At 38.6% G+C, this 60948-nt stretch overlaps 2 protein-coding genes and 1 long non-coding RNA gene across 8 annotated transcripts in view; 1 reads left to right on the forward strand and 2 right to left on the reverse strand.

Moving 5' to 3' along the window:
- The window catches only part of bdp1 (BDP1 general transcription factor IIIB subunit), a 20883-nt gene extending 6111 nt beyond the window's left edge, over window positions 1-14772 (reverse strand). For both annotated transcript variants that reach the window (XM_081366027.1, XM_081366026.1), the window contains exons 1-32: window positions 14560-14772; window positions 13830-14063; window positions 12159-12708; window positions 11855-11961; window positions 11615-11671; window positions 11373-11489; window positions 10749-10879; window positions 10473-10567; window positions 10303-10357; window positions 10040-10165; window positions 9679-9912; window positions 9335-9514; window positions 8779-8946; window positions 8200-8364; window positions 8034-8109; window positions 7752-7938; window positions 7014-7087; window positions 6733-6906; window positions 6425-6635; window positions 5879-5927; window positions 3951-4066; window positions 3641-3866; window positions 3386-3516; window positions 3240-3288; window positions 2703-2795; window positions 2459-2618; window positions 2215-2360; window positions 1896-2129; window positions 1552-1660; window positions 1378-1477; window positions 1212-1287; window positions 37-223 (exon numbers count right to left, since the gene is read on the reverse strand). In XM_081366027.1, the coding sequence (XP_081222153.1) occupies window positions 37-223; window positions 1212-1287; window positions 1378-1477; window positions 1552-1660; window positions 1896-2129; window positions 2215-2360; window positions 2459-2618; window positions 2703-2795; window positions 3240-3288; window positions 3386-3516; window positions 3641-3866; window positions 3951-4066; window positions 5879-5927; window positions 6425-6635; window positions 6733-6906; window positions 7014-7087; window positions 7752-7938; window positions 8034-8109; window positions 8200-8364; window positions 8779-8946; window positions 9335-9514; window positions 9679-9912; window positions 10040-10165; window positions 10303-10357; window positions 10473-10567; window positions 10749-10879; window positions 11373-11489; window positions 11615-11671; window positions 11855-11961; window positions 12159-12708; window positions 13830-14050 (4604 nt within the window). In that variant the 5' untranslated portion in view covers window positions 14051-14063; window positions 14560-14772. The remainder of the gene's footprint in view (window positions 1-36; window positions 224-1211; window positions 1288-1377; window positions 1478-1551; window positions 1661-1895; window positions 2130-2214; window positions 2361-2458; window positions 2619-2702; window positions 2796-3239; window positions 3289-3385; window positions 3517-3640; window positions 3867-3950; window positions 4067-5878; window positions 5928-6424; window positions 6636-6732; window positions 6907-7013; window positions 7088-7751; window positions 7939-8033; window positions 8110-8199; window positions 8365-8778; window positions 8947-9334; window positions 9515-9678; window positions 9913-10039; window positions 10166-10302; window positions 10358-10472; window positions 10568-10748; window positions 10880-11372; window positions 11490-11614; window positions 11672-11854; window positions 11962-12158; window positions 12709-13829; window positions 14064-14559) is intronic.
- Window positions 14773-24299: 9527 nt separating this feature from the next.
- LOC308691117 lies at window positions 24300-25942 on the forward strand. The gene is made up of 2 exons (XR_014030236.1): window positions 24300-24356; window positions 25183-25942. It is a non-coding gene; the product is annotated as an uncharacterized lncRNA (long non-coding RNA).
- A 5527-nt stretch (window positions 25943-31469) lies between these two features.
- On the reverse strand, window positions 31470-57456 carry LOC308691722 (disabled homolog 2). 5 transcript variants are annotated; one of them, XM_081367243.1, is made up of 15 exons: window positions 57015-57310; window positions 48469-48677; window positions 42504-42652; window positions 40906-41004; window positions 40665-40796; window positions 40359-40442; window positions 39768-39791; window positions 39651-39683; window positions 39148-39210; window positions 36566-37177; window positions 35606-35753; window positions 34146-34646; window positions 33264-33343; window positions 33077-33179; window positions 31470-32965 (listed from the first exon to the last, which is right to left on the reverse strand). In XM_081367243.1, exons 2-14 carry the CDS (start codon window positions 48548-48550, stop codon window positions 33111-33113), a joined length of 2076 nt encoding a protein of 691 aa, XP_081223369.1. In that variant the 5' UTR covers window positions 48551-48677; window positions 57015-57310; the 3' UTR covers window positions 31470-32965; window positions 33077-33110. The 5 variants fall into 5 exon arrangements, with proteins under 5 accessions (XP_081223369.1, XP_081223368.1, XP_081223370.1 ...); XM_081367242.1 differs by having other exon boundaries at window positions 31470-33179; window positions 57019-57456; XM_081367244.1 differs by having other exon boundaries at window positions 31470-33179; window positions 34146-34643.
- Window positions 57457-60948: the final 3492 nt, after the last annotated feature.

Here is a 60948-nt window from a genome sequence, read left to right on the forward strand (position 1 = left end):
AAGTTTAATTAAATCTGGACTGGAAGGGAAATGTACCTGGAAGCCTCTAATGTACAGGAAAGAGACTGTGAACTGCATGTAATCAGTGAGGATGTCTGGACTTGTGCTGGCTGCAGTTCATAAGGGGGCATATCCTGCTGGCCACAGTCAGCCTCATGGAACAGCTGAGAGGTTGGAATCTCATATAGAGTCAAAATAAAGGTGGGCTCCTCTGACTGATTATCTGTGACAAGGAAAGAAAGACAATAACACAGTAAGATAAGCACTTATGCAATAAGACATTAGCATATAATACCGTTCAAAAGTTTGGGGTCAGTAAGATAACATTTTGTTTAATAATATTATTATTCAGCAAGGATTTATTAAACTGATCAAAAGTGACAGTATAAAGACATCATGTTTACAGAGTATTTTTACTTGGAATAGAAAGTTTAAAAGGAGAGCATTTATTTAAAGTATCCTGAAAAAAAAAAAAAACATGTATCAAGGTTTCCACAAAAACATTAAGCATTGATAATAATAAATGTTTCTTGAGAAGCACATCAGCATATTAGAATGATTTGTATGTATACAAACCCCATAATGGTCTCAGACCAAAATACACAGCAGATATGTTGGTAGAATAAAAAACAAATAGAGCTCTCTGATCGGAAGGATAAAGCCTGTTAAATTCAGAACTTGGTGAGATGGCGTTTAGCTATCATGCCACCCACAGCTGGAACCAGCTGCCAGAGGATGTCAGATGTGCCCCATCATTAGCTACCTTTAAGACGAGATTAAAAAAACCACAACTGCTGAACTGTGCGTTTCCTGATTAAGCATTGTTTCTGCGTTGTACCGATCGCACTGAACGGTTCTTTTTTAAATCCTCTTTTGCTTTTATGTCCCTCATATTTATTTTAATGTAGAATCTTATTTCATTTGAACAAATGTAATCCTTTTTTATTTTTCCTTTTCTTTGGGGGTCTTGTGAAAAGGTTTTAATAATTGCTATTTTTTTTAATACATTTCTTTAAATTACCACTGTGTATGAAGTAAACTTGCCTTGCCAAATAAATACAGCTTTGGTGAGCATATGAGAAATTTTTAATTATTGACCCCAAACTTTAAATTGTAATCACTTCACACAACATATTCTAGTAATACTTATATTATACAGTGTATTTACAGTGTGTTAATTTTTCTGGCTCATGTATTCATGTCACCATTACCAGTTGCACTAGTTTCCACTCCAGCTGAACCTGAGATTTCAGATTTTCCATTTCCATCGAGAGTGGCAATGCAATCCTGCCAGAAAACATTAATTAGTTAAAAGGTGTTCATTTCATTCAGTGAACGCAGAATACACAAGGTGTAATGTTTGTCAGGACGCATTACCTCATGAGCTTCTAATCGCTCTTCTGTGCCATTTTGCTTTTCTGAATCCTGCTCATCTGGTATATGAATGTTTTCAGCTGCAGACTCACTAAACAGCATCCTTAAACAGCATATTATCAATAATTTAATAATATTACATAAACTCTACATAAAAACTACAAACACTGTACATACGTGTCCATTTCACACATGTTGCTTGTATGTTCAGAGGGAGGATCATAAAAAGATGAAACCGGACTGTGTGCTTCAAATGGTGCTGACGAATCATCACTGAGAACTGGGTCTATGAGAAACGAATGATGAAATTAACAGACTCAATTGTTTGTGTAACCATGAAGGCGGGTTCCTTCCTAGTCAGTTTTAGGTTTTAACATGGAGTTTAAATTTGTGGACTTAATATTGTTGTAAATAATGAGCATCTACACTGTCCCTTTTATTAAATCAAATCAAATCTAATAAATATATTAATTCTTTATAGAAAAAAAAAAAAAAAAAACTGGTAACATTTTTAAACTTACCATTTTGTTCTTCGTTTCCTTTACCAGTGCTGTCCACAGAAACATCTGGGGCTGAAGTTTGTGTTGAGTCAAGTAACAGGACAGGAGACATTAGATCCTCATCCTGTTTACGTTCCTGCAAATCCACCTCAGATACCACAAGCTTATCCTCTCTGGAGACTCTCTTTATGTCATGATCCAAATCACAGTGCTGGACTTTAACTGGGCTCTGATGTTCTGGCTTCTCAGCAGGATCTAAATGATGCCATGTCTCAATCATTGGCAATAACACAAGTGACGTTTAAAGCAATATTCTCAATCTGAACAACATTAGTCTCACCTTCATTAGGCTCGGAGGTCTGTTGAGGGTTGATCCTGACCTGAGATGCCAATTCTAGGTTGGATATGTGCTTAGCAAACTGAATGTGTTTCTCTGGAGTAATACTATCTTCTTGAGTACAAACTGAGGAACCATCAGAGGAACAGCTGTACAGATGACACCACAAAGCCAAGACGTTTTTAAAGACACTCTAGACAAACCCAGTCAATTGGAATCATCCACTTGTTTAATTGCCAGTGCGCACCTGACTGGAACAATCCTCTTCACCTCTGTCTGAGGTTCCCCAATCATGGCGTCTATAACAGCAGACTCACTAGGCTCTGAATCTTGATCAGTTATTTGAACTTTATTCTCAGAAATCTGAGATCCAGACTTTTCAAGCTTTGTTGTTCTTTCATTCACATCTGTAAAAGTCATTCGTTTGTACTTTTTTTTTTTTTGCTGAAAGTTAAGAGCTTAATTTAGGATTTTGATGTTAAATGTTGCACCTTTGTCTGATGGTGTGGTGTCAGGAACCTGAGGCTTCTCAAGGAAAGATGAAACATCCTGGTCCTCAGTCTTACTCGGTCTTGGAGAAGTTGCTTATTTAAAGAAGTGGTAGAGACAAATACGGAAATTAAAATGAGTTGACAGAAAGAAAGAAAGAAAGAAATAATGACAGAAAGAGACAGAAAAAAGAAAGACAAAGAAAGAAAGTGAATGAAGGAAGGCAAGAAAGAAATAATGAAAGAAAATAAGAAAGACAGAAGAAAGAAAATGAATGACAGAAAGAGACAGAAAAAAGAAATTGAAGGAAAGAAAGAAATAATAAAAGAAAAGACAGGAGAAAGAAAAAGAAAATGAATGACAGAAAGAGACAGAAAGAAAGGAAAGAAGGAAGGAAGGAAGGAAGGAAGAAAGAAAGAAAATAAGACAGAAGAATGACAGAAAGAGACAGAAAAAAGATAGATAGAAAGAAAATGAAGGTTTTATACAGCAATGAAACAACTGAATATAACAAAGGGTAATAACGTTTTTAATCTCACCAGCTGACGTCAAGGAAGGCAGATCTTCTGCTGTAGTTCTGGCATCATCCTGGACATTCAAGAAGAGAAAATTTACTGCAAGTCAGATATTGTGTGTTTGGCTTCACACACTGAAGTCACTCAACTCCTGAGACAGATTCCCTCACCGGAACATCCCAAGGGCCGTTTTCTTCTGGAGTAACGCTACACTCAGAAAGGCATTCATTCAGGGCGATCTTCACTTGGACTTCCACAGGACTGCTACACTGCAGCTGTGTGCAGTCACGGTTCAAAGATGCTGTATCCGGATTTGGAAAAGAACACAATACACACATTCAGTACAGAAAACCAAATACAGTGCTGCTGGGACAGGCAAGCGGACGGATTTCTTAGCTCATGGTTTATATACATCTAAAGCTCACTTTCTCTAAACTCTGTTGTTTGTACATCTAGAGGTCTGTGGAAAGTCTGTGCTGCCCGGCTTAGACAGGGTGTTGGCTTATTAAATCTCCTTCTTTCGGATAGGTTTTGTTGGGAAGAAATGGAGGCAGTGTCAGCTTCTTTTATTTCTGGGTCTTGAGAGATGCTCTTTTCTAGAGTAACGATAGAAGAGCCCTGTTCCTCAAGACCATCCGTATGCTCTCCCACCTGCAAACCACATCAACAGTCACTCTTAGCTGATTACTACTGGTTTACTCTACAACGCACAGAACAAACTCCTCCAGTACTGACATGATCGCCTCTGGGAGCCGTTGATTCCTCTGCAGCAGTTTGTGCTCGGATCCCTAGGTAGTGCTCCACTTCTTCATGAGACACCAACACAACTGGACTTTTCAGTAATGTCTGACCTTGAGGAGATATTAAAAGAAGCATTACACCCATTTCAACTATTTGTTGCACTCCATCAAAAAAGGTCATGTTTGGTATTAGATAAAGAGATCAGAAACATAAGGTGACCAAACGTCCTGTTTTCCCAGGACATGTCCTGTTTTCACGTCCTGTCCTGGCCGTCCTGCCTGTTTTTTATAAAGTGATGAAAATGTCCTGGTTTTCATTATTTTTCATTGGGCCATTACGTGTGTACTTTAAATTGACTGGCGCTTGCCTTTGCAGTTTGCACACAAAACATATGAAAACCGGCTTCGGCTTCGCCCCGTCTTGTTATAATCAGCGCGTTCCTCAATCCGCAGCGGCAAGCAGAGAGCACGTCAGATACGGTCAGATACAAAGGCCTGTGTGTGTGTGTGTGTGTGTGTGTGTGTGTGTGTGTGTGTGTGTGTGTATGTTCATCTCAGCCTCATTGGTCTGTCAATGTCAGAATATTTTAAATTACCAATCAAATCAAAGTAGGCGGACTTTACGTTCACAGAATTTTAGCAGCGACGCTTCAGTTTACGGTCAAGTGCGAGATGAGATGTAAGTAGCTAACAGCGAAAAAAAAAAAAAAAAAGCCCAGATGTAAATTCACAGATGATTTACAGAGAAAATTCCCATGTTTTCGTTTCGGTCGGGATCCGTGTAAAGCAGAATGCATGAACTGCAAAGCTGGCACGCACATGTCAGTGTCAAATAAAGGTGCTAGCGACATTATGGCCCACATAAAGAAAGTATAGGCTATGGGCCAGAGGTCTTCAATCCTGCTCCTGGAGGGCCACTGTCCTGCAAAGTTTAGTTCCAACCCTAATCAAACACACCTGAATCAGCTCATCAAGCACTTCAGAATCGCTTGAGTATTCAAAGGCATGTGTGCTGAAGCAGGTTGGAACTAAACTCTGCAGGACAGTGAATTGGAGCAGGATTGAAGACCTCTGCTATAGGCTATAGTATAGGCTTTTTTTTTTTTTTTTACTGAAATAGTGTAGTAGATCTTTTATTTTAGTAGTAGATTTTTAACCTATGCTATGGCCATGAAATGAAATAGTATCAAGTAAAATGTGTTAAAAGCTAAACTAAACTAAACAAAAAAAAATAAAAAAATAAATAAAAAAAATAAATAGTATTCTATTGTTGCGGGCCAAACATTGAATGGAAAGGATGTATTACTTTATGTATTAAAGTACAATAACATAGAGGTTGTGAATGCATTTGTCAAGTATTTTTTGATGCATTCACCCCAACCACGCCTCCCCAAACCACGCCCCCACCCATCAACCACGCCCCCGTCCTGTTTTCTGAAAACTAAAATATGGTCACCCTAAGAAACATACTAGGTAATATCATATATTTGCATTCAAATACACTACAGTTCAAAAGTTTGGGTTCAGTAAGATTTATTACAAATAAAAAAAACACTTATTCAGCAAGAATTATGTTACAAAGATGTATATTTTAAATAAATGCTGTTCTTTTGAACTTTCCATTAATCAAAGAATCCTGATTTTTTTTTTCACAATCAGAACAAATGTTTTTAACACCGATAATAATCAGCATATCAGAGTGATTTCTGAAGGATCATGTGACACTGAAGACTGGAGTAATGATGCTGAAAATTCAGCTTTGCCATCACATGAATAAATTACATTTTAAAATGTATGAAAATAGACAATACATTAATGGTAATAAGCAAGACAAATAAGTACACATTTCTACAAGACACACAGTAAGTGCTCAGTATCTTAATTGGTCTTATTACAAAAACATTAATATGAAAGTCAACTTACCATTTTCTTCAGATGAAGTCAAAAGCTCTGAATGATGCAAATTGCGACACTAAAAAACAAAAAAAAACAAAAAAGAGGTACTTTGTCTCTTCGGTACAGAGGTGATTATATAAATTAAATGAGTAGTTAAGTCTTTCTGTTGGTCACGTTATGTTCAAACCCTGAACATAACGTGACATTTTGATATAAAAACAAAAACAAATGTAGAATAACATTCCACATCAAAATACTGTATAACAAGAATATCTATGTTTTTTTTTATTTATGCACAATGCACCACATAATCAAATATCTATACATATAAAGATCAGTGCTATAAACATTATCCTCTGAGGTTTTAAAGCATTACAGAGCACAAAAAGGTCAACTTGTTGTGAGCAAAAATGCATTGAACATGATTATTGGCGTCATGTAAATGCAGGCCAAGCAGATTCACATCATGCTACACAAATGTATAGCCTCTCATTTTTCTTTTAATTACTGTAGGAATGCATTACTGATAATCAATGCAAATAGTGGAAACGCAATATTTGTTATTTGTTTTACCTCCTCCATGTCTTTAGAGTCTTGCATGACCACTTGATAAGGCATGGCAGTGCTGCTCATGTCCTCTGGTGATGTATCTGACCCAGTCTGACACTGGTCCATCCTTTCTCCTTCCGAAGCAGTCCGATTGTGCATGACCTTTTCCGCTCTCGTCTGCCGTCCAGGAGAACGTTTGGAAGAGCTTAGTGAAATCTCGAGACTGAGCTTCTCCCTGACACATGAGGTAATTGATGAAGATTTGTAATTACAGAACTGTTGAAAGAAAATCCCAAACTCTGATCTGGTCAAAATATAATAATTTTGCATACCCTTGATTCCCTTCAGCACAGAGGCCTGCTGTCGAGACTTCACTACCATCATCTGAAACAGTCAGATTGCGCTTCACCTTTTCCGCTCTTGCCTTCTGTCCAGGAGAACGTAGTGGGCTCTGAGAGGACTGTGGCTGGTCTTGGCTTTCAGATGAGCCGTGTGCATCTTTAAGCCTGTGAAGTTATATATATATATATATATTAATTCAAGAGATCACTGTGTAACACAAGTGATGAGAAAACCTCTTCTGAGGATTATTATGGAGAAATGAACCATTTACCTTGGAGGAGTTCTCTCCAGAACAACTACTGGCTGTTTCTGGAGCTGTTCTTCAGCAAGACAGATGATGTTGAACTATAAAAATCAAATGTTGAATAATGTTTCAGGATTATCCACATTAATGATCAATTCAAGTGATCACTAAAGAAAAGAATGTGTGCCCTTGTGTTAATAACATTTACTGGTGCTTTTACACTAGATCTCTGTTTAATGTAAAAAATGTGGTTTGTTTGGTAGATGTAACGGCAGTTTCATGCTGTTTTGTGTGCATAAAGTTTCTGTGTGGTAAATAAATCCATCTGCTTTGGGCTGTACCCGTTAAGGTTCGCCACCGCGGAATTATGAGCCTTCTTGAATCAACACTATCCATACAATGGAAGTTAATGGTCACCAAAACTAAATGGTTTCCAACATTATCCAAAATTTCTTCTTTTGGGTTTTACAGAAGATAGAATGTCATACAGGTTTTGGAATGACATTAATTTTTATTTTTGGGTGAATTATCCCTTTGAAACATCGTTTTATCCTGTGTGGTCCGATTCACCTTATTTTTCAACGTGGAAGTAAGCTATTTTCTGTGAATGTACAAGACTGATTCATTAGCTGACACCGGAAGCCAGACACATTAAATTTACAAATTGGAGAGCCGCTAAACGTGAACATTAAGGTGGTAAACAAACCAATGCGTACCTCTTGTGAAAAGAGACTAGCAGGTGTGGAATCAAACTCGAAAACATACCTCATTCTCAGCTTCTTTGCAACTTTCATCTTGAGGTTCTTCTACGTCTTTAATCTCTACGGTTGCTTTTGGCTGAGAACATTTTTTGGCTTTTCTTTTTGCCAAATTGGGCAAAGGCCTCTTCGAACGCTTGGAAGAGCTTTGTGAAATCTCCTCCTGAGTTGTGCTCTCAAGACTGAGCTTCTCCCTGACACATTATGAGACAATTGATGAAGATTTGTAATTAGAAAACTATTAAAAGAAAATCCCACACTCTGATTTTGGGAAGATAATTTTGCATACCATTGGTCCACTTCAGCATTGGGGGCTGCTGTCGAGACTTCACTACCATCAGCTCCCAGCTCAGATCCAGTACACTCTGTGTAGAACATAAAAATCAGATGAATTTCTCCAAGCAAATGTCAATTTTTAGAGTGTACATTAACATTGAAAAAAAAAAATCCTTAACCTTCCTTTGACGTTTTGCTCTTTTTAGTCTTCCGGTTTCCTTTTGTGGATTCCTCTTCCTTTGCACACTTGGAGCGTTTGCATTTTTTTGTTGGGATGGGAGACGCCTCATTGGGCTCCTCATTCACTGCGTAACTTTCTCCATCAGTAGGTTCTTCATTCCGTACTGTCAAGATTACAAAGAGCATTTTAAATATGTACACTACAGTTCAAAAGTTTGGGGTAAGATTTTAAAAAAAAATTCAGCAAGGACGCATTAAATTGATCATAAAAGACATTTATAATGGTACAAAATTTCTATTTAGAATAAATGCTGTTATTTCGAAAAAAAGGATCAAGGTTTCCACAAAAATATGAAGCAGTAGAACTGTATTTATACATTGATAATGAAAAATGCTTAGCAAATTAGAATGATTTCTGAAGGATCATGTGACACTGAAAATATTTTTAGTATATTATTATTTCCACAATAATATAGAAGGCTTCAGTTAACACACTGACTAAAAGCCGTTTTGATTTCAGGAGGTCTTTAACATAAGCTCAGTAAAGTCAAAGTGTGGAAAGAAAAAAAATCCTTAACCTTCCTTTGACGTTTTGCTCTTTTTAGTCTTCCGTTTTCCTTTTGTGGCTTCCTCCTCCTTTGCACATCCTTTGGAGCGTTTGCGTTTTTTAGTTGGGACGGGAGACGCCTCATTGTGCTCCTCATTCACTGCGTAACTTTCTCCATCAGTAGGTTCTTCATTTCGTACTGTGAAGTTTACAAAGAGTATTTTAAATATGTACACTACAGTTCAAAAGTTTGGAGCAAGATTCTACATTTTTGTCAGCAAGGACGCATTAAATTGATCACAAAAGACATTTATAAATGGTACATTTCCATTTAGAATAAATGCTGTTATTTCAAAGAAAAAAAAAAGGATCAAGGTTTCCACAAAAATATGAAGCAGTAGAACTGTATTTATACATTGATAACAATGAAAAATGTTTCTTCTCAGCAAATTAGAATGATTTCTGAAGGATCATGTGGCACTGAAGAATATTTTTAGTAGATTTCACAACAACGTCGAAGGCTTCACAGTTAACACACAGGGGGTCTTTAACGTAAGCTCAGTAAAGTCAAAGTAACAAACAAAAACCTTTAAGTTTCTTTTTGTTGCTCTTTTTCTGGCATTTTTCTTTGCCATCTCTTTTATCTTCCTGCTGCTCCTGGTCACCCTTTTTTGATTGTTTGCGTTTCTTTTTTGATACAGGCACACATGACTGATCTTCATTGTCTGCATTCACAGAGCTTCCCTCCACTTCAACTGAGCATTTGCCTGAAATGATAAATAGATTGAACTGTCATTCAGTTAATTATTATGCTCAGACACCGTATGGGATGTGAACCATCCTGCACTACAAATGACAGACAGCATGGACAAATCTGAATTGCAATTATGTGCAATCACATATAACGTTTTTGTAATAAACAGTGTGAAACCTTTTTTCGGTGTCTTGTTTTTCTTCCTTGGCTTGCACGTTTTCTCTTTTAGCTTAGTGTCTTTGGTGCGTTTACGCTTCTTGCTTGTGCTTGACGGCACATCAGCTTCATTCACATTACAGTCGTCCTGGTTTTCCTTTTCTAAATCAAAACAGACACTGTCCACACTGCACAATTCATCGTCATCATCATTAATGGAGTCTTCAACCTCAAGCGGTTTGGCTTTTTTACCACCTGGTTGAAGAGAAGGTGTTCAGAGTAAATTAAATAAATAAATAAAATAAACAGTGTGACACACAAACACACACACAAATAGAGTGTCAATCAAAAGATCCGAAGCCACCACTCCTGAGCACAATACCTTTGCCTTTTTTTTCTTTACTGGATTTCACAACCAGTTTTATGGATTTGCCTTTTTGTTTGTCTTTAGCCAAGATCCTCTTCAGCAGGAAACTGAAAAACTCGCTATCAAATGGCCGCTTGTTTCCTAAATAATTGAAATGTCAGACCAAGGATTGTACAGTAGATTTTTAACAAACACTACAGACAGACAGACAGACAGACAGACAGACAGACAGAATGTGATTTCTGGATGCATTTGAGTAAAAAGTACAAAAGACTCACTGAATGCATTATCCACTCGCCATGCATTCGCTCTCTCCTCCTTCTTAAATTTTCTCTATGAAAAACAGAAAGACAAAAACACCCAAACGGATAAATTCTCAAAGGTATTACATTTATACACAGGGTAATGTCTGTGAGATGAAGATATTTGTTGTGATTAGGGCTGGTACCTTAATTTCTGCTCTGCTACGGTGAGTCAACAGCTGAGCAATCATGGAGAAATCCGTTCCCACCATACTGATGGCCAAATAGAACATATCTGTCTCTGAAACACACACATAAAAATTTTAAGATGCTCTTAAGGGGTTTCTTCATGTAAGTGAATGCACCAATTAAGTATTGATCATTTAGCATTAAACCTACATTCATGCTTGACATGAGCAAACCGCAAATCTCATGTTCCTACACAATCATAAGCCAACAGATGCAACATTTAGTATTCCTACCTCTGACAGACCAGCTCTTCACATAGTTATTTTTCCTGAAACTTGAGTATGTTGTAGAAGAGCCTCGCTCAAACAGCGGATTTGCATTCTCAACAATTGTATCAGACGTCCTCTGAACACGCACTGTCAAACTGAACACAATCAATCCGTAATTACTAACAATTATGCATTATATATGATGAAACATATGGGGCTCTTCATGTGTTACTGGACATGCTAAATGGCATCTTTACATCTGTAACCCTGCACTGAACATGTAAAGTAAAATTGTCTCTATTAATAAGGATTGGCTGGACTGTACATCTGAAAAGCATTTGGAGAATTGAAAGTAAGCAATTCCACTTTCAACAAACAAACTAACATCAATCAATTCAAAATGAATGCTGTTGTGAAAGGGTTCCTGGTTACACTTTAATTTAAGGCGTCTTAATTACAGTGTACATTTTATTACCAAGTAATATCAATTAACAACTTGTACTTACAGATTAGGGTCAGGACTTGGTTTAGGGTTAGTTGCATGTAGTTATGTATCATTTACTGTTATTATCAAAGACACTAAAATAAAGTGTTACCAGTTTCCCTTATTAGGGACTGGATTTTACTGATTCTTTCAGACCACCATACCTTTCTTCATCTAAAATCAGTGAGCCGTCCTCTGCCACCCTGACTTTGGGAACCAGCATATCGTCATCAGCATCATCATCATTGTCCTCATCTTCTTCTGCTATATTTTTCTGCACACTGAGACACAAAACCCTGACATTATCTTGAAAGACATTAATCAAGACAACATGCAAATTAAAACTAAATATTTATGAAGTATTGCCGAAAAACAAAAAAAGCAATACAGGTTTCATTTCACTTACATAGGAGACGATGGAGCAATGGTCTGTGCTTGAGTCTCCTCTGTGGAAAGGGAGGAGCTGTTCATGTAATGAAGAGACAACCAATGACACACAAGGCATTTGAGATGTAAACACACACAATAACATCAATATCCACCATACCCACAGCTTTCAGCATTATAATATCCAAGTTATCCTGATCATAATTAGCACATAAGCAGAAAGAAAGCAAAGTGATGTATTATCTTAGGGTAAACTTACGTCATAGGATTTGACTCTGGCAGGTAATAAATGAAGTCAGCTAAGGACATTTTGTCACGATCCAGCTCAATACAATGCTCTTGCTTGTGCCGTCTACTCTTCTTCTCCTTTGAGTTGCCAAAAAAAAAAAGTTTGCATATAAGAATTTAAGATTTTCATTTTCATTTGTACTTGCTTCATGGAAATTTGTTAAAGAGTTTTTGATTGTTTTTGATGGATTTCTTATTTTCTAACGGTTGTGAAAAGCTTAAATGTGGCATTTCCCCGGTCCAAATGTGTTTCATTGATTTAATATTGACTTTACCGTTCTTTCTTTCCTCTTCTCCAGCTTCATCAGTTCTTTCAATTTGAGGGCTCTCAAGACCCGCTGCTTGTCTGAGAACATTTTGTTCCTGAGGGGAGAGTCTGGTCCATCAACACGTGACATCTTCACATACGGTGAGAGTGTGCATGAAGCTGGAGTGGCTCCTCCTTGGGGCCCAAAATCTTCGTTTGGGATTTTTTTAGGGGTTTGGTGGGGCTCTTGTTGAGACGGTGGAGATGATGGAGATTCTGGACAGCCAGAGGTGGATGGAAGACATGGTGAGGATGGAGGGCAGTTGGCTTCTGTAGTGGCATCGGAGTTTTGAGAATTGTCTCTGCTGATAGCAACTGGGACGGGGGACTGAGGAAAGGCTGCCTGGACAGGTGATGATGTATTGGATGGCCCTGATAGAAGGGAAGCAGTCTTTCCAGTAGATGGAGGAGGAGCAGAGCGGACTTTGGGTCTGGCCAGGTTTGGTGTGGCAGATAATCTACTCCTCCTCTGAAGCGCTGTAGTTGCAGGTGTGTTGGCGCTAGATGGCGCTCCATTACTGTCAATGAAAAAAAAAGAAAAGAACTTTGAGAAGCTTTTGAATCTCAAGTTTTGATCAAATCAGACTCAAGCACAGCTGCAATTTAACTACATTTTAGAGTAGGTTAGGCAGTCATGTTAATTCATAAATAAGACACTACAAAAAAGGCAAAAAAAAATTTAAATAAAATAAAACTTCCACATATTTACATTCTTGTGCTTGGCTGACAGTTGTCTGTTTTCCCCCTTCAAAGTAGCTAGCTAATAAATATCTGAAATCTCAAAGTTCACATTCATATGCAGCACCAACGCAATAGTTAGAAACACAGCAAGATAAATCTAGATTATGATAAGAAAAACAGAAAGATGAGTTGAGGATTATGATGAAACCCGAAAGAACCAAAACACAGAAGAATAAGGATTAACTGAATTAACAGAATAAGATAAACATCAAACAGTGCTATTTCATAACTATATATTCTTATGGTATTCATTAATATTTTTCAGCTTTTAGCTAATTTTGTTTTATTTCAGTTTAGTTTTAGTACTTTCAATTTAACTTAAACTTACTTTAGTAGTCAAAGCAACATTTTCATTTAATATTTTAATTTTAAATCAACAGAAGCTATTTTTAATGGACTGAGTCAACAATAACAACACTGACATCAGACAGCACAATATCACTGCTATAAAAGTCCTGCTGTATATTGAAATCATTCTGGATTCTGTACAGGAATTATTTAGCTAAAGTGCCTTAAGAGCAGCTTAACCCTCAAAACTCCACTGTAATAAAATTGCAACACTTGCTTTAACCAATTAAATAAAAGCCTTTTTTAAATATTCACAACAGTAGTTTTGATCACTAAACTATAGCAGCACAGTTTAATCAGGCAAAAATACACAACATTGTTACTTTTGAATGGTAGTTATATAATCATATGTTCAATGTAATGCCTACACCGTTTGCAGGTAGAAGATTGTGCAAATTCACCCCAACGTATATATTTTTTAAAGCAAGGTTATTTTTTATTTTTTTATTTTATTTTTTTAATAACCAGACTTCCTAAAAATGGTTCGAAGGAGAAAAAATAGATATATTTTTGAAAAATCTCTGGATGCTTTCAGGGGTGTGCTGCTTACGTGTTAAGTGATGCTTTCTCTGAGGGCGAGCCGGGAACATTTCCATCTCCTGTCGCCACAGCAGACTCTCTCACGTCCAGCTGAGACTGTGGAGGTGACGGTGTTTGCTGGGTGTCGTCAACAGCTGTGGACTTTTGGGAACTCTTGTCCTCTGCACCTGGCGCCACACCTCGACCCCCTGGCCTGACATTAGGCTTAATACTAATTCTTGCTCTTCGCATCCTCGTCAGATCACTGTGGTAAGATCAAGTCATGTATACGGTTGCATGTCATAAACACGTCCATATAAAGATGATGTGTCACGTGACTGAGTTCAAGCTGCCCTCAATTGCATCAGGACAAACCCTACATGATAAAGATTAAAACCGTGTCATGTGGTCAAGACTGACTGATCGATATGGTGTTGGCCATCTCTTGCGTGGCTGCTAGCCAAGTTGTGACTGCCTAATAAATGTATCTCTAAACCGTGGTCTTTATATTTTGCTCACTGAGTAAATTATAAATACCAATAGTGGTTGAGATTAAAAATATGAAAGGGACAACTCTGAATTGTTATAAATCTAAATCTTAGATTGGCCACGTTATGCTCGACGGACGCCTCAGATTCCCGCATGCCTCAGTGTGGTGTCCACACTCATTTCCCATTGCCTGCTGACAGACATTTAGAAGCTAAATTACCAGCGATAACACGGTAAATGTGTAATGACAACAGAAAAGCAACACGCCTTACTTCAGTTCAAATCACAGTGTAACCCTGTCAATGTGATTGCCGCGGTTAAAATGGTAAAATGCCGTTTCTGCCGGTCGCATGGTTCCCCTGCAGTAACTTTCCTTGCGCACCGGCCGGTCTGGACACCACCACGCCACTCGACACCTCTCATTCAGCGAAAGGCATTGTGGGTCTTTGTAGTTTTACCATAACGCTCTTCGCCTGGTTTCTCTCGCTATAAACTACATTACCCAGCAGCTTCAGAAAGTCAGCTGTGACTGATAGTACACACGTGGAGAGCAAAACTCTGACTGAAGGCATGAGCACATGCAATGCTATGAAATTAAAATGATAAACTAAAAATAATGTAAGCCCATTTTTAAAAATGCTTTAACATCTAAAGCATGTTACAGTGTTTCTTCCTTACTCTTGATGTAGGCTACTTAACATTATTTTCTCAAGAGATAACCTTACTAGCCAGTTTTAGAATAGCATAGCATATTACTCTTACTACTTCCTCAGTTTGTAGTATGTGCACATTATGAAAACAAAAAAAATCTATTAATGAAATTCAAATGAGCTGCTATATACCTAAAGTGTGCTTTTTAATGATAGTAGTGCTAGTATGTACTATTGAATGTTAAAGGGATCCTAATGCAATTTTCACAATATGTAAAAATAAGTCTCTGATGTCCCCAGTGTGTATGTGAAGTTTTAGTTCAAAATACCTCACAGATATTTTTTATAGTAAATTAAAATTGTCACTTTTTGAGGGTGAGCAAAAACCGGTGCCATTTTTGTGTGTCCCTTTAAATGCAAATGAGCTGCTGCTCCCGACACAGAGGGTGGAGCTTCAAGAGCAGCTCCTATTACCTTACATAACAGACACGCACTGAAAATTTCAAAAACTTTTAGCCTTTTATGTTCAAACCAGAGTCAGACAAAGATGGAGAGACTTAAGAAGAAGTGACAACATGTAGAATGCAACAGGACATTTCTGAATGGTTAGTTGATGAATTTATGTATCTGACGTGGAGTTATGGTGCGTTCAAGTCCTCCTGGGAAGTTCGTACTTAAGATGTGGAAAGTCGTTTTTACGACAGAAGGTGCGTTCAAGTCACTTTTGTCGGAGTAAGATGGCGGTGTACTTTCTCTTAATTAATTACACAAAAATACAGCAAGGTTCTTAAACTCTATAGTTCTAGGAAATGAAGAACAAAGATTTGCATAAGATGTGCAATTGCTTTTTATGTTTTTAGTTAATTTATGAAGCCACTGCAAACTTTATTGTTACATATTACATTGTTATTTTATAATGCTATCATATTCTGTGCAGGCAATTAGCTTACTTCGCTGTAAATAGAAAAGCCTGACAATATCACAGCTAAATACCTTGATGTATTGTGGTATTCCACCATGTTTCTCACTGACACGCCCCCAACTCATAAAGATCGGGACTTAAAGAAAATCCCGAGCTCCCCACTCGTATTTACGATATTGTGGTGGCGTTCATGTGCGTTCAAATCGTAAATATGATCTGTGTGATCTAAGCACATCGATGAGTGCCCACTACTGGAAGAACATTTGAAATAGGCTGAATTGGAACGTGCTAAGCGCTTGATTACTTAGAATCCACTATGGGGTTGATTTATTATTATTATTTTCCCTTACGAAATTGTATATAGGGGAGAGTGGGGTAAAGTGAGACATTTTTTACATTCGTTCCCCTCTAAGCAAGCTAAAATGATATATCAGTCAAATTTACACATTTCCCATTAATTTAGGATGTTTCCTAGCAATGGAAATTATTAGAATGTATTCAGGACGAAGGGCAGTGAAAATATGATTGTTTTTAAAAAAGTGGTCTTGTGTCTCACTTTACCCCAGCTTAGGGGTAAACTGAGACAGACCAGAGAAATCAAGGGGGTAAAGTGAACCAGCTGGGGGTAAACTGATCCACTTACTTTTTCCACTCTGAAACTTCCATAACAACACATGTTGAAACAGTAAGAATCTTGACAGCTAGCTTGACAACCACACATTCCAGAACTAATGTCAGACTAGTAACAGAATCATGGAGATTGGTCAATTAAGCACATTTTTTGATGACCCACCGGTGTGCATCCAAGTGAAGGTGCAAAGCCCTTGGCGTGATAAGGGTGAATGGCACACTGGAGGAAATTCCACCTAAAAAAAAAAAGAGCTATGTCCAAATTATTGTGATACATTTGGAAAACTCAATGCTGTCAGACCTCCCCTGGCCAGCCCAGGGAGAGTGGCCCGTCCTGAGCCAGATTCGGATTTGTCCGCCACCGCTGGAGCTCCGTCTGGAGCAAAGTCAGTCCTAAAACGGACCTTTGGGTCTTTGTGGAGGAGGGACAAAGCTCCACTCGGACAAGGAACATGGACCAGAGAACCGTGGTGGTCAGACCGGGTGGGGAAACCGCCTGACCCAGCCCAGAGAAAGTGCACTTTGTGCGGGCGAGACTTCCAGTAAATAGGATCTGGTTTGGACACCCAGTCCCTCGGTGCCAGGGTGTGCACACCGGTGAATGTGCACCATCCTGGGTGAGCTAGGGGTGAAAGAAACACTGAAGGATATTCCTCCTCGTAAAAATGTCCAAAAATATCTTGTATTTGAAGAAGAGCTCCATGCTTGCGGACCTCCCGGGCCGGCCCCAGGGAGGGTGGGTCATCTCTGGTCAAAGTCAGATCCGTACACCTGCTGGCGCTCCTGCTGGAGCAATGACGGTCCAAACACGGATGCTCGGGGTGTTGTAGAGGAGGAAGACGACACTCTTATCGGACTAGGTAATGGAAAACAGGCGCCTTCGGGTTGCCTGGGGCCCAGAGGAGCGCACCCTCTCATTCGGGCCGTCAGGTTTTCTTCCTGGTGTATTGCCTTGGCATTATGGCTTTTCTACTATGTTTATGACATTAAAAATAAAACATATGTCATGTAATATTACATTAAAATATGTTTAAGACTAAACTTAACTTGTGCCTCATGTCTCACTTTACCCCACAGCATTTGTCTCACTTTACCCCACCGCCACATTTTAGAAAAAAACGATCTCTCTTAGCAATTCAGGCTTATCTTCAGCTAGCATCATCACATGGTTTTATATGTTGGTAGTTCATCAACATGTATGACATAAGTTTTTCTACCTGAATCAATTTGCTTTGGCACAACAGTTGATTAAGTTGACAGCAAGAAAATTTACTTTTACATGCATAAAAAATATTTTTGTGAAAAAAACATGCTTACTACAGCACCATTTTCTTCATGGCCAAGGTGAAATGAAAGGGGCTTGAAAACATAATGGTCAAATGACCAAAATTGTGTTCCGTTGCCTAGATATAGGGGGTGTCTCACATTACCCGATGTCTCACATTACCCCGTTCTCCCCTAGGTGTGATTGAGTTTTTATTTTATTTAAAAAACATAATTAATATATCATAGAGTTGTTTGTGGTGGGATAAATTAAACGCAATATGCGTTGACGTCACAATCATGTTGCATTGTGGTATATGGAGCTGCCTGAAGTGTAGGCTACATATGAAGTAGACTCGCTCCCTCTGTCAAAATCGAGGGAGCTTGGGTCTGTCCATATAAACTTCCCTCGTCCACTTCACGAAGTGGACCACACTTCAAAATGGCGGAAGGGATTCCCCCGAGGGGAAGTGCTTAGGGAAGTTCGCAAGTGCATGTCTAAAAGTGGACTGGAACGCAGCCCGGTTCGACTTGCTCTGATGTCATGCTGACGTATGTCAAAAAACTCTCGAATCGGATTCTGCAGTCGAGCGCAGTTGCTTCACTGACTGCGCTGATCAAAGGCACAATGGGAAACGACTTGCTGACAACACAGCTTTATGCTCACTGGTTTAAACAACCGTGATGCATTGTTCTCTTTTAAAATGTCTGAATTTAAATGTCTGATATCGTGCCAAACACTGAGCAACTGCCATGCTTCGCTTGTTTGCAAGCCATGATGTCTCTCGAGGAAAAAACAATATCGTGCTCGCACGGTCGTAGCTCATTTTCTCATGGGCGGGCCAAGTTCTCTGGGCGGGCAAAGCAGAGAAAGGGGAGTTAACATTTCCCCGTATGACGACATATAGGCTGCGTTCGAAACCGCATACTTCCCTACTATTTAGTATGGGAAAAAGAGTAGGCGAGCGAAAAAGTATGTACGAATCCAAAAGAGTAGGCGAGAATTACCTGGGTGACGTACTAATTATCGCGAGATTCGGACTTAAGTGCGTTCGAATATGCCTACTTTCCTACTATATAGTAGGCGAAAACAGTACGTGAAGGAAGCAGTACGTTCGAAACATCAGCATTCATAAAAGAGTAGGCGAGAAGTTCCCGGATGGCTTACTCGCTTCCGCCCAGATTTTTGAGTGTTCAACGATGGATACTCTTCTATCCCATGAGGCCACGCGAGAGGATACGTCATAAAAAAGAAGAAGGAGGACAGGTCATTGTCATGACTGAACAGACAGGAAACAGTTGCAGGTACTCAAAAGTGTTTAATATCTCAATAAAGTCAGAAACAGTACAGGAACAAAGAAGGGCGGCGACTCAGGCTCGTGCAGGGACTTTCCGATGGTCTGTGGTGCTCTGGTGCTGTGAAAGTGCAGAATCCCGATCCCGGTGTTTGAGTGCGGTGAATCCAGTGACGAGGAACAAGACGGCGAGAAGACAAGGCAGGCGAACACGGACACGGACACGGCAAACTTCACGGGAAACACAGACACGGCAACACAGGACCTCAACAAACAATCCGACACTGGAACAGAGAATGGTGTGAGTATATATAGGCAATGGGAATGAACAGCAGCTGTGAACAGTGATTGTGATGATGATGATCAGCTGGAGCGCTGACAGACACGTGAGCGGGACAACGCCCACTCACACATAAACACAACGACACGAGACAAGAAAGAAACAATGCATTCAACAACCGTGACAGTACCCCCTCCTCTAGGAACGCCTCACGGCGTTCCCAGACTCCCTTACCTGTCGATTGTAATCATCGATAAGAGAGTGATCCAGGATGTCACGAGCCGGAACCCAACTTCTCTCCTCCGGACCGTAACCTTCCCAGTCCACCAGGTACTGGAATCCGCGTCCCCTCCGCCTAGAGTCCATAATGCGACGGACCGAATAGGATGGTTCCCCATCTACGAGTCGCGGCGGTGGGGGAACCGGGACAGGCGGATTAATGCGGGAAAAAAAAACGGGTTTAATTTTGGACACGTGGAATACCGGATGAATTCTCCTGTACACTGGAGGGAGGTTGAGGCGGACTGCCACCGGACTAACAATTTTGGTGACAGAAAACGGGCCAATGAATTTAGGAGCCAGTTTATTGGATACGGAGCGGAGCGGAATGTTCTTAGTAGAAAGCCACACTTTGGAACCGACGACATATACGGGAGGCCTAGACCGGTGGCGATCGGCTTTGGCCTTGGTGCGCGCCCGCACACGGAGGAGAGTCTCACGGGCTCTTGTCCATGTGCGGTGACACCTCTGGACGAAGGCGTGAGCGGAGGGGACCGCGACTTCGGATTCCAGACTAGAAAAGACCGGTGGCTGGTATCCTATACTACACTCAAAAGGAGATAGGCCCGTAGCTGACACTGGCAACGAATTGTGGGCGTACTCCACCATAGGCAGTTGCTGACTCCAGGAGGAAGGATTCCTGGCAGCCGTACATCGCAAGGTTCTCTCCAGGTCTTGGTTGGCTCTCTCAGTTTGACCATTGCTCTGAGGGTGAAACCCGGAAGACAGACTGACCGTCGCCCCCAGTAACTTACAAAACTCTCGCCAAAATTTGGACACAAATTGGGGACCCCTGTCGGAAACCACGTCTGTCGGGAGGCCATGTAACCGAAAGACGTGATTAACGACTGCAACCGCTGTCTCCTTGGCTGAGGGTAATTTGGGCAAGGGAACAAAGTGGGCTGCCTTCGAGAATCGGTCCACCACGGTTAAAACTACCGTGTTACCCTGGGAGGGTGGGAGGGCGGTAACAAAATCTAGAGCGATATGGGACCAGGGTCTCGAAGGCACCGACAGCGGTTGGAGTAACCCATCTGGGGGTCGATTGGAAGACTTACCAATAGCACAAACTGAGCAAGCCAAAACAAAATCGTGAACGTCGCGAGCCATAAGCGGCCACCAGAATCGTTGTCTGACCAAATAGAGGGTGCGAGTAACTCCTGGATGACAGGCTAGACTAGAACAATGGCCCCATCGAATAACGTCTGGACGTAGTTTCTCCGGCACAAATAAGCGGTTCGGTGGGCACCGGATCGGAGGCGTTACCCCTTCTAGAGCCTTCTTGACTCTCGATTCGACCTCCCAAGTGAGCGTAGAGATAATTAGGGTCTCAGGAAAAATACGCTCGGGAGTAGGTGCGTGTTCGGATCGATCAAAAATACGGGACAAAGAATCGGGTTTGATGTTTTTGGAACCCGGACGATACGAGAGGGTAAAATCAAATCGGCCGAAAAAAAGTGCCCACCGCGCCTGCCTGGAGTTCAACCTTTTAGCGGATCTAATGTACTCCAGATTCTTATGATCCGTCCAGACGATAAAGGGTACCCCGGACCCTTCTAACCAATGACGCCATTCTTCCAAGGCTAACTTGACCGCCAACAACTCCCTGTTGCCAATGTCGTAATTTTGTTCAGCTGGTGATAAGCGATGGGATAAAAACGCGCATGGATGCATCTTGTTGTCTGAAGGTGAGCGTTGGGAAAGAACTGCGCCTACCCCCACCTCTGACGCGTCGACCTCCACCACAAACTGACGTGAGGAATCAGGGGCGATTAAGATAGGAGCCGAAACGAAGCGGCTCTTGAGGTTGGTAAAAGCAGTCTCAGCTGCTTCCGACCACCTGAACGCAGTTCGGGGGGAGGTCAAGGCAGTCAGAGGTGCGGCTAGTTGGCTAAAGTTACGAATAAAACGCCGGTAGAAATTGGCGAACCCCAGAAACCTCTGTAGGGCCTTACGGGAATCTGGGTTTGGCCACTCTACCACAGCCTTAACTTTGTCAGGATCCATACGCATACCCTCAGCCGACACGATGTGTCCTAAGAAAGGGACCGACTGTGCATGAAAAGCGCATTTCTCCGCCTTGACAAAAAGCCCATTCTCTAGCAACCTTTGGAGAACTCGTCGGACGTGCTGCACGTGTTCCTGGAGAGACGAGGAAAAAATCAGAATGTCATCCAGGTAAACATAAATAAACTGATCGATCATGTCTCGCAGCACGTCATTGACGAGTGCTTGGAAGACTGCGGGACTGTTGGACAAACCGAAAGGCATGACCAAGTATTCAAAGTGCCCCCTAGGGGTGTTGAAGGCAGTCTTCCACTCATCCCCCTTCCTGATACGAACCAAATGATAAGCATTACGTAAGTCCAGTTTTGTGAAGATGGATGCTCCCTGCAACCTCTCGAAGGCTGAAGACATCAACGGCAAAGGATAAGTATTCTTTACCGTGATGTTGTTCAACCCCCGGTAATCAATACAAGGTCGCAGCGATCCATCCTTCTTCCCCACAAAAAAGAACCCCGCCCCCGCTGGAGATGAGGAAGGTTGGATGAACCCGGATGCTAGAGAATCAGAAATATATTTCTCCATAGCCTCCCTCTCCGGAACCGAGAGTGAATAAATCTTGCCTTTAGGCGGAGACTTACCTGACAGTAAATCTATAGCACAGTCGTAGGGACGGTGCGGAGGAAGAGAAGCAGCCCTTGACTTACTGAACACTTCCCTCAGGTCACGGTACTCCGCGGGCACGTTTGATAAATCCACTGCTTCCTCCTGCAATACAGGAACAGAGACAACAGAACAGGCAGACACAAGACAAGAACTATGACATTCAGTGCTCCAGGCTGATATGGTTCTTTGTTTCCAGTCAATGCGGGGGTTGTGTTTCTTGAGCCAGGGGTGACCCAATACAATGGGGGTGTGATGGGAGTCCGTGATGTAGAATGATATTGTCTCTGCGTGATTTCCTGAGATGATGAGTGTAATGTTCTCGGTGGCCTGGGAGATGGTGGGTAGTGACTGTCCATTGAGTGCATGTACGGTGATGCTCTGGGGGAGTGTTCTGAGTGGGATTTGAAGCTGAAGTGCAAAGGTGCGATCCATAAAATTACCTTCGGCCCCGGAGTCCACCAGTGCGGTGCAGTGATGATCGTGGACAGACCATCTAAGTCTTCCCGGGAGGATGGTGGATGTAGATGAGGACTTTTCGGCGGAGATCCCACCCGATAGTAGCCTCATGCTTACTATCGGGCTTGGCCTTTTACCGGGCAGTTGTTGGCAAAGTGTCCCGCTCCCCCGCAGTACAGGCAAAGGCCAAGGGATCTCCGCCTCTCCCTCTCCTCCCGGGAAAGCCGAGCTCGACCCACCTGCATGGGCTCGGGATCGGAGGGACCGACCGCGTCCATGCCGCTGGACCGCTGATGTTCCACCCCCCCACGAGGCAGGCTGGGTGGAGCGCGTGGTCCGACCCGGGCAAGTCGGGCGTCCACCCTCAGAGCCAGATCGATAAGTCCATTCAGTGAGGGGGGTAGGTCCAGGGCGTAGATCTCCCTCTGGACGCGGTCGGCCAGCCCATGCAGGAACCTATCCCACTGCGCTTCCTCGTTCCAGCGACACTCGGCCGCCAGGGTCTTAAACTCAATGGCATAATCGGAAACCGATCGATCTTGCTGACGTAGATCTGATAAGACCCTGGCAGCCTCTCTCCCCGCGACCGCGCGGTCGAAAACTCTCCTCATCTCCGAGGAGAGCTCCTGGAACGAGGAACAGCATGGTTCTTGATTCTCCCACACCGCCGTCCCCCATAGTGCCGCTCTCCCAGTCAGTAGTGTCAGAACGAATGCCACCTTCGTCTCCTCTCTCTCGAATGTCCGTGGCTGGAGAGCAAAATGCATGCTGCATCGAGTCAAAAACGGCCGGCAAAAGTTAGGCTCACCAGAGTAAGGCTCAGGAGTCGGAAGGCGTGGTTCCGACTGGGAGGCGGGCATCGGTGGTGTGGGAGGGACGGGCGGTGCGGCTGGCGCAGCGGGAGGTTGCAGCTGTTGAAAACGCTGGGTCAGCTCGGACACCTGCGTGACGAGAGCCTGAATCGCGCGCGCCGCATCCCCTTGATGACGGTCCTGAGCGTCCATCCTTTGAATACTTGCACGAACAAAGTCATCCATAGTTGCTGCGGCGCCACCTGCTGCTTCCATCGTCTGGTCGGATTGTTCTGTCATGACTGAACAGACAGGAAACAGTTGCAGGTACTCAAAAGTGTTTAATATCTCAATAAAGTCAGAAACAGTACAGGAACAAAGAAGGGCGGCGACTCAGGCTCGTGCAGGGACTTTCCGATGGTCTGTGGTGCTCTGGTGCTGTGAAAGTGCAGAATCCCGATCCCGGTGTTTGAGTGCGGTGAATCCAGTGACGAGGAACAAGACGGCGAGAAGACAAGGCAGGCGAACACGGACACGGACACGGCAAACTTCACGGGAAACACAGACACGGCAACACAGGACCTCAACAAACAATCCGACACTGGAACAGAGAATGGTGTGAGTATATATAGGCAATGGGAATGAACAGCAGCTGTGAACAGTGATTGTGATGATGATGATCAGCTGGAGCGCTGACAGACACGTGAGCGGGACAACGCCCACTCACACATAAACACAACGACACGAGACAAGAAAGAAACAATGCATTCAACAACCGTGACAGTCATACTCGAACGTGACGGAAAGGATGACTGACGAGACTGTTTTCAAATGTGAGTATTACAAATCAAATGATCGCATGTGTTGAACTACTGTACAGTAAACTGTTGAAGATGTAAAGACGCTATGTGTGATTTTGCTGTAAATCACATTTTATTATGTATAGCTAACAGAGAAGCTCCAGTAAGGACACATACGTCTCCAAAGTGGATTTGCATACATTTTAAACCGTATACATCTTAAATACAATTACTAAATGTCTATTTAATATCTGGCAAGAAACTCTTCTATAAGAATTGCAGATTACTATATGAAATAGGCATCTGAGTGATGTATGTGTGCTATTATGTAGAACAAACCTATAAAGTAACTAAACATAAGTTATCTATTTTATTTGTCCATTAGTAGGCTACTGTTGATAAATTAAGGAACATTTATGTAGGATAAAAAGTTAAAACAACCTCAACATGTAAATGTAGTGTTGAGCTCATAAATCACAGAGGTAATGTGAATCTTGTCTGGATGTTACAGGGACAGATGAACAGATGTGTGTTTATCCGGTGGAGAGTGGCTCATCAAGCTGAATGCTGCCATCAAAGGCTTTGTGACATTACAGAAATGAATAACAACAACTATTTAAATATTAAGTTGTAGTTTATTTTAATTATTGTAATTTCAAACAGAGCTATTACAGCACTTTTCTGATTCTTGATTTCTATGCATTTGCTGCACAGCTTTTGTGGTGGAGCAGGACCTGCAAGAAAAGATGATGGCGGCATTTGTGGAAAAAAGCGTTTTTGTCTTCTAAATAATACTGAAATCAAATGACATTGTGCTGTTAAAATGACTGCTTTTGTGTTATGTTTGTGTATTTTGTAGGATCTGAAATGCCAGCAGACTGGTGTGAGCACTGAGGATGAAGAGCACAGAGCTGAATCCTGGAGATGGTGCCATGGATGAGACCCTCCATCACTCCACCTGCCCTTACGAGACCCTCCACCTGCCCTCATGAGACCCACCATCACTCCACCAGCCGTTATGAGAACCTCCATCACTCCACCTGCCCTTACGAGACCCTCCATAACTCCACCTGCCCTTACGAGACCCACCATCACTCCACCTGCCCTTATGAGAACCTCCACCTGCCCTCATGAGACCCACCATCACTCCACCTGCTCTTATGAGACCCACCATCACTCCACCAGCCGTTATGAGAACCTCCATCACTCCACCTGCCCTTACGAGACCCTCCATCACTCCACCTGCCCTTACGAGACCCACCATCACTCCACCTGCCCTTATGAGAACCTCCACCTGCCCTCATGAGACCCACCATCACTCCACCTGCTCTTATGAGACCCACCATCACTCCACCAGCCCTTATGAGACCCACCATCACTCCACCTGCCCTCATGAGACCCACCATCACTCCACCTGCCCTTATTGCCTCAGATTGTGAAGCACAACACATCACGCAACAACCTCAGGCACGAAGGCACGGCTCACCTCTGGCGGTCAGCTGATTCATCAGAGCCGCAGAATGGGCACCGCTGTGTTGAGATGGCAGAAGGATGTGGGGTTCAGCGCCTGTAGCCTACATACATGATTGTAGTTTGAATAAAGCTTTGTTTCATGTGTTGACTTGTATATGCATTTGTTTATTGTGTGATGGTGACTTTGATTCATTCTTTTACTAATTTATTAATATTTCTCATTGTTGTCAGTAAATAAAATACAATTAATTAATGCTTTATTTATTGTTTGAATGAAAATGTAGATGTTCACTATATACACATCTAGAGTGTATTCATGCAAAGCTATTTCATATGACATACATGACATTTTGTTTGTTTTATTGAATTATATAATTTACAGTAAAAAGTAATATAATTAATTGATCAGCATTTATCGTTGTTATTATTGTATGTTTTGGGCTGGGATAGCAATGCAATTCATTCTGGGGTAATATTAATTTTTAATAAAGATACTTACATTTTTCGAGTATAAAATCAACAGTTTTCTCCAAAGGTGAATCTCCCTTTGTGCAGACATTACAAACGCTGAGGAAAACCGTTCTAGGTAGGGCTGTCGAGTAAATGTGAGATAAATGTATGTATGTATATGTATGTATGTATTTATACATATATATATATATATATATATATATATATATATATATATATATATATATATATATATATATATATATCATGGGTTTGCAAACATATTATGAGATTTTATACACAGGAAAAAACCTATAAGGTTGAATATCAATATATATTTTCTTAAATGATTAATTATATAATACATTTTAAAAAATGCATTTTCTGTTATTTATAGGCCTGAGGGATGAAACGAGAGTTAAATTTAATAAGAAAAAGAGGAAAACAAACCAGTAAGCCACTTTTGCTTATGGATGAAAATGTTTGGATATAAAATAGCTAAAGAAATTAACAACATATTCAAGATATGACAATTTTGGGATTTCGTAATAAAAATAAATATCGTTAAGGATAAAACGGTGGGTCACATTAGTAGGGTTAAATATAAGAACTTAAATCAACCCTAAATGTACTCACACAATAAATGGGCAGCAGTTTCTTCAAAAAGACCACAGAATGAGCAAGTTTAATCAATATCATAATATTTACAGACAGATGAATTAAACGTGTCGTTCAAATCTCTTAAGTTGTTGCGCGTGTGATAACGCGTCGTAGGTCACATGATAACGTCAACATGGCAGATGTCCGGCTCGCATTCATACTCAACGAGATCTGGCAATAAAGTACCTACTCTTTTAGCGCTCGTTAAGTAAGTACTCATTGAAATTAAGTACCTACTCATTGAGTATGCGGTTTCGAACGCAGCCAGTGAGAAGATTCCAGATTGGCCCATCTGAGCTTTCATTTTCTCAAAGGCGGAGCAGGATATTGATTGATATGTTGTTGATTGATATGGAGGCAGCCACATTTGACTGCAGATGTTTTACCTAAAGTGTTTTTAGGATTGTAGCTGACTTTGAAAGATTTGCTGTGTTAGTTGTTTCATGTTTCTAGTGTTTTTGTATATTTTTGTATGTACTGTATGTGTGGTATAGTACTGCTGCCTGTCTTGACCAGGACACTCTTGAAAAAGAGATTTTTAATCTCAATGAGTCTCTTCCTGGTTAAATAAAGGTAAAAAAAAAAAAAAAAAAAAGGATACCCAGGGCTTGGTTTACACCTATCGCCATTTCTAGCCACTGGGGGACCATAGGCACGCTAGGGAACTCATATTAATGTTAAAAAACCTCATAAAGTGAAATTTCCATGCCATGGGACCTTTAAACTAAGATTAAGAAAGTATACTTTGTCTACTTTTTATGTAGGCTACTTCTCAAAAATATATTGTACTTCTCAGAAATATACTTACAATTGCACTTAAGTATACTCAGCTTACACTGACTGAAAAGTCTAAGGCATTAGACTTTCTGTTATATACTATATATATATATACACTCAAAAAAAAAATTGTGCCTAAAAATAAGATTTATGTATTTGAATTGCATAACAAATTCCCATGCATTTGGATTACATAGTTTTAACATAAACCAATCAATAATCTGAATGTGATTCATATTTTTAAGTCATATCTAAATGAAACAGATAAGATTTATGTACTTGTATTAATAAACTGAATGTGATTTATATTTGTCAGTCGTATGTAAATGAAACAGGTAAGATTTATGTAATAGTACACAGAAAAACGCCCATGTTGAATTAACACTGCTCAGTGTTCATATGTGTGCACACTACAGAGGTAAAGCGGTGTTGAAGTTAATGAGATAATTAAGTGATGATTGAGCATTAATTATGAACACCTGCTGTTAACAAGCAGAATCACTGAAGGAAAGAGAAACACAAGAACTACAACTGACTTCAGCCACAGCCTTAGATGAAATCAACTGAAGAGAAAAGAAGACATTAAATCTGTGAAGATCTCAGCAGAGGAGGATTAAACAACTCCACAAACAGCATTACCAGCTTCACTTATTACTAACCAGACTGACTTTATTTCATTTCTGTTTGAATGAAATCAATAGTTGTATTTTAAAGTCACCATGATGGTGGTTAGCGTTTGCTTTAGTTGGGTTCTTGACCATTGACTCTTTAATATAACATTTTCTCTGGCTGCTATAATTATGTGTTTATAAAACACATTTGTTGCAGCGAAAAAGCCAAGAGAAAATGAGATGAAGTGATATTGGCTGTTTATTGATGAAGGTGTAATCATCATATTGTGGCCTGAATCACTTATCTTTTTCAGTGTCTAATGCTTTGATTATTGGGGTTATGTGATTTTGTTTTATTTATTATAGTAGCTGTGTGACCTGACAGCATTAGATCCAACAGTTAATCAAATAATATAAAGAATTTTAAAAACATTTAGTGCATTAAACTTTCTCCTCTACATTATTACTTAGACATCAAGAATCAGTGTATGACTCTCAACAATGGTGACAATCAATGAAATGCTTCATGCTGCAGTGCATGCTGGGTACCACCAATCAAAACTCACCCATATCTCCCAGCATGCATTGCGGCATTAATAAATTATGCATCAGGATTTTTTGTATCTTTTGTCACCATTGTTGAGATTCATATGCTGTTTCTTGATGTCTGTGTGAGTCTAAGTAATGCCATAGATGAAAGGTTTTTGTGCACTAACTATTAAAAAAAAAAGTACATTGTTTGATAAACAACACTGTTAGATTTCATGCTGTAAAATCAAATGGCTTCTGTTATGAATAAAACAATATTAAAAAGCATTAGACACTGAACAAGATCAGGGAATGAGGCAATTACATGATGATGACTTTGTCGGCATCATCATCATCAATAGACAGCCAACATCACCTGATCTCTTTTTCGCTTGGCTTTTTTGCTGCAACAAATGTGTTTTATAAACACATAATTATAGCAGCCAGAGAAAATTTTATATTAAAGAGTCAATGGTCAAGAGCCCAACTAAAGCAAACGCTAACCACCATCATGGTGACTTTAAAATACAACTATTGATTTCATTCAAACGGAAATGAAATAAAGTCAGTCTGGTTAGTAATAAGTGAAGCTGGTAATGATGTTTGTGGAGTTGTTTAATCCTCCTCTGCTGAGATCTTCACAGATTTAATGTCTTCTTTTCTCTTCAGTTGATTTCATCTAAGACTGTGGCTGAAGTCAGTTGTAGTTCTTGTGTTTCTCTTTCCTTCAGTGATTCTGCTTGTTAACAGCAGGTGTTCATAATTAATGCTCAATCATCACTTAATTATCTCATTAACTTCAACACCGCTTTAACTCTGTAGTGTGCACACATATGAACACTGAGCAGTGTTAATTTAACATGGGTGTTTTTCTGTGTACTATTACATAAATCTTACCCATTTCATTTACATATGACTGACAAATATAAATCACATTCAGTTTATTAATACAATTACATACATCTTATCTGTTTCATTTATGTATGACTTAAACATATGAATCACATTCAGGAGTATTGATTGGTTTATGTTAAAACTATAAACCAAATGCATGGGAATTTGTTATGCAATTCAAATACATAAATCTTATTTTTAGGCACAATTTTTTTTTTGAGTGTATATATATATATATAGCTGATTCTATTTTGTGTGTGGATTGAGCTTAACTGGCATCAGTTTAAATAATGATTCTTTGGAGTTTTTGCCTTTTATTATGATAGGACAGAATGGGATAAAACAAATTAAGCTGGGACTTGAACTCGGTTGCTCAAAGTCCCACAGTGCTAAATGTCAGTGCTCTGACAACTTGGCTATCAGGGCCACTGAATTAACATCAGTTTGATAAATATTACTCACTGTGTAAGACACATGGGGGGAACAGAATCCGACGGCAAGCAATCCGGCTGTCGATATCCCCACTCCCGTTATGAGAGGTGTTGATGTAGTGGCTTAATGGATGTTTATTCAATTCTGTGTATGGATGGAGCTTTACCAGCATTAGTTAGATATATTAGAACCTCTTTGTCGGAATCCGTTCCCCCACTCCCATTATGAGAGATGTTGATGTAGTGACTTAAAACAAGGCTTATTCTATTTTTCTCCATCTCATTAGACGTCCATAGAGGAGGAGCTGGACATCATTTGACTGCAGTAAGTACCACTTGATTTTTCCGCCTACCCATTTTCACTGGTATGGGGGGCGCTACTATGCATCTTCTAGTACAGAATCTCTGGATCAAAATATGAATAAGAAGCAGAAACGAGTTATAGCAGATTGCTTATGCAAATGTAAACAACGTGATCATCAAACATTAAACAGCATATAAGTTCAAAACTGCTTAGTTTTACCAAATGAAATGTCGAACCCATGAAAGGGGAAATGACTGTGAAGCTTTGAGGGTGTTGATGGACTCATTCTACTCCATGTATGCTTTGATCATCATTCTGAATCTGTATTCAAGTGTTGATAAAAAAAAAAAAAGGATGCATGAAGCTATAATAAAATGTTTATTTTTTTTTTCAAAGGAGTTAAAGTACAGTTAAAGGTATATTTCAAGTATAAAAAATAATTCCTAAATAGGAACATAGTATAGCCTACTTTAAGTGCAAAACTAATATATAAACAGTAAACTATAAGTACTGTATGATGTTATGTTCACTTAAAGAAAACCTACAAGTATACTTGCAGTATAAAACTACTACTTTAAGTGTACTTTCATAAACTAAAAAATGGACTGCAATTATTAAAATAATAAACAAGTATACTTTTAAGTTCACTTGTAGTAAGTACAGATGCAGTACAAATGAGAAACGTAGTTGTAAATTAGTTGTGCACTTAAAGTTTACTAATGTTAAACTTATAGTACACTTAAATATATACTTATTCTAAAAAGTGGGCCAATTTAGTCCAAAGCAATATATACTACTAGAACATTGATATACTTACTACAGTGAGTATACTTAAAAATATACTTGATTATACTCATATAAATATATTAAATACACTTTACTTACTTTAAGTATACTTCATAAAATGAACTTGAAGAATAATATTTTTTTTGTAAGGGGATCCCATTCATAGAATATATAAACCATTAGATTCTCCCAATTTTAATATATGAAATATATGAGACATGTGAGACTCAAATCAGTCAGTCATCACTTTAATGTGAAGTAGACCAAACTCTTTCAGACTTGAATACAAACTTTGCAAAAGATAAATAGGACAATTCTGAATCTATTCTCACTAACTAAAATTCCAGTTTATTGCAGCGAGACTACATTTTTTAAACACCTTAGTTCTATAACATCCAAGGTAGAGATGGCATAGTGCATAACAGAGCAGATATTTATATATGTACACATAGATACTTCACATAGTTCATTCTGACAAGGCTTCAACATCCAGTATAGTAAATGCATTCCTTTTTTTTTTTTTATCATTAATCCACTGAGATGAATGCATATCCGTTACACTGTTAAGCCTTGCAATTTCATATGTTTGCCCACTTAATTTGTCTGGTGGAAAACGATTATATCCTCATCTATCAAAAAGGAAAACATTAAAAATAAAGAGCAGTGTACTAAAACGTCATCAATCAGACAGACACATCAATATACTTATATCAAGTATTACCTGAAACATTCTGGATGATCATGTTTCACGCAAAACAATGTGCTTAATAAGTATCGCCTAAAATTCATACAGGCAACATCCTCCAACACTATGGATATAGATATTATTTTTGAAGGTGTTTATAGTTGCAGTACCATTGACAACATGCCAGTGGTCACAATTAAAGATTACTCATTCAATACAATGTCAAATCAAAACAAAAACAGAGAACTTTTAACCTCACAACAGTACATACTGTATATATTAGTCAATGCAGCAAGCTCACAACCTCACAAATAACACCACTGGATACAGTTCATGAAAAAAAAAAAGAAAATAGCGTCTCGCAAGGGATTCAGTTCAAATACAGGTTGATTAGAGTCAGTTGCTCTCTTATAATGAACAGGTCAGTACAGTATGTATCATGTGATTAGTACAGATCAGATCATCAGATGTTGATTGCACAGTTATCATATCAAAGCATCCCTACAGATATTATATACATTGTCTCTATGCTGTCCATCATATTGGTTTGTATTTGGACATGTAATATAATCCAGGATTGGATTTTTAAAAAATCTGGAATCTTATTCAGTTTGTATGCCAGTTAATAAAAACATCTGTCAAAATTAGTGACCAATCATGTCCTATAAAGCATTTGATAAATGTGGAAAAGTAAACATATAAAGTCAAAATAATACTGCAACAGACATCAATGCCTTGTTTACTGGTGCAAAAATGACAAAATTGCTTTTGAGTGCTTTTAGTACACAAAACAAAACCACTCTCACCATGTTGTTTAGAGACAAACTGCACTGAAAATCATGTTTTAACAGGATACCAGCACTATGATGATGGTTTATTTTCAGCCTGCCCACGACCACCATGCAGATCCAATTCTGGTTTATGAAAGGAGGAGGGTTGCACACACTCAATTTGGCTGTCAGACATTGGCTGTGACATCAGAGCTAAGAGACCTGCTCTTGAACAGGATGCACTTTAGTGGGAAAGCTACATAAAATGGTGCTCTGTAAAAAAACAGTTGCCAAAACCAAAAACATTATGAAGCTGTAAGAAGCATCTGGAATGGAATTGTTTTTGCATAATTTCTTGTTCAATGATTTTTGTTTGATCCATACTTGGACCCTATGGAGTCATCAAGGTGGCCGGCTATCATGCAAATGGGTTTCCAAATGGGTCTCTGAAAGGATCTAAGCCCACTGCCTTTATGGGAGGAGCACTCTGTAAAGGTAAAGAAGAAAAGAAATGTAAATATTCTTGTTTGTTGAATGATAAAAAATTTCATAAGGATGCACATATACGTACAGTTGCAGGTACAGACGAGCCAAACAGATCTTTTCCAAAGGAGTTGTCGAATGGGTTCTGACCTCCAATCTTCAATGGCTCTGCAGTGACAAAAATTATTTGTCATGTCAAGATGTTTCCAATTCAACTTTTTTTCAGCTGAAACCCTTTGACTAAAAATATTTACTTGAAGTAAAATTTAAAATTTAATCTTTTAATAATTTAACAACGCATTTGCATGTTGTGGTTGTTGGCAAATAGTCACATGACATGAGTAAACAAATAAAATATTATTTTTTTGTGTTTTTTTTATTTTTTAGTAAAGGTACTTATTTACAGTATATCTATTTACATCTTTTTAATTGTCATAGTGTCACAGTTCACATCATGTTCACACTGTTTTTTTAGGAACTCAATAAATTTTCTATATAATAATAATAATTATATTGTTTTCACATTATTATTTTTAACTGTAATTATAAAAAAATAAAGTCATAAATGTATTACTATTGTAATAATGCAGTTGCACTGAAAAAATAAAAAAATTGTATTTGATAATTAGAATAATAATTGTATTTTACACTACAAGTTATAGTACTAATATTTATTTTCTCAATTTTTCACTTTCAAACATTAAATCTTCAAGCTTTTATTTTGTTGGAAAACTGCAACAGGTTTTAGTTGACAACAGGTTTATAAACGCTCCCGTTGCAAATCTGGTGTAATGCTAGAAATGTATGTCCACAAAAATTTTGAAAATTATGCGAATGTGTAATAAAGTGATCCTGTCATACCCAAATGCACGTTATAAGCGACTCAAACTCACAGCAGATGCAGTGATGGTGTTAATGAATCGTTAAAACAGGTGAGATTTTAATTACAAATACAGCAATATCTGCTTACCTTTCCTTGCTGGCACGTTTGGTGGCTTAGCTATCTGAAAATCCTTAAACATCTCCTTGACATCTCTCTTCTCCTTTTCTCCTAGAGGATCCAGGTCAACAAAAGCATTACTGTCCACCTTTGGAGCTTCTTTGGTGGCTACTGCCCGAGGTGGAACCAGTGGAGGGGGACTGGAGCTCTGTGGTCCATTGGCCACAAGGCTGGGTGGAAATATGCTGGTCTGAAAGGGGTTCCCCAGGGTTGTATGATGGGTCCAGGATCCATTGGATCCATTGGAGACTGAGGGGTTGGTCCATGATGGAAGCTGTTGGGTTGCGGTCGAGGTTCCAAAACCTCCAGGAGTAGTTCCCCAGGCAGGCCCAGGAGAAGTGGAGAAAATGGGTACTTGAGTGAAGGGCGGAGAGGCACTGGTGGTGCTGGGGAAGATGGACGAGAGGGGCTGATTCCACGGAGCCGCTCCAGGAGTGGAAACTGCAGGTGGAGCTTGTAGAGACAACCCTTCTTTAGAGAAGATATAGAGTTGATAAAAAGACTCTACTTGGACACAAAGAGCTATTTTTAACATCTAAATTTGTAATTACTGTGGTAAACAGAATAGTAAACACCATATCAGCCGCCCCTTTTGTGAATATTATTCTACAGTACAATATCCCTCAAATGTTTGAAAGAATTTAATACCTTTAAGGATGCATTAAATTGTGCCAGTAAATATATTTATAATGTTACTAAAGATTTTTATTTCAAATAAATGCTGTTCTTTTGAACTTCAAAATAATCAAAGAATCCTGAAAAAAGTGTTATGGTTTCCACAAAAATACTAAGCATTATAACTGTTTTCAACATTGATAATAAGAAGAAAGTATCATGTGACACTGAAGAATGGAGTAATGGCTGCTGAAAATTCAGCTTTGTCATCACATAAATTACATTTTAAAATATAATGCTATAGAAAACAGTTATTTTAAATTGTGATAATATTTTAAAATTACTGTTTTTATTTTTTTTTTACTTTTTCAAAACATCAAAAACATTCTTACCAACCCAAACTTTTGAAAGGAAGTGAGATGAAATGTAATCCATTAAGCTCTATATTTATAATATACTGTATAAAGGTAACATCACAAAAGTTTTGAGATTGGAACTGCACTACCCACAGGACAGCCGTTCCATTGTTTGCTTGACACTAATTAACCTTAAACTTTCTTTTCTTTGCCAAGTGACCTGCACTGCATTCAAGATACACATTTTATCAGTTCCTGTATACCCTGGGAATCAAACCCATGACCTTCGGCGTTGCTAGCGTTCGTCCATGCTCTACTGTTTGAGCTACAGGAATATATAAGTAAAAGAACACTTATTCTAAACTTTCATTTGAATAAGAATCACTGACATTTTGAAAAAGTATTTTATTGGAAACTCACAAATGTCAAGTTATTTATTTACTGTCTCGAGTGTCTTACCAAGAACTGTGAGTGCGTCAGTGGAGGAAGGGCTCCTGCTGAACAAACTGACAGAGTTGAGTGGGCAGTTCTCGGGTTGAGGAGGTGGTGATTCTGATTGATTTGGTGAAACAAATAGATCCATCTCAAGTTTTTCATTTGAAGGGGACTATAGAAGAGAATAAAAAATTATCATAAAACAGAGTCCAACCAGGTTAAATAAAAACAAACAAAAAACAGAACAGAACAGGCTAAAACAAGCTTAATAAATTGTAATTATATACACACTACCGTTAAAAAATGTGGGGTCTGTACAATTTTTATTTGTATGTTTCTTTTTAAAGAAATTAATACTTTTATTCAGCAAGAACACATTACATTGATCAAAAGTGACAGTAAAGACATTTATAATGTTACACAGATTTATATTTAAATAAATGCTGTTCTTACACCTTTCTATTCCTCAAATAATTCTAGGGAAAAATAAATGTTGTGTTATTATAAATGTTGAAAAAGTTGTGCTGCTTGATAAGAAATGTTTCTTGAGCAGCAAATCAGCATATTAGATTGATTTCTGAAGGATCATGTGTCACTGAAGACTGGAGTAATGATGCTGAATATTCAGGAATAAATGACATTTTAAAATATATGAAAATAGAAAACAGTTATTTTAAATTGTAATAATATTTTACTGTATATATTTTTTTTACTGTATTTTGATCAAATAAATGCAGCCTTGATGAACATAAGAGACTCTTTTTCAAATATATATATATATATATATATATTCATAATGTGATGAGAAAGACATTAACAAATCAATCCTTACCTTACAAGTACAAGTCACTGAAGCATTAAAAATTGAGGTAAACAACATTACCAGATCATGAAGTGGTGTTAGATATAAATTAGTAGATATAAAAAGTAGAATGTGAAAGAGGCCATCTAATTATCAAAATACAGTCATTAATGTAACCTTACCTTTACACTCCTCCTGCCCCTCCCGGCTTTCATATTGAGTGGTGGAGGGCTTATAATAACCGAATCCTTGGTTTGATTGACAGGTAGCTCTCCCATGCCTCCATTCTCATGCTTCACTCCATTCTGCACTGGCTGCATCTTCTCCGAATCTACGATAAACGGATTAGGGGTCACTTTCCCATGTCCGTTCTGCTCTTGAACTGGGACAGTATTCTGAGTCCAGCTAGTGGCTTCTGCAGCTCTGCCATCTAAAGGCCAGTGGCCATTACTGAGAGCCTGGATGACTGTCCTGTTGGAGAGTTGGTCGAACTGGTGCCCCAAGTAGTCTGAGTCACCATTCTTAGGGCCACCATTGAACAAGTTATTAGTGCTGTGGTTTTCTGTGGCAGGGTAGTCCCTGATTGATTGGTCGTCGCTTGAAAATGGGTCATCACTGAACGGGTCATGGATAGGGGCGGGGAAGAAGTTGAGCTGAGAAGAGAAGGGGTTCTCAGGCGAGAGGCTGGACGGGGCTCTGGGGATAGAAGATGAGGTGAAGGGGTTTCCTTTAACACAGTTCTGATTGCTGTCTATCTCAGTGGACAGATCCATCAACAGGATGTTCTCAGACTCCTGAAGGAAGATTTGGAGGATTGGGAGAGAAACAGAAAGAGAAGAATAAATAAATAATAAGCTGATGTCAATAATACATGAATGCTTATTTAAGTGGTGTATAGATGAAGTCATGCATGAAGTACAATAAACTTGTTCCATGTAAATGCTGTGTAGTCTAATCAATCAGAAATGCAAGCATGTGCGTTCATGACATAAGTGCAGGGCTGCCAACCATCTCGTATAAAACAGGATTGTTCTGTCTTTAAGGGAAGTGTCTTGTACCAACACCGTTAAGAACAATATTTTTTTTGCATGTGAATCAATTTTACACAATCGTTCAAAGGTTTGGGTTTGGCAAGATTTGAAGAGGAAAAAAGTCACAACAAGGCTGCATTTATTTAATCAAAATACAGTAAAAACAGTAATATTGCGAAATATTATTAAAATAACAGATTTCCACAGATTTTTCAGCAGCCATTACTCCAGTCTTCTACTCCAGATCTTTCAGAAATCACTCTAATATGCTGATTTGATGCTCAAGAAACATTTCTGATTATGTTGAAAACAGTTGTGCAGATTAATATTTAGTATATTAAGTATTTGAATAGAAAGTTCAAAACAACAGAATTTATCTTAAATAGAAATCTTTTGTGACATTATAAATGTATTTAATGTCAGTTTTGTTCAATTCAATGTGTCCTTGCTAAGTAAAAATCTTACTGACCCCAAACTTTGTATATACAAGTGCCAATGTTAAAACTACATTTTGTATGTGTATACATTTATTTATTTTATTATTTCATCTATTAGTTAAATATGTAGGGTTCTTCTAATGGCCTTACTGTTGGGGGAGTATGTGTGTGTTGACCTGTTCTGTTGCTTGTTCTTCTCTTTATCAGACAGCTCATCTGTTTTGTAACTGTTGTAATACCTTTTATATGTCTGCAGATAATGCAATAGAAACTACAGAGCAGAATAGAAAACAAATTGCAAACCATGAAAGTGAAACACAGTGAGTTATAAATTGAGAGCCCTGATATTAGAAACTGCTACACAGACACTACATTTGACAGTGGGGGAAGAATGAGGAAGAAGAGAGGGCAGCTACTACTAGCTAATTATGGCGACATCTTAGGACAATCGATTTCTTCCTGTCAATTTCTTGTGCATTTCATTGGTGCATTGGTGTCCCTTATACTCTACTAAAGTTGGCAACCCTACTTAAGTGTTTTCCCCAATATACCATGCTTTTGACAACAAAACACTGGTTGAATAATGGATGGCTAAAAATGGATGAATAAACTTCACAGTATTTGCACACATTACCTGAACTTGTTCTCTCACAGTCAATGCAATGTTTAGTTAGAAGAACAGAACAAACTCTGCATCAACACCACTTGTAAAAAGTCAACCATGAAAGTAAACAGCAAGCAGAAGATGACTGGATAAGGGAAGATTCATTCTTTTTGTGTAAACTCATGTATTTTACATGTAACATATTTAACCATTTCAAAGGCCTTAGAATTCATCATACTGAGAAAAAACTGCCTCATATAGTTGTGAAGTTATTCTATAGAGTAGTGTCTTCAAACAACTGAGCCTTGTTGAGTTTTTAGTGCTTGTTACTTTTGTTGGCCTGAGCCCAAGCCTTTTACTCCCCATGACAGCATTTTCTTCATTTGAGGTCAATCAAGCACCAGAGACTAAACAAGGACTATAGCAGGATACGAGACTTGTCTAAACGCCACTAGTCTCTTTCAAACGGCGTAATGTCTCATTTGGATAATGTTGCTTTGGTCTGGTAAATGAGCTGGTGTATAATAGAATTCCATGGAAATAGCATTCATAATGGTAGTCTATCTTTCTTGTGTTAATAGAGTGTCACCGTCAATACAAACCGAAATTGGAGTGAAAACGTCTCGCATTCAGTCTGAATGTGTATATTTATACATTAATATGCATGACTCATTCTTGCCCAACAGTCTTACCGAGGGAGAGTTTAAGTCAGGTGGGGTCGACATGTCTCCAAACAAGTCCAGCTGTTCAACGCCCTGCAACAGAGTTGAAAAAAAAAGTTGACACCAAACAGAGTCAGAGTAACCAAAACACCAAAGAGAAAAGCCATTCATTCTGAGGGCAGATGAATGGGAGGAAATGAGCATTGAAGAATGAGGAGAATTGTGTTTTTTTCCAAAGACTGTGAGTGAAAGGAGTGGTGGGAGAATGTCCTGAGCTGCTATGTGATGCATCTCAGTTATTTCCTGTCTGCTAACTTAATTAGCTTTCACCCCCTAAGGAGACTAGTTTAGGTGCAGTGTGCAAATGGTGAACAACAACATGAAGACAACCCAGCAGGAGGCTTTAGGAACTGGGCCAGAGAGGCACAACTCTACTGGCATCTGGGAGCCTTCAGGTTGGAGGCCACTAACAAAACTCTTTCACTGTTGTGGAACAATATCAGGACCATTTGGTGAATGTAAATCATACTCACTTTTCTGTCATTGTGTGAGCCTTCACTGCCATTCTGTTGAGGTAAGATTGACAGAAGTTAGAAGCAAAATATATAGTATGATAAAACATTTAATGTATTTAATGTCTCAATACTTACCTCTATGACTTTATTATTTTCATCCTGAAGTGAAAACAAGATCTGATTAGAAATAAAAATGTACCTAATTTGACAAAAAGAGCTATATCTATACACAAGAGTGATTTAGTTTGTGGTGATATACATACACTGCCATTCAAAAGTTTGGGGTTGGTGATTTTTTTTTAATGTTTTTGAAAGAAGTCTCTTCTGCTCACCAAGGTTGCATTTATTTGAACAAAAAATAATTAATAATAATAATAATAATTAAAATGCCATTAATTCCTGTGATGTCAAAGCTGAATTTTCATCAGTCATTACTCCAGTCTTCAGTGTTACATGATCCCTCAGAAAGTTCAAAAGAACAGCATTTATTTGAATAAGTAGTGTTTTGTAACATTATAAATGTTTTACTGTGACTTGTGATCAAGTTAAAGCATCCTTGCTGAATTAAAAAGTATTCATTTCTTTAAAACCCAACCCAAACTTTGAATGGTACAGTAATTTCTTGCATTTACAAGTGCAATTACACTTGAAGTATGAGTATAAAAGTTTCTCACTGGCTCATACACAGTTAGATACATCTAAAAATATTTTTGAGGGGTCTCGCACCTTCTTTGAACCCTCAACTTCTTTTTTCTTCATATTGAAGATTAACTGGAAAAGATCCTTCAGGTCAATGACAAGAGGCTCTGCCTGAGTGGAAACACAAACAATGTGTTAAAAGGCATTTTTCCTGCAGGTTTATGAGTGAATGTTTGTGAGCAGAGGGGAATGTGTTTTTGTGGGAATGCATTCAGAAAAACGCACTACTGGGAAATGAGTAACAGAGAAAGAGAGAACAAGTTTGTCTGTGTGTGCCTAAGGCATGAGTGTGTGAAGAAGGAAAGAGCTTTGCTCCATAAAATCTCACTGGACCTGCTGTGCAGTTTTAATGGCAAAGAACTGGTGCTGGCCCTCCGCACCGCACACGTAGCCAAACGCTCTGCTGTCAGTGACATCCCGTGCGATGAAGGAGATCTTATTTACTGCATGCTCCAGTATTTTTGCCTGAAGAAATCACAACAATGAATACTGTATATTGGGTATCAAATGGTATATCTGTTGAAGAGTTTATTCTTAGTCAGTATAAATAAAAGAATGAGTGAGAGAGACGGACCCCTGTTTTCTCATCAGTAACAGTAATTCCTGCGAGGGAGATGTTCACCCAGACTCTCTGCTTGTGTTTGCCCGCAGAGCGAGCTGCCACTGCCTTGCCCTGTGATCGCAGAGAGAAAAGACAAATACATGTTTGCTGAGAATAAAAAACAAATCATTTTGACTTCTTGCATGTAGTCAGTGTCCTGCTAAATAAATGTCTGTTAAACCATTTGGACTTCTTTGGACTAAATAAATTGTGTAGGAAACAGGGATATTTCTGTCTCTTAAAATATCATAAATATTGAATCAGAAAAAAACTAAAAACAGCCAATATAATTACTTCACGCCAGTAATATTTATGTCAAAAATACTGGAAAACATTGTGTTGACTCAATTATTCTCTTTCTTGCGGAGATGTCTCTCCTCAAATCTAACAATCTAAGGGTATATTTCATTGACACAGTTTGCTCTCTGGAGATATTAAGGCTTTAAACCTAGCTAACAAAAATATGTTCTAAAACATTTTGCTACGGTAACTTTTAAGTTACAAAAACGTTAACTCTGAGTGTTCTCTGAACGCTTAAAACCCCCAGTTTGTTTGAAAAAAAAAAAAAAAATAATAATTTTGCAATTATGCAAACGTAATGGGGACGTTACTTTTGAATGTTTTCTAATCATTCTGAAACAATTAGCAACAGTAAAAAAAATTTAGACAAACATCAAACTAAAATTAAAAGAATTTCAGAACAATATTCATTTAATTACAATACTAAAATTCAATGAACCATATATAGCAATATATTTTTTTGTGCATTAACATTTTAAAGACCAAATAACTGTGAACACACGTTATATTAACTTTACTGGAATAATGTTTGTTCATAACTTTGAGATGACATTGCCAGAACTTTAGCCACAGTTCTGAGAATGTTCCTTGTTATCTGGGAAACAACATGCATTGTGAAAAGTCAATACAAAAAAAAATCCATCTTGTCCTATGTTTCTGCCATTAGTTTCGGCTACTAGAAGTCACTTAAAGGGATACTTCACCGATTAGCATTAAGCTTTGTATCAGTAGAAACTCGGTAGTGTTTTCGAATGACCGTGCTTCCCTCCCTCATGTCCCCCTGAGACGAGAGATTTCTGTGTGTCTGGAAAAAACCCTCAGATGACGCAAAAATCGTAATTTTGCGTCAATGGAGGCTTTTTTGGCCAGAGGCTAGAGACTACAGCCAGGAGTAGGAGCTAGTTCCGCATGTTTTCAACCCCATCGTGGGATCTCACGATAAAACGGCGTTTTTTCAGTTTCGAGTCAACTAGTAGCCTAGTTGTATCATTTCATCTGATACCGCCCTCTGTAACCGGTACGCATGGCTTGGGAGTGGCCTCGTAGGGCAGTGAAGCAAGTGCATTCTGGGAGATGTTGTCTTGCATCCACATGAGCCCAAAATATATTTTCTGGCTTTTCTCAGTCTAGAAGGCACCAACTTCTAAAATAATTTCACATTTCTACTACATAAATGACCCAATTTAAATACACATTCATCTTTCCAGCGGTGAAATATCCCTTTAAGATATACTGTACTAAAAAACAAACATGCTTGACCTTTCACTGACCTTCAGTTTTATCATGGAGTCTTGGCTCATTTTATCTCCTCTTGCTTCAGGGACATCATCTACACCGATCAACTTGGCTTTGTAGCGAACTCCATTACCTTTGAACCTGGCAAGGAGGAACTCATCTGTTTTCTCTGGGCTCGCTGCAGCTGAAAAAAGCAGATAAAAAGAGAGATTTGAATCTAAAACATAAAATGAAATATTGTGAGATTTAAAAGTATTTAAAAGCAAAAGAGAAATAATTTAATGCTTTATTATTAAACAGATTTGTAAAATAGATCGACTGCTATGACGCAGATTGCCATGAACATATACACTGCTGCAATTACCTCAAACGCTTATGGGGAGATTGAGACAACATATAAAAAAGACTTAGTTTTTATGGCTTTAGGCCAGTAATTACCAACCAGAGATTTAAAATAAAAATTGATATAAAAATATTAGGGCTGTTAATAAAGTAAATAATCATAATTATGTTTTTTTCAGTCGAGTTTTAGGAAATGAAAATATATGTGCATATATTTTAATATGTACAAATATAGACTTCCAAATTTTGGGCACAGTTTAGTAAATTAATACTTTTATTCAGAAAAGATGCATTAAATTGATCAAAAGTGTTACAAAAAAATGATATCATATAAAGTTCTTTTGAACTTCATCAAACAATTCTGAGAAAATGCCTTTTGAAAAGAGCTGAAAAAGCAAGTTCTTCACTCATACATGAAACCACTAATTAAGTGTCCTTTCTGTAGTATAGGATGAGCCCCTGTCATTTAACCTTTTTAAAATACTGCTCCATATAATTAACTGATTACAGTTTACAGCAGGCAAATGCGGCTCATCACAAATGCAGCTGTCATTCAAAACAAAAGCATTCTAAAATGGGAATGAATAGTGCAGTGAAGAATCATTTACGAAATCCTTTATTCTTAGAGGAATGAGAAACGATTCAGAGACATAATTACGGCTGTCACTGGGATTGATGCCATTCGGAAGGAACTGATGGTACCAGCTGTCTGAGATACAGAGTTATCTCTAGTTGAATTTCAGCTCTGAAACTCAGTCTGAATTCTACTCAATCACTGGAAATGTCAGCAAGTTACCCAAGCGTATTTCAAAATTTAGGCGATTACTCAATGGCACAAAAAGATCTGAAGAAGGCTTAATAAAATGAATACAAAGTGCTTCAGATTATCCACCAGAGAGAGAGAGAGAGAACGAACGATCAAGTATCTTTTAATAAACAGTATTCATATAACATTACACATAGGAACACAACGTTAACACAAGACAAAGCATTGAGGAGATCTAAGGGCTTTAAAACATAAGGAGGCTAATCAACAGAACTATAGACAGGTGCATAACATAATGGAAACAAACCAGGATCAGGAACACAGGCAAACAGGAACAGAACAGAACCAAAACAAAACTAAACATGTATCTTCTCTCTTGGAAGGCAAGTCCTCGCGCTCTAAAGTTTAACAGAGGAGGGAGGGTGGCTCTGGAGGAGGACGAGGAGTCTGAGACAGGCGACAGCCAGCAGATGGTTACATCACGGTGGAGATGACGGCGGTAAAAGCCAGGAAAGAGTCAGAGATCCGACCACCAGTGGTGGAGCCAGGAGAGTTGGAGATCCAGGCGGAGTCAAGGACACACAGAGACTGGGCGACACCGTAGGTCCTTGAGCCGTGGTGACTAGTGGCAAAAGTGAATCCAGAGTGCTGGATGACTGAGTCGGAGCCAGTTGGACTGAGAGCCAGAGGGATGAGGGAGCCCGGTGGAGCCATAAGGACCAAAGTCACAGGTGAAGCCGAGGGGGCGAGGAGCCAAGGTGGAGCTGACTGTTCAACCAAGGCAGAGCTGAGGGATCCATTTGCCAAGACGGATCTGGAGACTGGAACACCCGAGGCAGATCCGTGCAGCAGAGTGGAGTAAACAGAGGAAGAGCCAAGGAACTGAAGGGAACCAGTCGAGATGGGGTCGAAGGACTGGCTATCTTTGGTAGAGGAGGTGGGAGAAGGATGCTGGGTGGGATCGTTGGAAACACAGGAGACTTGGAGCTGGGCGGGACCAGCGGAGATGCAGGAGGCCTCAAGTATGGGTGAGGCTCCAATCCATCCTCTCGTACTCCACAAGCACACCAACTGGGATGGGCAATGTTGCCGGCTCAGGCACCTGGACAGACTTTCCGTTGGGCTTGGGCTCTGGGGCAATGATTGGCTCAGGCGTCCACTCTGGCATCGCGGCAGGCTCAGACTCTGTGTCTGCGGTGGATCCTGACTGGACTCTGGCTCCTCCTCAACAGGGCAGGCGGTAAATGCCGATCCGTTGTTCACCAGCACCCACTCTACAAACGCGGAAAATAAACAGAGCAAGCGGTCCGGATAGTAGGTGAGGCATACCAGATCTAAAAAGTCCCTTGTGTGGTCCTAAAGTGAGCGATCTCCCTGCTCCAGCAACAGGAGACACACAGCAGGTAAGTCCATAGTTGTATTTCACCAGGAAAAAAAAGCTATTCTAGGTATTGCGTTCTGCAATGTTCGTGTGTGTAGATAATCCACCAGAGAGAGAGAGAGATAGAGAGAGAGAGAGAGAGAGAGAGAGAGAGAGAGAGAGAGAGAGAGAGCGTGAACGATCAAGTTACTTTTAATAAACAGGAACCATATAACACAACACAAAGGAACACAACGTTAACACAAGCCAAAGAGGAGAACTAAGGGCTTAAATACAAGAGGCTAATCAACAAAACTTAAGACAGGTGTGTAATGTAATCAGAAACCACGGAAACAAACAAGGATTGAGAACACAGGCAAAAAGGAACAGAACAGAACCAAACAAAAACACAATGAAACTAAACATATATGACAATATGCTGATCATTGTGTTTTATTGGTTCCTCCCAGAGCATTTTTTATATATATGTTTAGCCATGTTTTAGTCTTAAAACTGTGTTGTTTTGGATATGTGCCACATTATTTGCTAGTTTGAGAGTTCATATATGTCCTCCTCCTCCCTTGGAAACAACCAATCTCTTCTCTATGAGTTCTGCATTGGGTCTTCTGTGGTATCTCACTATCCTTCTTCTTTCTTCTTGACTTTTGGCCATTTATTTTGTCTGCCTGCCCTGTGTCTCACTTCAAAACCAGAGCTCAGCTGACTATGTGGCGATGTCCCCTTTTGGCCAGTGGAGCTGCTGAGATGGCAGAGGCGGAGAAAGAGAGAGTGAATCAGACGCAGAGAAACAAAAAGAGACTGAGAGAGAACAGTCTGGCCGAGGCCCAGACCTCATGCCTTCTGTGGCCAAGCTGAGGGACAACATTGACATTCATCCCATGCAGGGTTTCAGCTCTATAACCCCCTCCCAACGTGAACATATAATACCCATAAATATGAGTGCTTGGTTTAGTTACTGTTTTCATTAAATGGCATGTGTAGACCTTTTTGTTCTGTCTGTTTTTTTTTAATTGGCTAAAATAAACAGAATATTCACAGACTGAGTTAGCCTATTTTTAAAGTAAGATCTACAGGTCTGGCTGATATTTGATATTTAAAAAAAAAATGTATCTATGGATAAATGTATAAATTATAAATGTATAATGTATAAATTAGCAATCTAACATTTATATTACTGTGCCGCATCTAACTCTCACACAAAGTTATTTAGGTTATTTAAGTTTAAGTGGGCTGATTGGAGAAGTCCTGCATACGTCACCAGAGAGAAGTCTGTCGTTTCACTGCAAGATGAATTATGACATTTTGCTTAAACATTATGAGTAAAAAAATAAAACATTGTTTTAAAAAAGTAAAACAATGAAACATGCACGGATGAATCGTTCAAAATAAAATAGAAAATAGGGTGAATTTTAATTTCATGCTGACTTTATATGTAATCTTTATCACATTTTAAAATATTTCCATTTTTATTTATCATACTGTACATTATAATGTTGTGATGCCTAAATTCACTTGTAGCATGTAAAAGTTTTAACCATTTTATTTTTTATTTATTTAGATAAGATGTAAATAAAATGTTAATATTGGCCATAACACAAAATCAATTATCGCCTTACCACTATCGGACATAATTTTAATACAGGTGCATCCATAGTTGTAAGTTTAAGCACCAACACAGTAATTTATAGGCTTACCTATAACTATTAAGATCTTAATCAAGATGACAAGTGATTTTTGTTGGTCTGGAAGTAAAAACTCATGAGTGGGGTATGTGGAGAAAAATATTCCCTATTGCTCACAAATGAGCCTGATCATTAAGGTAAGCCAAAAACACAATTATCTATAAAAAAAGTTAAAGAAATGAAAGAAAAATGGGGCTATACATGACCTGCAATAACAATGTGGCTGAAAGATCAAATGTGATGTTGCACCAATATATTTTTGTTTCTATGTCCAACACATGACTATGAAACCTCCTTCAACCCCAGATGCACCTCATTGCCCAAATCACTGCTGGCTATTCCGCGCGAGACTGTGGGAATCATCTAGCTTGTTTTCATGCCTGTGGAAAAGGCTCATAAATACACATGTTGGAGAGTGTCTTGCCGTCGCAGCTGGAAGGTATTGTGGAAACAGCAACAGAACTGTAATGGAATCCATCACTAGTGTGCTCTGTTGGTATGAATGAGCTAGGCAAGACAAACAATACCACTGTGCACCAGGTTCCAGCTTAGAAAAATAAATCCAGAGAAATATTGGGTCAAAGAGGCCCCTGGAGCTCTGGACGGAGGATTTTAGGTTTCTGCAGGTGGCTGTTCGCCAACTTTGCACTGTGCTACACGACATGTCAAGGAACTTGATGAACTCAAACTGTCCTCTTGAGAAGAAACAGTGCCTTATTTTTTACCATTTACATTAGATGTAATCACTGAGTCATATACATGACAACACAACCCCCCCCCCAAAAAAAAAGATTCAGACCAGGTTTAAATGGAGAATGTCTGATCTAATATCTAAAATTTGCTGAAAGTGTGCTAATAGTACAATACATATAGAAAACAGGTTGCTTGCATATTGTATTACCAGCTTTTGAAACTTTTACAGTGCAATTAGGTTGCAAACAAACACAATGTATCTCTATAGACAGAAGAAAAGTAGGGGAGAAAAGAAGTAAAAAAATCTAAATGTATTACAATATTAAAAAGCCAGAAGGTTTAAAGTAATATCCTACGAAACTAATAAAAGCCCACCCATGCTCAACATTCCACAACACAGATTAATGACTGAAACATTCCAAGGAAAGCACACATTTACTGATAAAGTGATGAATTTAGGTTAAGACATAACTATTAAATCATTTTTGTCTGATTCCAACTGTACAGTCCGAGAACAATATGGCAAACCCTTTGGATTCCAGACTGAAGCATAAATCACAAAATGGTTTTCTTAACCAGCGCATAACTTCATGTAAATTCTGAGATCAAATCTCTAAACAAACTGCCTTTTCATCTGGGGAGGTGGCAAGTACAATAGATGTATTTAAGTTTCAAAACTCTTATGCGGGTTTAGTTTTACCTCAGAATAGGTTCATTACATGTTTGTAATGGATCAAGCTTGGTTTTTGTAGGTGCGCTGGAGACGTGGACGCTAGGAGCAACTCACACTCACATTACACACAGCTAAAAACTCACAGCAAATCTCAGTGGGATACTCACTATACCACTAATGATGTGCTAGTAGACACAAGTAGGTCAGCAAAGACGTCTACTCAATTTTTGTACTTTCTTTAAACAAGTCATTGCATTTTCTCTCATAATAGAGGCTTTTACTGAGAAACCCCCAATTAAGTAAAAAGTAAAATGATTGCAGCCTGTCAAACAATCATTGCCAAAGCTGTGATTGAAAAAAGGGGTCTAAAAGTATTTAAACCACTTGAATCACCCAAGGTCTGGCCTGTATACTAAAAAAAAAAACAAGATATTGACGTGTGAAAAGTGTCACTGTCACATACCCTTCTTCTTTTCTTTTTTGGAGGGTGTCTTAAAAGGTGCCTGCTCGACGGGGGGTGTGCTGGTTTCCACTTCTGCAGACATGTTTGAAGGCCAGCCTTGTTCAAAACAAATGTGAAGACAGGATCAGTTGAAGCCCTCTTGCTCTCCTCTCTGCAGTGTGTGCACCACAGCTTGACTCAGCAGTGGACCATGATCAACAGTGCCTGCACTGGATAGGAAGGAGACAGAGAGAGAAAGCAAAACAGGAAACAGATTTAGTAGAGGTTTACAAATGTACATATCAAAGGAAAATAAAGTCATTGGAGCATTATTTAGCAGATTTTTGTGTAGGCAACAGGGCTCCAGACAATAATACACTATATTAGTGCTATCAAATCGATTAATCGTATCTAACATAAAAGTTTGTGTTTATATAATATATGTAACTGTGTGTGTGTGTGCGTGTGTGTGTGTGTGTGTGTGTGTGTGTGTGTGTGTGTGTATATATATATATATATATGAAGAGTTCAGATGCAAAAGCCTCTAAGTGCCATCTGAAATTTTCTTCTAGAATGATCATTTTTATCAAGCTGAATTTAAATTCAGTAATTTCACTTAAATGACAATTAATAGGTAATCTTCATTGCCATTTAAGTGAAATTACTGAATTTAAATATACAAGCTTGATAAAAATGATCATTCTAGAAGAAAATTTCAGATGGCACTTAGAGGCTTTTGCATCTGAACTCTTCATATATATACTGTGTGTATATATATATATACATATATATATATATATATATATATATATATATATATATATATATATATATATATATATATATATATATATATACATATTGGTATATTTATAAACAAACGTTTATGTTGGATGCAATTAATTGTGATTCATCGATCGATATGACAGCATATGAAGCATTTAGGAGCAAATTACTTTTTAGTTCACTGTTTTGTAATAATTTTTCTGCTTGTCCGCAGAAAAAAAGCTGTTTTGTGTATTATGTTTCCAAAATGTCACTCCAACAAAGTTTAACTTAAAGTCAATTCAACCTTACATTTGGACCACATATATTAAACATTAATAAAAAAAATCAATACTTTTTGTAAAATATTTCTTTGTAAAATATAAACCTTTTTGGCTGACTTATTAAAAAACATTGGTACACGCTCTAACTATATGATATCTGATGAAACCGCATACGGACACACATATTAGTCACAGTCCGGAGCGCTGAGACAAGCATTAGCATGTCAGATGTTGGTGAACACTGTTTAGCGCAAGGTGATCACTTACCTTTTGTAATAATGTGCTAACCAGTTTTATCTCAGTGGACTGAAGTCCACAAGGAATACAAAGTGGCTGTGCTTCAACAGAAGCTGAATAAACATCCTGAACTCTGGAGCATTTTTCTGTGGTGACATTGTTCAGCCATAAATACTCGCCACTCGCTGCCTTTAACAACCCACGTGACATTCATGTTTTGAGTTAATACAGATAACTGGTTCAGACTTATCTGAGATGATAGGTCACTGAGACATTTTTGCTTTCTCGAACATGTCCTTTCTTGGCATATCTATTATAGGACCACAGTACCCTTAGCTTCTATCTCCCGCTGTCTCTGCATTGCAATTATACCGCCCTGCACCCAAAGACAGGAAGTCACAGCTTCCCTTCCATCTGGGATCTATTCATTCTCCACCTTCTTCATACCACAGACAGGCTATTTTTGTACATTTGTTTTCAATAAAAAAAAAAATCAAAGTCACTCTTACATGAAAATATTTACCCTCATCAACTCACCGACTCGAGCTGCCTAAAAATACATACACTTTCCGTGAAATAGCCTTCCTGTTGAACATTCAATACAATGTTGCAATTATGTTACGTAATTGCAAAACAACTTAGAAGGTTATTATAATTAACTAAAAACAAAAGAAAACCTATTAAAAACATGTTTGCTAATTAAAAAAAAATTAAAAATAAATATAAATATTAGATTGAATATTAAATGAAAATGAGAAATGTTGCTTTGGTAAATAACTGAAATGAGATTAAGTTGAAGCACTAAAATTACTAACTGGAATTAAAACGAAGTAAAACTAAAACTGAAATAAAAAATTATGTAAATAATACAAAGAAATTGTATTCAAATTCATGAATCAAAGACCAAGTAAATTCACAGGTTTTGAAATACGCTATATTATTTTTCCTGTAGTCAAAGTTGTTATCTAGTCCAACTCAAAATGGTATGCTTTTGTGTCTCACCAGACATAAATAGTTCTTAACCCATAATCAGCTTCACCTCTCACACTGGCGACCCACATGTGACCCCAGACTTCTGCTGGTCATCTATAGCTAGTGAGCAGATTCTATTATAAGAGCAAAGAGTACCAGCTGCTCTTCCCTGAATGACAGCTGTTGGCAACTCACGGTAGACAGAGCAACCTTGGCACAAAGGTCCTTTATAGACATGTGACTTCCCTTCCAGGCAAAAAGGAAGGATGGAACCAAAGGAAGAATGTGTCATGCCGGTGAGGTATTAAGATGTTCTAGTCAGGAGTAAAGTCTTGGTATCTATCTAGCTGACAAGCTTATCATATTAAGTCTACACCAAGAGACGAAAGAAAACATATTATGTGTGTACATCTACCACACTGTCAGCGAAGCACATCTAAATTATATTTTAGATACCAGACTGTGTGAATAGCTCACATACACATTTACTGTATGTCCATAGACGTTTATGTAGTTTCAAAGATTCTAAATGCCACTATCTTATACCATTATCATTTTACGAGCACTTTATTCCTGGAAGGATTTCTAAACCATTCAATAATGAATTCATTAAGGTGTTCAAAGGTGAACAGTTACAGAAACTTTTGAGATTCTGACATGGTGTATCCTACAAAAGAACACGCAAGGGTTCATTGTAGTAAACACAGTTATGACTCTTAAATCTGGCTGGATGCACTGCGTTTAAAGCGGCTGTGGTGTGACTATAAATGCACACTGCAGATTCCATTTAAGTAGCAAGTGGCTACATTGCGGTAAGAGCAAACAGCTTACAGTTTGGCCAGGTAACTTCGCTAACATTCAAAGTTTGGGGTCAGTAAGATGCTTTTAAAAGAAGTCATCAAGGCTGCATTTAGATGATCAAAAACACTGTAAAAGCAGTAATATTGTGGAAAACGTTTACAATTTAAAATAACTGTTTCCAATTTGAATATATTTGAACATGTATTCAATTCCTGTAATGATAAAGCTGAATTTCCAGCATCATTACTCCAGTCTTCAGTGTCACATGATCCTTCAGAAATCATTCTAATATGCGGATTTGCTGCTCAAGAAACATTTCTTATTATTGTAATTAATGTTGAAAATATGATACTTTTTTGATTATTTATTTGAAAAAGAAATCTTATATGTAAAAAGACTTTCCAGTCACTTTTGATCAATTTTATGCATTCTTGCTAAATAAAAGTATTAATTCCTTATAAAAAAGGGCCCCAAACCATCGAACAGTGTATATAATATGTTTATTCAAGGTATAATTCTCTCATATGAGTATGTATTTGTAGCCATAATATTTAATACAAAATCATTGGAAAGTACAACGTCTTATTGCTTTAATAAACCGCACAACGTGAAAAGCTTTAAAAAGTAAAAGTTGCAGCACATTTTTGGAACCTGTCCAAGGTACAGAAATACAGGAAGCATGAGTGAAAAAAATGTAAACATTTGCAGGAGTTAGTTGTTCAAAATAACATCCCACAGACCTCACACTAGTGGGGTGTTTAGCTAATGCTAGAAAGAGGACTGCATAAGCAAAACCTCCTAATGTGACACATCTGAAAAACAAATGTGACAAATTCAATCACAAAAACACATTATCCATAATCACTCCATAAACTGTGGTGTAAATTCTTAAACATTTTTTTTTTTTTTGCAATGACTATGGCATAGCTTCATCTAAACAGACAATTAATGCTCTTCTGCTGGCCAATAAAACTCAGTGAACTGTATATTCTGACCAACCATATGGTCACCTTTTGACGTATAAGTTGCTGTTATTTGTGCATATATGGGGTATTGCACCTTTAAAATGTTTGTCACACTCTTACTCGCATGACTTTAGTGCTTCCCGGTCAAAGCGCATGGAAAACATCAATATTTGCACTTTCTTGCTGGCCTGAGAAGCCCTCTCAGTCTCCATTTTCTCCTGTCTGGCATCTCAGCGGGTCTTCAGTACTTGGTTCAGCAGCCAGAGAGGACTAAGAGCGGGTATATAAACACCATCTTTCCTCTTCCCTATTCCTGGCCCCAAGGCTGTCACTTAACATAAGCTATGGAGTATGTGTAAATATCCACATGAAAAAAAAAAGAAAAGAAAAGAAAGCCAAGAAGACACATCCTCCCCAGCTCAATGCCAAGAATCTGAGGTAAACACACTGGACAGACAAAATCTCCAGGGGTGTGTTGTCAGATGTCAACAGGACACTGGATAACTAGAAGGAACACATAGGGGAACCAGGAACAAAGACCTGATTGTACTCGTGCCGCATGCAGGACCGAACGATGCATTTAATGGCCAGAACACCTCTGCGTTTAAGACTCTTTCTGAGGATAATGAACTGCCTGAGGATGGGGATCAGAGCAGAAGCCGGCCATAGAAAAGGAGGCTAAGGTGATAATGATATTGATTCATGTAACATTTTGCAATTCAAATGCAACATGTGGCTAGCCAATTATTGTATGACCCTTATGGCTTTGGATTGTGATGGTTCCTATGGCAACCGATGACAAGTATGGGCATCTCTTTTCATAGTGCTGCACTCACAGGCTAGCTTTGCACAGCAAACACACAATCCATCATCCAAGACACATAATCAAACAAAATGAGGTCAAGGAACACAGTACGCAGCCTCAGAAGAAGAAATTACAACTCACTTTTCAAAAAGAAGAAACTATTACATCAAAAAGTCAAAGCAAGTTGACCAAAATGACAGTAAAGACAAGTTATTTCTATTTAAAATAAATGCTGTTCTTTTGAATTTTCCATTCATCAAAGAATCCTGAAAAAATATGTATCACTTCAAGAAAGATACTAAGATAAATGTTTCTAGAGCACCGCATCATCATATTAGAATGATTTCTGAAGGATCATGTGACACTGACTGAAGACTGGAGTAATGATACTGAAAATTCAGATTTAACATCTGAATCCTTCCTTTTAACAGAAGGACACCAAACCCACTGTTAAAGTGTTAGGCCTATCCAATGATATTTAGGTAAAACAATCTTACCTAACAGGAAATTATTATATAATTAATCATCTCAGCATGAGGTCCCATGATAAGTAGAGTTTTTTATATAAGTAAAAACATTTCAGAAGCACAGTAAACCATAATTTTAGCTCTCTGCTTGTGTGGTCGTTCATGTGTTCTGGAACAAAAGAGGCATTAAAATGTCTGGTGTACAAACACTGCCTAACCCATAACACTATAACACCATAACTGGGTTCATCTAGTGACACAACAAACTTTTTATAGAACACTAAGCAAATGTAAATCCAGTTTTCACACAGTAATTGTAGGAGGCCATTATGTACTGTAAGCTGTTCGATCTAGCCTTTGCTGAAATTATGTTTAAGGGAATGAAATGAGGACAAACAGTGCAGTAAGCCACAAGATTGCTCAAGACCTACTAAATGAATAGACTAAATAACTGTGTTTTATACACAAACCTTGGACACAATACTCTTAATGAGGATTAAATGATGTCATTTGTGAAACTATACTGTAAATAGTGGTTTCTAGAAAAGCCAAAATGAAGCGCTTCAGTAAAGGCTAAATGTCTTAATGGTTCTAATGACTTAATGATTTCCAAAGTTTCTGTCCTGAACAAGATGGGCAAGCAAGAGAGTTTGTCCTGTCATGGGTCAAAGCCCGGACAGTGTCAGTATAAATATTGTATTAATGTTGACTCATTTGCGTTCCATGCAGAAATTTGCACCAGATTTATCAGACTCTGATTAAAAAGGTATGTGGATTTGAAAGTCCTATCCAGGAAAGATGTGTTCCATAGAAGAAAGTCATGCTGGTTTGGAACAACATCGGGGTGAGTAAATGATAACAGAATTTCCGATTTCAGGAGAACTATCCCTTTAAGTGTGTGGAGGTCAAGTGTTATCCTAGCAGATAATGTTGAAAAGCAAAGGCTTCCACGTGTGGCCCTAAAGCACATTTTCTTTCTTTACTGGTATAAAGGAAAAATTCCAAAGTCATTCCTTTTTTAGGAGGGGGGAAAGTGCAGTACAAACAAACACTTGGGGCAAAGGTCACTTACCTCAGCATGTGGCCAACACAGTGAAATACCATTCTACACATAAAAGAGCAGCCATGACTTCTCTACTGTCCTATATACGTCTACAATGAAATACAATAACAGTCCCTTTTGTCTAATAAAAAGTCACAGAGGCAAGAGAAGACAGCAGAGTTGGTGGAGAAGAGTCTCATAAAGGTCCAAAGTGATGGAGAGTTGCCTTTGTTTCTCTCTTTTTTGGACTACATTCTCCACTGAAATATGTTGGTCTTTTTATGAAGAGAGAGGGAGGAGGAAAGGTGCTGGACAGCATTTGAAGAGTTCAGAATGAGAGACAGAAGAGAAACTACGCTGAGTGCCAACATCTGGTTCCAATAAAACAGCACACATTGTACCAACAGGAGAAAGAAGAATGTCTTGACGTGAGTCATACCCAGCATCATTTTTAAATGGTAATTCACATTTTAAAACAGTTAAACACAGTGTTGGCTCCTTGTCCGTGGTAAAGTAATTTACACATTCTTAAGTAAAAACACATTTGCTGTTTTCAATATGATTGAAAGCATCTGTCCATGTCCAATGTGAGGAACAAAGACATTTTCTTTCAATGTTTCAAATAGGTTTTTATTTTTTACTACATGAAAGTGAGCTCACTAAAAAAGGGTTACATTTTCCCTCGACGTTTCCAGCTTTTAAGAGGAAGAGGAACATATTTACTGTGGTATTTCCTCCTCCAAAAGTACTAGGGGGGATGGTGAAGCAAAAGGGGATGAAAATGGCATACAGGGAATAGAAAGTAACTGGTGAACGTGATTTCGGTACAACATTTTCCTTTGTTGATCCTGGAACATTTCAATCTACCAATCAGATTGAGAGACAAGTTTACAGTTTATGTCCAGCTTAGGCTTACAACCAGGGTTAGGTGCTTCTACATCAGTGTTATTCACATATTATTCCACTCTGATTTTAGGGATAAGTTATGGCTTGGTTTAGGTTTAAGGGCAGGGACAGGGTTAGGACTACGTTTTTGGACAAGAATGTTGTTCCAGGATAAAGAAAATATGCTGATCCAGGAACATGTCTTACTTGGCAAAATCACAATGACCGAGTACAGTTAAAGTTATACTGAAAATGAGCCTGTCCTCTTATAACTCTTACTGTAATGCCACTCACGCTTCAAGGCTTAAGCTTTTCCAAGTCCCTGCCATTTAGATCAACCAGGACATAATGACATGCATTCCCTTTAACTGAGATCATAGCTGCAACCAAACGTAAAGAGTCACCAAAGCTTGTGCCGCTCAAAACAGCACAGCAATCCAACATCTTGTTTGTAACAACTAATAAGCACTATTTAAGGTCATATGAGGCCCTTATTAAAATCAGGCCTGCGATTCTGATGGGAAGTCTAAAAAGTGAAGTTTCAGAAATACAAAATCTTAGAAATGTCTTTGAACTTTAAGACAATGAGCTCTGAGTAGTCCTAGGTGTCTTCAAACTTGTATGCAATCCTTAGAAAATACTGATTATGCTGTTGCATGTATCACTTTATGTCATTTTAGATCTTGGTAAGGTACACCTGACAAATGCCATTGAGTGTGGTGTCAATATGAAGCTGAATGCTAACGGATGTGGTCACTGTTGGTGAATGCAAACATTTGTGAATTTAGGTCAAACCAGCAGCCAACATCAATGTCATATCAACCTATTTTTTTTTTTTTTTTTTTTTTTTTTTTAAGGGAATCATTTAAAATCAACAGGTTCAATTGGCAAACAGAAAAAGATCTGGGATAGATTTGATAAGGACATTATAATGAGATATACATTTCACATTTCTGTAAGACATGTAAATGTTTGATTATTCATGATGTATCGACGACTCAACGGTAAAATAAACATTAGAATGCGTTAGAATGTCACATTAGTCTGTGCAAAAGCAGTAGCACGCGTTACAGTGATAATGTTTTCAGTGTTTAGTGGGAATTCTTTAAATATAGCCCATAAGACGGCATTGCTAAATACAGTATGAGGATTTTAGACAGTAACAAAGCTCATGCTGCAGTGAATGGAAACAGATCATATTAATATAAATAAATATTTAAAATAAAACCCCGGCTTATTTTTCTCTCCCGTTTACTCGTTAAAGCATCGAAAGCTGGCAAAAATCGCCAGGTTTTCTTACACATTAGGCTACTAATTCATTTAAGGACAACGTTATATGCTCACCTACGTTAAGACATTGAGCGGATCCTGGAGCTCGCATACTCCGAACCAGCAGAGAAAACGCGGCTTGACAACAGAGACGACGCGTGTCCGGTACTGCGGTATATTCCCGGGATGTGGCTCTGAGATGGTGACGGTGAAGGTCTTATTCCCGGGATGTTGGCAGCTCTGAGGAATGCGCTCTGATGTTGCTGCAGATTCAGTAACTCCCCCTCAAAAGGAAATTTAACCCTCTGAAGACCAGACGGCGGTTCTCCTCAAATTCACTGCGTCTACAGCATCACACAACACATGATCCTGTAATCCAAATGTTTCGAATGCGCTCTCGCTGGCTGTTTTTATTGTGGGCACTGATTTCTTGCATTTCGCTAGCCTGTGCACCTTTTTTTTACCCTGAATGACATAAGTAGTGACAATCATACTTTCAGTAGGACATTACAACACGAATACTTTACCGTCAGCAAGCTGTACATGTTGTACAGTCAACAACTCTCCACATAGCCTTTAAATTGTTTATCTTATTGAACTTCATGAACTTTCTTAAAAAGTATAGCCCATTACTTAAAAAGTAATATACTGAGTAATTTGTTCATTTGTATGTAATATTGTAGATTTTCAGAGAAAATCTAAATTTCTTTAATTTGTAAGGACTATTGTTTCTACATCAATTTGTGCTGTGTGTTTTAGACTTTATTTATACTCCCAGAATCAGAATATTATTAGAATACTGGAAATGATTATTATTAGAATATAACAATAATAATAATTAATAATATTCAGTTCACATTTATTTTTTATAACGTTTCACAATAGATATAGTTTCAAAGCAGCTTTACAGAAAATTCATGTGTCTGCATTACAATTTAGTGATTTGTTATCAGAGGCGACTGTTGGGTCATCTTAAGTCTTCATAAGAAGCTGGATTCATACGGGAGCTGGACTAACTCTCTTACCTCGGGATGAGCATCTCGAGAAAAAAACAGAAAAGCAAAAGGAAAATAATTTGCATAGCTGCAGTTCGTAACATTAAGCAAATATAATAATGTGCATTTGATCTGATATTGTATACGGTTAGGAGATGCTATTTTACATATAGCATATTTTATCAATGCTAGGCTAAAGAGATTCATCTTTAATCTCCAAGGTAATCTAAAGATTTAAACTGGGAGAGTAAATCTGAGCCCCGAACATTATCAGGAAGGCTATTCCAGAGTTTAGGAGCCAAATGTGAAAACGCTCTCCCTCCTTTAGCGGACTAAAGGTACTCCTGGTACTACCAGAAGCCAGAGTTTTGTGAGTGTGATGGATTGTAGGGCGATAGAAGATCGGTTAAATACACAGGAGCTAAACTGTTTAGGGCCTTATAGGTCAGTAGCAAAACTTTGTAATTTATACACTTAATAGGTAACCAGTGTAGAGATGACAAAATTGGTGTTCTATGATCACATTTTACTTTACCTAGTAAGAACTCTAGCAGCTGCATTTCGGACTAATTGTAGTTTGTTTATTGAGTATGCAGGGCAACCACCTACTGCATTAATGTTAGTAATAATAGTAATGATTATTATTATATTTGAATATTAATATTATCGTATATCATATCATATAAATTATACAATGGGTTGAGATGTAGCACTAGAAAACATGGGTGTCGTAATAGCCCAAGATAGCACCCTGGTCCCTCCTTTTATGGGATTTTTACCCTTGTTTAATCTATGATGGTTAGTGGGGAGATGGCAAAGCCAGCATGTAGAGAAAAATGATCAATGTGCCAATGTGTCTTTAACAGAGGAGGGTGAAACAGAAAATGAGTGATTGTGAGGGAGAAAGAAGGAAAGCAAGGGAGTTGTTTTCTCAGTGATCCAGTCGATTGACAGTTAAATGGACAGTATTTTTAGAGCAGGTTTTGCAATGTTTGAGAGATCCTGTTGAAAACAATGTTATTAACCGTGAGCCATGTAGATGAATCTAATCTATATGTAGAGTTGTTTATTCTATATATATTTATTATTATTATTATTATTTTATTTTTTTTACAGTATTTGAGTCTTTTCATGAATCCCCATCTTCCCTCTCATGAAGAACCTCAGGCCAGGAAACTGTTAAGATGTGGCCCTAAGGAGAGCGCCGCTGCTGCTGAAGGCAATGTTTTTTGTTCCCTGACGTCAGTGTATGAATGAACAACATGTACAGTACAACACCAAAAAGTAAAGCTTGTGTTCCAGTGTAAATCAGAAGCGGAATTAAGTTGTTTTGTAATCTCTGACTCATACATATAAAATACATATGGCTAAATGTGAACATTGAGAGGAAATATTTAATAAACCGTGGTGTACTACAGTATATATGGTATAGCACAAACATAAAAATGCTCATATTGCACATTAACACAACAATGTTTCCAACAGATAAACTGTGACACAGGAAAGACACAGAAAGGTGAAAAGGATATGAGTGGTTGTCTCATTGCCCTTGAAATGACAGACAGTCCCTCCCTCTGTCCCTCTCACTTCCCTTTTTTTCTGCCGACTCATCAAACATGTGAAAAAGAGTCACATATTTAAAATCTTTACAAAGAAAAAAGGCATTTTAAAATGATTTTTGCTCCACAAATGATGTTTTATAAACAAAGTTCGGGAGGAGCACGTTCAAATAAGCAATCCAATCTACTCGTCATCAAACAATTATGTCTACCCTAATCAGCATGACAAGAAGTATATATATATCCACACTGTCAACTCACCTAATATTCCTTGACAGTTTTTCAGCATCCCTCCACCACCCCGACTCCTCACTCTTGGCTTAATCTTTACAGGCAGGAATACGGGGGGAGTACTCTGGGTTCGGGCCGAATACCGAGCCCGGAGCCCTCTCCTCGGACAGCACGCCAAATACGCATTTATTCTATCTAACTTATTTGTAAGTGTGAACTAGTGAATTGTTGTTGAGTGCAAAACTCTCTATTTCTGCTTGGAGCCAAAATAAGGCAAAGGTCTAGATAACTCACTTATCTAAAATAACTATATGGGTGTGCGGTTGATCCATCTCCAACTAAACTGTCAATCAACAGTCAGATTAGCAGTGATGAGTTGAGAAAAGACGACACCAGTCCTGAGATATATTGTGCCATTCTATTAGCGTCAAAATAAACAGCAAAATGAAAAAGCTCTTGTAAACAAACCAGGTTTAATCCACGCCAGACGTGCCTTCAAACTCCAAAGCTAAACATCTTCTAAACCCCTGCTTACGGCAGTCTTTATTTGGGCCAATATGAAGCTTAGTTACCATAGTGATGGGTCCATAACAGGGCTGAACACCCAGAGCTTGTTTTACTATTTGACTTTTCAAATAATGCCAGACATATGAAGGTATTTTTCTCTGGATAGTATATCTAAAAAATAGATTCAGAAAGGAAGTGTGGATGGATAATTGAAAGGGGTTGTGGAATTTTTTTTTTATAGGAAAGTAGGGGGTGAAGATCTTCCGCCCTGAAATGTGCCTCGACTCCTCTAAGGCCACTGCAAGCCATTCATCCAAGGCTCCCCGAGTTCAGTGGTCAAATGACGTTACCTCATATTTTACAGGAACCCGTTCAATGGGTTGGGGTTTGCCAAATAAAGGCCACATTCACTGGCTCTGAGGCTCTTGCATTTATGAGAGGAAGAATCCAGTCAATTGTATGTGCGTCGAACGGTCCGACACTGGCGTGTCTTTGTTGCTGAACTGTATTACACCAAATGTTTGGGTGGTAAAGAATAAAGTAAAACCTCAAAGACTTTTCCTTCACATAGGATTCCCAGTGCATGCCTTATCCCAATATCTTATCACTGAACACATGTAAACTCATATATTAAAGGGTTAGTTCACCCAAAAATGAAAATTCTGTCAGTAATCACTCACCCTCATGTTGTTCCAACCCCGTAAGACTTTCGTTCAT

The sequence above is a fragment of the Scardinius erythrophthalmus genome (assembly GCF_964197995.2).
Source record: "Scardinius erythrophthalmus genome assembly, chromosome: 5".
NCBI lineage: Eukaryota > Metazoa > Chordata > Actinopteri > Cypriniformes > Leuciscidae > Scardinius > Scardinius erythrophthalmus.

What these genes read in the sequence shown, in the direction of transcription:
- LOC308691722 (XM_081367242.1), bottom strand. Translation starts at nt 48,550, where the DNA reads ATGTCTGCAGAAGTGGAAACCAGCACACCCCCCGTCGAGCAGGCACCT. An exon ending in AAAATAATAAAGTCATAGAG is followed by an intron (nt 39,684 to 39,767) that starts GTAAGTATTGAG and finishes TTACCTCAACAG; the next exon opens with AATGGCAGTGAAGGCTCACA. An exon ending in CTGACTTAAACTCTCCCTCG is followed by an intron (nt 37,178 to 39,147) that starts GTAAGACTGTTG and finishes ATCTTCCTTCAG; the next exon opens with GAGTCTGAGAACATCCTGTT.